Source organism: Manacus candei, unplaced genomic scaffold, assembly GCF_025592945.1.
Source record: "Manacus candei isolate 608988 ecotype Guabito, Panama unplaced genomic scaffold, ASM2559294v1 h1tg000029l, whole genome shotgun sequence".
Lineage (NCBI taxonomy): Eukaryota > Metazoa > Chordata > Aves > Passeriformes > Pipridae > Manacus > Manacus candei.
Genome location: NW_026138077.1, coordinates 3,573,635 through 3,644,896, shown reverse-complemented (window position 1 = coordinate 3,644,896; position 71,262 = coordinate 3,573,635). Strand labels below are relative to the sequence as shown.

Sequence of the window (71,262 nt, the reverse complement as noted above, 5' to 3'; positions counted from 1 at the left end):
ATTTATACTCCGAAATTTATACTGATTCTTTGATTCATGCATGGCAGAGTACCCCCATGAATCCCCAGCTGGCATATTAAAGAAATGTTCGATCCAATGGTTTCTGGTCATGGGGTTTAATTCTTTTGTTTTATCCCTTTGATTCCATGAAGTTCCAAAGATATCTCACGGTTTGTTTAATTCAATGAGGTCCCGCACATCCCAATGATGTCCCTTAAGTCCCTGGTTTCTGTAGTTTCCCAGGGAACATTTGCTTCTATGATGCAGGGCAGTGCCACGCCGGCCACTTGATTCCGTGAGTTCCCCCAGTCTCCCAGCAGTCCTTTGGTTCCATGAGACCCTGCAATGTTGCAGTGGGTTGACCTTACCTGGATGCCAGGTGCCCACCAAGCTGCTCTATTGCTGCCCTTCCCAGTCAGACAGAAGAGACAGAATAAGATGGAAAATTATTTCTACCTTGAGATCAGGCACTTTACTAAAGCAAAAGCCAAAGTTTGCGCATGCAGAAGTGAAGAGGAAAATAAAAAGATTTTCTCTCTACTTCCTGTCAGCAGCGATACCTGGCCACTTCATGGGAAGCAGGGCTTCACCACACAGAGAAGCCGCTCAGAAGGCATGGATTGTAAAAAAATGGATTTTCCCCCTTTCCTGTTCCTTTCCTGAGCTCTTGTAGCTCAGCTGACGCCATATATTCTGCAATGTCCCTTTGGTCCATTTGGCTCAACTGACCTGTCTGTATCACCTCCCATGATCTTGCCCCCGATTCAGGGGACGAAGCCGACAATGCAGATGCTGCACCAGCCCTGCTCAGCAGTTGCCAAAGCACTGGTGTGATTAACCCCTTTGTAGCTCCCAATGCAAAGCACAGCCCTGTGACGCCTGCAGTGAGAAAATGAACTCCAGCTCAGACAGACCCAACACATGTGGGATTCTGAAATGTCTCAGGGTTCCTTTGGTTCCACGATGCCCCTCTCAGACCTGGCAGTAGAAAAATAAATCAAAAAATTGAGAAGAAATCATCTTAAAGTCATGCTAAGCCTGTCTTCTACAGTCCAGAATCTATATATGTGTGACTGCAGATACTTGGGATGAGGGTAGATGCTCAGAAGAATTCATGGGTTTGATCTAGGAAACCTGTCCCAAAGTTTTCACTGCCTTTCCCTCCTTGGACATTTCCTGATGCCCGGAGGAAGCTCATGTCCAACAGCAGCTCCATCCCCCACTTCCTCCTCCTGGCTGCAGCTCTTGCACTTCTACTTCTTCCTGGGCATCTCCCTGGCTGCCCTCCTGGGCAACGGCCTCATCCTCAGCGCCGTAGCCTGCCACCACCACCTGCACACCCCCCAGGGACTTCCTCCTGCTCCACCTCTCCCTCACACACCCGGGCTGCATCTGCACCACTCTCCCCAAAGCCATGGCCAATTCCCTCTGGAACACCAAGGGCATGTCCTACTCAGGATGAGCTGCACAGGTGTTTTTTGCTTTTCTTCTTGATCACAGCGGAGCTTGCCCTTCTCACCATCATGTCCTATGACCGCTACATGTCCATCTGCAAAGCCCTTCACTACAGGACCCTCCTGGGCAGCAGAGCTTGTGCCCACGTGGCAGCAACTGCCTGGGGCACTGGGAAGTGGGTCTGGCCCTGGGGCTGCAGGAGCTGCCGCCTGAGCTGATGATCTCCTGAGCAGTCCAGACATGCAGTCACTGTCCCTGTCCTCTATTGCCTCCCTTTCTTGCTGCAGGACCAGAAACGACTGTGCTGCTCTGCTGGGTTGGGGTGGGGCAGGGAGATGGGGGCACCAGGGAGGGGCTGGTCTGGGCAGTTCCAGTGACTAGAAAACCCCAATGTTCATCTGAAGTGTAGGAGTGGGCAGGGTGGGAGCATTACAGGGCTGAGGTGGCTCCAGGCTCTGGGAGTGGTAGCAGGAGCCCAGGGAGACACTGCCCCTGCTGCAATGAACTGCCTGTGTGTGTGCCAGGGAAGGACTCGTGTCTCTGAACACCCCCGTGTGTGCATCAGTCCAGCTCAGGGTTGGACACCTCTCAGAGCCCTGACACATTTCTCTGGGTGACTCCAGGAAAACCCCCGCTGTGCCAGGGAGTTACCAGATCCTTTGCGGTCACCCTCCTGGTGTGCTGTGTAATGATGAAACTAGAAAAGGTGATCATCATACCCTGGTAATTTTCTAAGAGGAGAAATGTCACTGCTGGAAAGAAGTGTCACTGCTGGAAAGAAGTGTCACTGAAGAGGTGAGAAGAGGGAACATCATTGTTTCCTTCAGTCTGTTCCACAGCAGGTTCCCCTGGAGCCCCAGGGACACCTGCGGGGAACCCAGAGGGGCAGAGAAAGGGCTGCCTTTGGCTCTTGCTGTGCTGCTCAGCTGGGTCGGGCTCCTGGCACACAGGGAAATCCTGGCAAGCGGGCAGCACTGAGGAGAGACAGCTCTGCCCAGGAGCAGCTCCTCTGCACAGCCCAGCAGGGCCGAGGGCACTGCCTGTAGGCACGAGAGAAGAGAAGAAAGGCAAAGGGAGGTTAAAGGCAGCAGAAAGATGGGAGGTGTTCAACTGAGACACAACTTGGGGACACAACTTCACATTCCTCTGCAGAGTGAGTCTACAGGTGCAGGGCAATGTCGCTTGCGTTCCTGGAGGAATCTCCTAAAGCTACCACATCCCACAGCCTTGCACATCTGTCAGGACTCTCCCAGTTTCTCTGTTGCGCCGGAGGAGGATGTTCTCCAGGGCAGGCCTTCGATGCAGCACCGTCAGAGGGACAGCGCAGGTGGGCTCCTTCTCCCAGGGATGGCTGCGGGCTGGGAAGGTGGGGGTGCAACCAGGGATGCCTGGGGCTGTCCTGCAGAGCAGGGTCCCTGTGCTCCGGGGTTCTTTGTGCCAGGGCAGGGACTTTGCTTTTCTCAGTCAGTGTTTTCAGTTTCCTACTCCTGAGGAATCTGGGGGTTGAGAAATGGAAAAGAAACTCTCATGCTGGACAAGTCACTGAGACTCCTGAGCTGTAACTTGGAATGCACAAGTGCTTCTGTAAGCAACTTCCTAAAGTACTTTCGGCCTCTGCTCTGCTTTTGACAGAAGCAGCATCACTTCTGCTGGACCCATCTGTTTTTTCTTTATCTGCCCTTTTCCACCTGCAAAAAGAAAAGTTGCCCAGTCAGTGCGCTGCAAACAGGCAGGTTTCTCTCAGGCCACAGTGAGTGCACAGACATTCGGATGGAGTGGTGACAGGGAAGTCATGAATGGATTTCTGATGTTGAGTCTACTGTTTTGAAATCAGAAAATGTGGTGTTGAAGTCATCGTTAGCCTTTGAGAGGGAAACAGGAGAAAAATCGGATAAATTTGTTGCTAAAAATGAGCTGCTTCAAACTGAGGTTGACCACCTTCAAAGTCTTGTTAAAATCTGGATGATTATGAAACAGTCAACTCACGGATTACCCCCATCAATACTAGACAATGCCCGCAGTAGAAAGGCATAAAGCCCTCCCAGCCCCTCCAGGAACCCTCAAATCCCATCCCGGTCCCACAGGACACTCCCAACTTCCCCTTAAACCCTCCGAGGCCCCCAGACTGCCTCCCAGACCCACAAAAACCCACAAGATGCCCCCAAACCCCTCCCAGTTACCTCCAGCCCTCCTAGGACCTTTCAAACCCTCTCCTAGTTACCCCCTTCCCCTTGAGTATGCCCCCAAACTCTCTCCCAGTTCCTTCCCACATCCCCGACGATTCCCCAAAACCCCTCACAGCTGCCCCAATCTCCCCAACCTCCCTCCCAAACCCCCAAACTCCCCCAAACACCTTCCCACTTACCCCCACGACCTCCAAGCCCTTCTCAGCCTCCCCATTCCTTCCCAAAGCCCCTCCCAGTTGCCGGCCCGTCCCCCAGGCTCGGGTGAGGAGGTGCCCCAGGCTGACGGGCCCGCCCAGACAGGGGCGGTTCCAGCAGCATGTCAGGAGCCACCCCCTGCCCCGAAAGCTCCCGCCCGCCCTGGAGCCACCTCAGCTGCCCCTGCAGGGGAGAAATCCAGGCCGGAGCAGAGCAGGGGGCAGGGCCGGGCTGGGACCTCGATGGACGGGGGCACTGGGAGAGCAGGGGAGAGACCAGGATGGGCTGAGGGGGCACTGGGGGAGAGGGGAGACACTGGGATGGGCTGAGGGGGCACTGGGAGGGAGAGGGGAAAGTTTTTTGCCCCTTTCCTGGGCACTTGAACACCCTCTGCACCCCCGTTCCCGGCCGTGCCGGCTGTCCTTCCCCCCCAAGCCATGAACAGGTTTTGAGGCTCCCTCGTGGGTCGCAGCCAATAGAACGGCTCTGCTGGAATGACGTCATTGCCAAATTCTGCTGGGCCCCTGTCCTTGTGCCGGTGAGTCACCCAATAGAACGTGGAAACTTCCGCGGGGGCTGCCGGGAGCGGGGCGGTGATGGCGGGGGAGGGGAGGATCGGGATTGAACCCGATTGGTCCCGATCGATCCCGGCCGCAGGGTCTCCCCCCGCCGCGCTGTTTTTCACGTGCGGCCCCAACGAGGCCATGGTGGTGTGGGGTGAGTTCAGGGGGTCCGGGGGCTCCTGGTGACCCCTCCGATTTAGAAACTAAACCCTGACATCTTTGTCTTTGCCAAAGATGTGTGTGAAAGGGCAGTGCTGTTGCAAAGCAGTGTTGGCAGCTTCCTGTGCATCACCCATGCACCCTGGGTTTCTTTGAAAAGTACTTTTCACTCCAAATGTGACAGCACATTAGCCTGTAGGACATCCTGTCCCCAAATGGATAACTGTAAATATTAATAATAAAAAAGTGACCCCCTCCATTATTCAAGAAAAGCTTGTATCTGTGTACTAAAAGCATCCAAGGGTCACGTCCCCCAGTTTTCTATCTGACAAGGGTTTGGAGGGGCTGCTTTGTGCAGGGAACCCTTTGGGGGCCCCTTGCACATGGGTAGGGCTGCACTCTGGGGGTGTGGGGCTTTGGTTCTTTGGTTGCCAGGGGCCACTGTGAGTCACTGAGCCGGGGTGGGGACAATGGGCAGGGCTGGCTGGGACAGGCTGTGGCACCTGTGACATAAAAGGGAAGTGTCCCCGTGGGGCAGCTCTGCAGGGCCCATCAGGGGATGCTGCCCAGTGCAGCCTGTGCTGTGGGGAGCACGCACACAGGGAGAGGCTGGGCCGGACGAGGGCCGGGGCAGCAAGGCTGCCCCAGGGAGTGGGTTCTGCCCCTGCCTGCAGGGCCCAGCCCCTGGCAGGAGTGCCTTGGGCAGGGCCTGGTGCTGCTGCTGGGGCAGGGGGTGAGGCCTTGCCGCCTGCCAGCTGCCTGGGCCCCTGTCCTTGCTGCGCCACATCCCCGAGGCTCCATCCCCGCTCCCCCAGCGCCAGCTCCCTCCTTCCCAGCCCCAACCAAGCCCTTCTCTGTGTCCTCCTGCAGGCCATGGCTTTCACAACATTCCTTTTGGTGCTTGTGCAAAGCATCATCCAGTCCCTGCAGGCGGTCAGGGAGGGGCTGCACAAGACTCAGTGAGCTTGGAGGTCTTTTCCAAGCTGAAGGACTCTTGGATTCTGTGATTGTGTGCTACATTCAGCTGGGTCCGTGTTAGCAGCATTAGTTTGCTCCCAAAGTTTCCTCGCTGTCAGCTCTTGTGGCCTAAGGCTTGAACTCCTTTAACTCCTTGTGCTGAGCTACTGATGGGAAAGGAGAGGCCTCTGCGAGCAGATTCCTGGTGTTCCCTGTAGAACAGTGAGGGAGAAGGTGTAGTCAAGTGGGAAGAGGAGTACTGTTTGTGTGTGGCCTCCTATGTGGCCTTGGCGGCTTTGAGGGGCTTGAAGGAGAAAAGAGCTTTGTTAAAGTGAGAAGTGAAATAGTGTGTTGGCTGTTCTCTCTGCAGGGAGAAGCTGTCGGTGGGGGAGGGGTCACCGAGTGGGGGAGAGGCCGTAAAGTGGGGGAGGGGCCCCAGAGTGGGAGAGGGGTCCCAGAATGGGGGAGGGGTCACAGAGTGGGGGAGGAGCCACAGAGTGGGGGAGGAGCCACAGAGTGGGGGAAGGGTCTGAGAGTGGGGGAGGGGCCATAAAGTGGATGAGGGGCCATCGAGTGGGGGAGGGGTCAGAGAGTGGGGGAGGGGCCATGAAGTGGGAGAGGGGTCACAGAGTGGGGTAGGGGCTACAGAATGGGGTAGGGGCCACAGAATGGGGAAGGGGCCATAAAGTGTGGGAGGGGCCACGGGGTGGGGGAGGGGTCACAGCCTGGACTCGGGGGGTCAGGGCAGTGACCTCGGGGAGGGGGAGGGGTCAGGGCATGGGGTAGGGGTCTCACCTGATCCCGGGGCTATCGGCGGGGCCGAACCTGGTGGGGACACCCAAGTTTTTCCCAAATTTCCCCTCATTTTTCCCAGTTTTTCATCCATTTCTCCCAAATTTCCCACTCTTTCCCCAATTTTCCCCCCATTTCCCCCATTTTTCCCAAATTTCCCCATTTTTCTCAATTTTTCCCCATTTTTTTTCCAAATTCCTTCCATTGTTCCCAAATTTCCCCCATTTTTTCCCATTTTCCCCAAATTTCCCCCCATTTTTCCCAACTTTCCCCAATTTTTCATCCAATTTTACCCAAATTCCCCCATGTTTTTCTCAATTCACCCCATTTTTCCCAAATTTCTCCATTTCCCCCAAATTCCGCCATTTTTTCCCAATTTTTCCCTAAATTTCCCCTAATTTTTCCCAATTATCCCCCATTTTTCCTGATTTTTCACCCGTTTTCCCCAAATTTCTTACTTTTTTCCCAATTTTCCCTCCATTTCCCCTCAAAATCCCCCATTTCCACAAATTTCTGATTTTTTCCCAAAATTTCCCCCGTTTGTCCACATTTTCCTGGATTTTCCCCCAGTTTTCCTAAATTTCCCCCCATTTTTCCCCATTTTTATCAATTTTCCCCAAATTTCCCACTTTTTTCTCAAATTTTCCCCCATTTTTCCCAATTTTTCATTCGTGTTCACCAAATTTCCCACTTTTTTCCCCAATTTTTCCCCATTTTCCCCAAAATTCCTGGTTTTTTCCCCCCATTTTTTTCCCACTGGGGAAATTTGGGAAATTTGGAAAACTGGGGACCCAAAAATCCAAGAAAATGTGGGGAAATGGGGGAAAAATGTGGGGAAAATCTGGAGAAAAATCTGTGAAAATGTGGGAAAAATGGGGGGGAAATCAGGAAAATGGTGAAAAATGTGGGAAAATGTGGGAAAATGGGGCAATTGCGGAAAATTCTGGGGAAAATGTGAGAAAAATCTGGGGAAATGGGGAAAACTGGGGGAAAATGTGGGAAATTCTGGGGAAAATGGGGAAAAATATGGGAAAATATGGAAAAATGAGGGAAAAAAAGGGGGAAAATGGGGAAAAATGTGTGAAAATCTGGGAAAATGTGGGAAAAATGGGGGAAAATCTGGGAAAATGGGGGGAAATGGAGAAAAAATTCGGGAAAATGGGGAAAAAATTGGAAAAAACTGGGAAAATGGGGAAAAATTGGAAAAAAACTGGAAAATTCTGGGGAAAATGGGAGAAAATGTGGGAAAAATGTGGAAAAAATGGGGGGGAAAGGGGACAAAATGGGAAAAATCTGGGAAAATAGGGAAAAAATGGGGGGGAAATGGGGAATATTCTGGGAAAATCTGGAAATATGGGGAAAAAATCTGAGAAAAATGGGGAAAAATCTGGGAAAAATGGGGGAAAATGAGGAAAAATCTGGGAAAATGTGGAAAAAATGTGGGAAAAATCATGGAAAATGGGGGGAAATTGGGAAAAAATCCGGGGAAATGTGGGAAAAAAGGGGAGAAATCCGGGAAAATGGGGAAAATAATCAGGAAAAAATCTGGGAAAAAATGGGGAAAATGAGGAAAAATCTGGGGAACTAGGGAGAAAATCTGGGAAAATGTGGGAAAAATTTTGGGAAAATGTGGGAAAATGGGGAAAAATGCGAGAAAATGAGGGTGAAATGGGGAAAAATCTGGGGAAAATGGGGAAAAATCTGGGAAAATGTGAAAAAATTGGGAAAAACTGTGGGAAAATGGGGGAAATGAGGAGAAATCCGTGAAAATGGGGGGAAAATGAGGAAAATGTGGGAAAATGGGAAAAATGGAAAAAAAATCCGGAAAAATGGGGAAAATCGGGAAAAATCAAGAAAAATGGGGGAAAATGTGGGAAAATGTGGGAAAATGTGGGAAAATCTGGAAGAAAATCTGGAGAAAAATCTGAGAAAATGTGGGAAAAATGGGAAAAAATGTGGGAAAAATGTGGGAAAATGTGGGAAATTCTGGGAAAAGTGGAGGAAAAATCTGGGAAAAATCCGGGAAAATGGGGAAAAAATAGGGAAAAATCTGGGAAAATCTGGGAAAATCTGGGAAAATGGGGACAAACTGGGGGGGAAATGCTGGAAATGCTGGGAAAAATGGGGGGAAATGGAGAAAAATGGGAAAAAATCCCAGAAAATGGGGAAAATGGGGAAAGATTTAAAAAAATGGGAAAAAATCTTGGGAAAATCTGGGAAAAATGAGGAAAAATCTGGGAAAATCTGGGAAAAATGAGGAAAAATCTGGGAAAATGTGGAAAAAATGGGAGAAAATCCAGGAAATGGGGAAAAATGGGGAAAGATCAAAAAAATTTTGGAAAAATGGGGAAAATATGGAAAATTGTGGGAAAAATCCAGGAAAATGGGGGAAAAAATCTGGGCAAATCTGGGAAAAATGTGAGAATAAATCGGGGAAAATGTGGAAAAAATGGGAAAAAAAATCTGGGAAAATCTGGAGAAAAATGTGTGAAAATGTGTGAAAACGTGGGAAAAATGTGGAAAAAAATGGGGAAAAATGTGGGAAAATGGGGGGAAAATCTGGGAAAATCTGGAGAAAATGGGGAAAAATCTGGGAAAATGGGGGAAAAATGGGAAAAAATCTGGGAAAATGTAGGAAAATTGGGAAAAATGTGGAAAATGGGGGGGAAATGGGGAAAAATTCAGGAAAATGTGGAAAAATGGGGGAAAATCTGGGAAAAATGGGGAAAATGGGGGGAAATGTGGAAAAATGGGGAAAAATGTGGAAAAACTGGGTTAAACTGGGAGGAACTGGGAGAAACTGGGCCAGAGGGAAAGGGATGTTGCCATGGAAATGTGAGCCTGCCCCTCCCCCACCCGGCCCAGGGCCCACGGGGGGGGGGAACTGGGTTAAACTGGGACATACTGGGAGGCACTGGGGGGGACACTGGGAGTTACTGGGAGCTACTGGAAGCTACTGGGGGGGTCACTGGGGTTACTGGGATGGACACTGGGGTTACTGGGAGCTACTGGGGGGGTCACTGGGGTTACTGGGAGTTACTGGGAGCTACTGGGGGGCTTACTGGGAGTTACTGGGAGCTACTGGGGTGGACACTGGGGTTACTGGGAGTTACTGGGATGGACACTAGGATTCCTGGGAGTTACTGGGAGCTACTGGGATAGACACTGGGGTTACTGGGAGCTACTAGGAGCTACTGGGGGGGTCACTGGGGTTACTGGGGGGGCCACTGGAGATACCGGAGGCATTACTGGGGTTACTGGGAGCTACTGGGAGCCACTGGGAGCGGCCCATCCCCCTCCCTCCCCAAGGTCACCCCAAGGACACGGAGGGGGGGGAGGGGGGGAAGCCCTGCCCCCTCCCAGTCCCTCCCAGTCCCTCCCAGTACCTGAACTGGTCACACTGGGAGCGGCTCCAGGTCCCCCCTCCAGTTTGGGCCCCCGGGGCTATTTTTGGGACCCGGTGACATCACTGGGGGGGAGGGGCCTCGAGGGGGCGGCCCCTCCCATCTCCCTTCCCAGTACAGACCAGTAAGGGACCAGTAACGGCCCCAGTGGGGGGGGGGGGAGGGGAAGGAGGGAACACCGAGGGTGGGGATGGAGCAGGATGGTCCTTGAGCGTGGGGGAAGGGCAGGAGGTTCCCTGAGGGTGGGGGAAGGGTAGGACCGTCCCTGAGGGTGGGGGAGGGGTAGGCGGGTCCCTGAGGGTGGGGGAGGGGCAGGAATGACCCCGAGGTGGGGGGAGGGGCAGGAGGGTCCTGAGGGTTGGGGAGGGGCAGGGAGGGACCCCGAAAGTGAAGGAGGGGCCCTGAGGGTCCCTGAGGGTGGGGGAAGGGTAGGAAGTTCCCCGAAGGTGGGGGAGGGGCAGGAGAGTCTCTGAGGTTGGGGGAGGGGTCCTGAGGGCCCCTGAAGGTGGGGGAGGGGCAGGGAGGGCTCCTGAGAGTGGGGGTGGGGTAGCAGGTTCACTGGGGGGAGGGGAAGGAAGGGACCCTGAGGGTGGGGGAGGGACAGGAGGGACCCTTAGGGTTGGGGAGGTGCAGGAAGGGGAGGGAGGGGCTTTGGGGGGGCCCTTAAAGGTGGGGGGAGGGGCTGAAAGTGGGTCCATCATTGGGAGGGGACATGCCCACCCAAAACCCAGTAAGTCCCAGTTGAGCTCCCAGTTCAGGGAGGGGGAGAGGATGCAAAAGACACGCCCACTTGCAGAGGCTATGGCCACCTTGGGATGGGACACGCCCACCAGGGAGAGACCACACCCACCTAAAGAAGGGACACGCCCACCCCCAAACCACTAAGTCCCAGCTGAGTTCTGCCTTAACTGGTCCTTACTGGTCCCACCACCCCATTCCGCGTTCCAGTGACCCGTACTGGTCCATACTGGTTTATACTGGTCTATCCTGGTTTATACTGGTCTGTACTGGTCTGACCATGATGGAGATGCTGAAGTGCTCCCAACCCCCTTAACTGGTCCTTACTGGTCCCACCACCCTATTCCGTGTTCCAGTGACCCGTACTGGTTTATATTGGTCTATACTGGTCCATACTGGTTTATACTAATCTATACTGGTCTATACTGGTCTGTACTGGTCTGACGTTGACGGAGATGCTGAAGTGCCCCCAACCCCCTTAACTGGTCCTTACTGGTCCCACTGCCCCATTCCCCGTTCCAGTCACCTGTACTGGTCCATACTGGTTTATACCGGTTTATACTGGCCCATACTGGTCTATACGGGTTTATACTGACCTGACCTTGATGGAGATGCTGAAGTGCCCCCAACCCCCTTAACTGGTTCTTACTGGTCCCACCACCCCATTCCCCGTTCCAGGGACCCGTACCGGTCTGTACTGGTTTATACTGGTCTATACCAGTCTATACCAGTCCATACCGGTCTATACTGGTTTATACTGGTCTGTACTGGTCTGACCTTGACGGAGATGCTGAAGTGCCCCCAACCCCCTTAACTGGTCCTTACTGATCCCACCACCCCATTCCCTGTTTCAGTGACCCGTACTGGTTTATATCGGTTTATACTGCTCTACCCTGGTTTATATTGGTCTATACTGGTCCATACTGGTTTGTACCGGTCTGTACTGGTCTGACCTTGATGGAGATGCTGAAGTGCCCCCAACCCCCTTAACTGGTCCTTACTGGTCCCACCACCCTGCTCGCTGTTCTAGTGACCTGTACTGGTCCATACTGGTCCATACTGGTCCGTACTGGTTTTTTACTGGTCTATACTGGTCTGACCTTGATGGAGATGCTGAAGTGCCCCCAACCCCCTTAACTGGTCCTTACTGGTGCCACTGCCCCATTCCCCATTCCAATGACCCGTACCGGTCTGTACTGGTTTATACTGGTCTATACCAGTCTATACCAGTCCATACTGGTCTATACTGGTTTATACTGGTCTGTACTGGTCTGACCTTGATGGAGATGCTGAAGTGCCCCCAACCCCCATTAACTGGTCCTTACTGGTCCCACCACCCTGCTCGCTGTTCTAGTGACCTGTACTGGTCCGTACTGGTCCATACTGCTCCGTACTGGTTTTTTACTGGTCTATACTGGTCTATACTGGTCTATACTGGTCTACACTGGTCTATACTGGTCTATAATGGTCTGACCTTGATGGAGATGCTGAAGTACCCCCAAGCCCCTTAACTGGTCCTTATCGGTCCCACTGCCCCATTCCCCTTCCAGTGACCCGTATTGGTCTATACTGGTCCATACTGGTTTATACTGGTCTATACCGATCTGTACTGGTCTATGCTGCTCTGTACTGGTCTGACCTTGATGGAGATGCTGAAGTGCCCCCAACTCCCTTAACTGGTCCTTACTGGTCCCACCGCGCTGCTCCCCATTCTATTGACCCATATTGGGTCGTGGTGGCAAGAACCCCAGCAGGAGCCAGGTGGGGTCTTCCTACCATTGGATGAGTGCTCTGGGAGGTCAGGGCTGCTCACAGATCCAGATCACAGCAGCACATTTCCAAGAGCACTGTCAAATGGGAAGGGCAAAGCACAATTATTAAGAAGGAATGGAGCTTTTCTCAGTCAGTGTTTCCAGTTTCCTACTCCTGAGGAATCTGGGGGTTGAGAAATGGAAAAGAAACTCTCATGTTGGACAAGTCACTGAGACTCCTGAGCTGTAACTTGGAATGCACAAGTGCTTCTGTAAGCAACTTCCTAAAGTGCTTTCGGTCTCTGCTCTGCTTTTGACAGAAGCAGCCTCACTTCTGCTGGACCCATCTGTTTTTTCTTTATCTGCCCTTTTCCACCTGCCTGAGGTTTCTCTCAGGTCAAAGTGAGAGCACAGACATTTGGATGGAGTGCTGACAGGGAAGTCATGAATGGATTTCTGATGTTGAATCTACTGTTTTGAAATCAGAAAATGTGGTGCTGAAGTCATCGTTAGCCTTTGAGAGGGAAACAGGAGAAAAATCGGATAAACTTGTTGCTAAAAATGAGCTGCTTCAAACTGAGGTTGACCACCTTAAAAGTCTTGTTGCGCCAGAGTGCAGAGGGAAAACTGTTGCTAAAAAAACAGGCTCCTGGTTTGGTCAGGCAACTTCATAAACCAGTGTCTTACCCTGGCATTGAGACTTGGGAAACCACAGAGAACCCTGATTCTAAGTCTCAGGAGAGAAAGAAACAAGGAGAATTTGAAGTTCAACTGATGTTTCTAGAGTCTCCCAGCTTTCCTCACATTAATGAAAATAGACGGAGTGATCCCTGTGATAATGAACAAAGGGAAGATTCTTCTTTACCTCCCTCAATTTCCTTTGTGCCTGATACTGAATCCACTAAAAACCCTTGGACTCAAAAAGAGAACCCGACCCAGAAAACAACTCAATTCATTCTGATTCAAGTGGTTAAAGAGCAGAAGCATTATGGCGATAAACCTGGACAAATTAAAAGCCAACCAGTGAAATCCTATCAATATATCACATACCTTGGCATTCCACTTTGTTCTCATCAACAGTTAATACAGTTTCCAATGGATATGGGGACAAAATGTTCGCAGTAAAATGCCAAAGATGGGATTAAAACCCAGACGAAAAAGAATTAAAATCACTGGAGAAAAAGAAGAAACCAGTCTTCAACCAAGAGCTTCACCCTGTTACTGTTTTGGTGATATTACCTTTTTGCTTTTTATTCTAATAATCATATTGTATGTTAAAATTTGGATGATTATGAAACAGTCAGCTCACTGATTACCCCCATCAATACTAGACGATGCCCGCAGTATACACCCGTCCCAGCCCCTCCAGGAGCCCTCAAATCCCATCCTGGTCCCACAGGACACTCCCAACTTCCCCTCAAACACTCCGAGGCCCCCAGATTGACTCCCGGATCCAGAAAACTCTTGCTGCCTGCCCATGGAGTGCCCAGTGTGGCCCACCAACTGCACCACAAAGCCAAGGCTTCCAGACTTTCTTTCCTGGGAATTAGGGCTGTTGTTTCCTGTTTTCAGCCATGCCTCCCAACTGATAGCCCAACTCCCAAACTGCTAGCATGCCTGTTGATACAGAATTGTTAAAATAAACCTTGCCAGTATATGTTTTCAGACACCGATTATTTAGTGTCGTTTCACTTTAATCCACCCCAAGGGAATTATTAATAAAAACCTGAGTTACCCCCTCTCCCCTTTTCCTGGGGCGGGTTGTAACACCAATCAGCACTGAGTCCGCCCAGTAGGCATAGCAAAGGAAGTTTCCTTTTGGTTTAGGTTTTAGTGTTAGGGTTAGGGTTAGGAAATTTAGGATTAGGGTTAGAGTTAGCAAAAGTTAGGGTTACGGTTAGGGTTAGGTTTAGGGTTAGCAAAAGACAGGGTTACTGTTAGAGTTAGGGTTAGGGTTAGGGTTAGGGGTATGGGTAAGGGTTAGGGTTAGGAAGAATTTGTCTCAGGGCGCGATCTAACAATCGCAGCTTTAGTCCATTCTGGAGACGCAGCGGTGCCCAATAAGCCCCTCTCAGGCTATAAGCCCGATTCACTGCCCACCACTGTCAGAATCTTTTGCTTTTTCTCTTGGGTCTCTGCTTTTGCTGTTGCTGTTCTGTTGCGTGTCTGGCAGAATACCCACCACCGTCCAGTATGTACTCTGCTTCTATAGAGCACTGTCCCCTAACCCCAACATTAAAAGAGAGACTGGAAGCTATGCGCAAACCCTGTTCCCTAACCCTAACCCTAACCAAGAGACTGCAAGCTATGCGCAAACCCTTTCTCCCTAACCCTAACCTTAAAAGTGAGAATGCAAACTATGCGCAAACCCTTTTCCCTAACCCTAACCCTAAAAACGAGACTGCAAGTTATGCGCAAACCCTCTTCCCTAACCCTAACCTTAAAAAAGAGACTGCAAACTATGCGCAAACCCTGTTACCTAACCCTAACCTTAAAAAAGAGACTACAAGGTATGCGCAAACCCGATTCCCTGACCCTAATCCCAAAAAAGCGAATGCAAGCTATGTGCAAACCGTGTTCCCTAACCTTAACCTTAAAAAAGAGACTGCAAGCTATGCACAAAACCAGTTCCCTAACCCTAACTTTAAAAACGAGACTGCAAGCTACTAGGGTTAGGGTTAGGGTTAGGGTTAGGGTTAGGGTTGGTGTTAGGGTTTAGGGTTAGGGTTAGGGTTAGGGTTTAGGGTTAGGGTTAGGGTTAGGGTTAGGGTAAGGGTTAGGGGTTAGAGTTGCGGTTAGGGTTAGGGTTAGTCAGAATCTGTCTCAATACGCGATCTAACTATCGCGGGTTTACCCCATTAGGGTCTCTGCTTTTGCTCTTGCTGTTCTGTTGCATGTCTGGCAGAATACCCACCGCCGTCCAGTATGTACTCTGCTTCCATAGAGCACTGGCCCCACCCACTGGGTGGAGTCAAGAGGTGGAGTCCATGTTGATTGTTCTGCATCACTGGCTCCGCCTACTGGGAGGAGTCAGTGCTGATTGGTGTTACAACCCGCCCCAGGAAAAGGGGAGGGGTGTAACTCAGGTTTTTATTAATAATTCCCTTGGGCTGGATTAAAGTGAAACGACACTAAATAATCGGTGTCTGAAAACATATACTGGCAAGGTTTATTTTAGCAATTCTGTATCAACAGGCATGCTAGCAGTTTGGGTGCTGTCATACCACAATGTGACACAGTGTAAGGGGGGTACTTTTGAATTAGATGATCAATGGAGCATAGAGGCGTGAGAACGGAATCATATTAGGATGTGAAACCAGCTAGAGTATGGTACAATGTAACTTCATGGCACAAGCTAATTGTATTGTCCATTGTGCTTTTTAGCAAGTCAGCCTGATATCCCCTATTATCAGAGCTGAGTTCTTCCTTGGTTTTGCTACATGTTGCAAGATAGAGACATCTACCCTTGAAACACAATGGTAGAGGTCATCCATAGGGGTGAGAAAGATGATGATGGGAGGAAGATTATGTGGGCAGGGGTCGCTCGCCCCTTGCCCTACAAGTAGGGCATGCGCAGACTGCTGCCATGAGGTAATGATTAGGCGGTGTTTGGCTACCATTCAGGCATCACCTTATACTGCGTACTGGCCCTACGTAGTGTAATGTGGAACTGATAAAAATGGGGTGTCGGAGCTGCTGAGTTGAGCGATACTCATCCTACCACCGAGACTATGTTGCTCCACGGGGATGCCCGCTAAGCATGGGTACCGACCAGCTGCTGCAGATCCTGACAGCCCTGGCCTGTCTGTGTGGGTAAGCACAGTTTTTTGATAGGAAGCAACTGAGAGAACAAACTTTTTTAATATCCTTTTAGTCTTCCTTTAATTCCCCTTTTATGTTTATAGTATTTTTCCTTTAGTTTTCCCTTTTACTAAGATCCTTTTTTTTTTGGTATCCCTTTTCACTTGTTAATACTGTATTAAATGTTGTTCGTAGTATTTGTTTTAATGCCACCCGATAAGATAGTTACTTTGTATCCTTTTTTAGTTTTTAATTCCTCTTGTTAAGTTTATTACTATTATTATTATTCTCACTGTAATAAAAGATATTTTGTGTGCTTGAGTATTTTTTGGCACTTGTCTTTATTCCAGACATGTATCCGAAGGTACTGCTACACACAGAGATAACCTTTGGGGGGTAGAAAGAAAATGCATAGGGGAGAGAAAGGCAGGATAAGAGCAAGGGAGAGTAAGAGAAAGAAAAGCTGAGAGTGGACAGATGTATATAGTCACCGCCCACGGGGTCCAGCGATGCTTCCATGTCTGTCAGTTGAAGTGGTGGCCTTGATCTGCCGGGAGTGAAGGAGGGAAGTCCCCATACTCCAAGAAGTTATGAGTTATAGCCATGATTAGTGTCACGGACCATGCCTCGAGCCTCCAACATCTCGAGGGTTGCAGTCTCTCTTCTAAGGTTAGGGAACAGGCTTTGGGCATAGCTTGCAGTTACTGTGTGGACCAATTGTCAGAGACTGAAATGGTTAATGATTTATGCATTCTAGGAGACTTTTCAGGCTTTTGACTTGCATGATACCTCTGATGAGCAGTCGGACCCCTCCCTCCCTCCAGTGCTGACGGTGTGAAGCCCTGAAAAGGCAAGAGTTGAGCTTACAGGTTTTTGACTGTTGATATATCTGATGAGGAATCAGGCCCCTCCCTCCCTCTGCTATGAGATGTTAGGGTTAGGGTTAGGGTTAAGGTTAGCAAGGGTTAGGGTTTAGGTTTTAGGGTTTACGGTTTGCGTTCCTGGAATGGGGTAAACCCACGATAGTTAGATCGCGCATTGAGACAGATTCTGACTAACCCTAACCCTAACCCCAACCCTAACCCCTAACCCTTACCCTAACCCTAACCTTAACCCGAACCCTAACCCTAACCCTAACCCTAACCCTAACCCTAGTAGCTTGCAGTCTCTTTTTTAAAGTTAGGGTTAGGGAACTGGTTTTGTGCATAGCTTGCAGTCTCTTTTTTAAGGTTAAGGTTAGGGAACAGGGTTTGCACATAGCTTGCATTCACTTTTTTAGGATTTGGGTCAGGGAATCGGGTTTGCGCATAGCTTGCAGTCTCTTTTTTAAGGTTAGGTTCAGAGAAAAGGGTTTGCGTATAGCTTGCAGTCTCTTTTTTAAGGTTAGGGTTAGGTAACAGGGTTTGCACATAGTTTGCAGTCTCTTTTTTAAGCTTAGGGTTAGGGAAGAGGGTTTGCGCTTAACTTGCAGTCTCGTTTTTAGGGTTAGGGTTAGGGAAAAGGGTTTGCGCATAGCTTGCATTCTCACTTTTAAGGTTAGGGTTAGGGAAAAAGGTTTGCGCATAGCTTGCAGTCTCTTGGTTAGGGTTAGGGTTAGGGAACAGGGTTTGCGCATAGCTTCCAGTCTCTCTTTTAATGTTGGGGTTGGGGGACAGTGCTCTATAGAAGCAGAGTACATACTGGACGGCGGTGGGTATTCTGCCAGACGCAACAGAACAGCAACAGCAAAAGCAGAGACCCAAGAGAAAAAGCAAAAGATTCTGACAGTGGTGGGCAGTGAATCGGGCTTATAGCCTGAGAGGGGCTTATTGGGCACCGCTGAGTGTACAGAATGGGCTAAAACCGCGATTGTTAGATCGCGCACTGAGACAAATTCTTCCTAACCCTAACCCTAACCCTAACCCTAACTCTAACAGTAACCCTGTCTTTTGCTAACCCTAAACCTAACCCTAACCCTAACTTTTGCTACCTCTAACCCTAACCCTAAATTTCCTAACCCTTTCTAACCCTAACTATGAGAAATAAAATAATCTGGTTTTATTATAAGTAAAGTTATGTAAGTGGGAAACGGGGTGTTGGGACTTCCTTCTTACCTCCCATTTAATTTTATTTCAGGCGTCTCGCGAAGATTGTAAGGTGAAAGGCCCCGTCAGGGCTGTACACCAAGGGAATATTGCGGCCGAGGTAGGATACAATATATAGATGGAAAATTTACATCGGCCACGTGTCTTTTTGTACAGGGGGGTCCCCCTGTACATGTACAGAGGGGTACGTCACCAATCAATCAAGCTGTACAGGGGGTATGCCCTGATCCAATCAGGTGGGACCAATCAAGTGAGGAACCAATCAGGTGGGAGGGTGACACCCACCCGCCGGTTTGAAAAGTACCCTTTCTGAATATTCAAGATATTGGGTAGCTGAAGAGTATAAAAAAGACACGGGCTCTGGGAGGGGGGTGCTTTTTCCAGGCGGGCGGCTTGGGACTGCACCCAGCGCTGCAAATAAAGGATCCTTTTCTGTAAGTTTCCTTGTCCTGCGAAAGTTTTTTTGCCGTTTCTATAAATTGATAGAAGAGAATTTTCTCACAATTTGGGGGCTCGTCCGGGATCCAACGCCCGGCAGCCTTGGGCTGGGGGGCCAACATCCAGGGAGGCGCGCGCCCCGCCCAGCTTGGCGGCCCGAGGACGAGACCCCCCGGTTCAGGGCGGCTGCGGAAAAGGACCCAGGAAATACGGCTGCAGAACAAGGAAAACAGAAGAGCCGGCCGGCATATAGGGTTAGAAAGACCGCGGCAACACACGAACCACAAGAACCCGGTAAGGGAGTCATTTAAACCTAAGGGGGTGGATTGGAGTCCCTTGGAGGGGCAAGTTGGGGTCCCTTGGTTGAGGGGGACTAATTGGGTTTCGGGAGAGTGCGTGAGAGTGACTGAGACGTGCCTAAAGGCGCGAAGCGAGAGGGAGTCTTTCTAACTGCGTTTCCACGTCTCTCGCGAGAGGACTGGCCAGTGAAGAGACGAAGTGATTGGTGAGACGTGAGACTGAGAACTCCCGGGGGAGAGAACACGGTGGGGGGGATAAAAATTGAAAAAGATTAGTCTGGGGTAACTCGTAGTAGGGGTTTGATACATTTTCAACAGAACCGGAGCGAGAGAGGCGTGCTGTGCTGTGTGAGTCCCAGGTGGGAGAGTGATATTGTAGCTGCTTTTGTTTGAGGAGGTGCCTGCCTGCTCCGGAGGGACGGGGGCGGCGGTGCGCTCCGGTGGAGGGGCAGAGCGGTGTACTGTGTGCGTCCCCGAGCGTTGCGGCCTTTGTTTGGAGGGGTGCCACGTGCTCGGAGGAGACCCGAGCGTTGCGGCCTTTGTTTGGAGGGGTGCCACGTGCTCGGAGGAGACCCGAGCGTTGCGGCCTTTGTTTGGAGGGGTGCCACGTGCTCGGAGGAGACGGGGGTGCAGCATGGTCTGGCGGGGACCGGAGAGGCGTGCTGTGCTGTGTGTGTCCCAGGTGGGGACTGAGACAGTGATATTGTCCCTATCTTTGTTTAAAGGGGTCCTCCCCGGCCAACCCCTGGGCGGGGCCTTCCCGCAGGGGTCCTCCCCCAGCCAACCCCTGGGCGGGGCTTTCCCGCAGGGGTCCTCCCCCGGCCAACCCCTGGGCGGGGCCTTCCCGCAGGGGTCCTCCCCCGACCAACCCCTGGGCGGGGCCTTCCCGCAGGGGTCCTCCCCCGGCCAACCCCTGGGCGGGGCTTTCCCGCAGGGGTCCTCCCCCGGCCAACCCCTGGGCGGGGCCTTCCCGCAGGGGTCCTCCCCCGACCAACCCCTGGGCGGGGCCTTCCCGCAGGGGTCCTCCCCCGACCAACCCCTGGGCGGGGCCTTCCCGCAGGGGTCCTCCCCCGGCCAACCCCTGGGCGGGGCCTTCCCGCAGGGGTCCTCCCCCGGCCAACCCCTGGGCGGGGCCTTCCCGCAGGGGTCCTCCCCCGGCCAACCCCTGGGCGGGGCATTCCCGCAGGGGTCCTCCCCCGGCCAACCCCTAGGTGGGAATTCCTGCAGATTTTTCCGCTACCTCTGGGATAAGTATTTCCTTTCCCAAGTTTCAAGTTTGGTATTTCTTGTTTAGTTTTGGCAAAGTGTGTATAATCCTATCAATTAATTACAATGGGAGTTGCGGGAAGTAAAACAACTGTAAAGGAGAGGGGAAAGAAAAAATCAGAAAAAATACCTAATATTCCCCAAGACTCCCCCTTAGGCAGAATGTTAGAGACATGGGACGAAGCCAGGTGGACTCGGAGAAAAAATAAGGCAACTATGATACAATATTGCATATATGAATGGACAAAAGAACCAATAAAATCAGACTACCTTATCTGGCCCCAATTTGGCTCTTTTGACAACTGGATTTGTCAAGCCCTTAATACCTATGTCAATAAGAAGGAACCATGGAACCAAGAAGAGAGCGCTTATGCGGCATGTTGGTTAAAACCCATTAAACTCTTTCCAGTTACTGTAAACAGTAAAACAAACAAAAACGAGAAAAAGAAAAAAGGCCCAAATTGGGATCCAATAGAAGAGTGTTTAAATAACCCCCCTCCATACAACCCAGACAGAAACCAAGCTAATGGAGCACAAGATCTAAACAGGACTCCTCCTCCTCCTCCTTCTCCTCCCCCTCCCCCTCCTCCCCCTCCTCTCCCTCCTCCTCCTCCTAGTCCCCCTCAAACACGAAGGAGGAGAAAAGAACAGGAGTCAGAAACACCAGGAAAACTCTATCCCCTCAGAGAAGTTCCCATGTACGGAGCACAAGGAGGGGTAGGATATGTAAACGCTCCCCTTACCAGTACAGAAGTCAGGGAATTCCGAAAGGAAATGAAAAAGTTACTAGAGGACCCACTAGGGTTAGCAGAACAATTGGACCAGTTTTTAGGCCCAAATGTATTCATGTGGGACGAAATGCAATCTATAATTAAGAGTTTATTCACTGTAGAAGAAAGAGAAATGATTCGAACTGCAGGAATCCGGGTATGGAACAGAGAACACCCCCAAGGAGTAAATGGTCAAGATGGGGAACAGAAAATACCCGTAGCTCGCCCGAATTGGGATCAGAACACAGATGAAGGGAGGCAAAATATGATTGATTATCGTAGTTATATCATTAAAGGAATTAAAGAGGCGGTCCCTCGAGGGCAGAACTCAGCCAAAGCCTTTGATGATCGACAAAAAAAAGATGAATCACCGTCAGAGTGGTTAGAAAGACTAAAAAGAAATATACAACAATATTCAGGGGTACAACTAGACTCTCGAACAGGACAAGAACTATTAAAGGTCTGTTTTGTAACACATTCTTGGCCTGATATTAAGAAGAAATTAGAAAAGATAGAGGATTGGAACGAGAAAGGATTGAACGACTTATTAAAAGAAGCCCAAAAGGTGTATGTACGAAGAGATGAGGAAAGACAGAAGAATAAAATTGAAATAATGATGGCTACAATTAAAGAGATGAATAAACAAACAACAGAACAAAACGACGAAGAAGAACCCCAGAAAGGATATAGCCATGGACCCAGAAACCAAAGGAAACAGAGGACTCAATATGTCAACAAGTTCACTAAGCGGCCAGACAGGAAGGAGACAGAAGGAAGAACCCCAAATACGCAGGGTAGAAGACAAATCTGTTGCTACTACTGTGGAGAAGAAGGCCATATACAAAAAGAATGCAATAAGAAGTGGAAAGACATCCGAGTCTACCAATTACAAGAAGACTTAGAATAGGAAAGTCAGGGGTTCTTTCTCCTGGGGTCAGAAGAAAGAAAAGAACCCTTGATAAATTTAAAGATAGGACCCCAGGAGAAAAACACTACCTTTTTAGTAGATTCAGGAGCCCAAAGAACCTGCATAATTCAACCTCCACCAGGGATAAAGATTTCTAAACGCACAGTTACAGTAATGGGAGCAAAAGGAGAAACGTTCGAAGTACCCATAGCCCCAGCTGTAACCATAAAAGGAAATGGGAAAATTATTGAAGCAGATTTACTAATTACATCACAGGCTGGAGTAAATCTACTAGGGAGGGACCTAATGGGCATTCTAGGGGTAGGAATAGTACCCCAAGGGGAAGAGGTGACAGTCAAACTTTTTGTGTTGCGTGAAGACTTAGGGATAAATCCCCAAGTCTGGGCTGAAGATGGGAACCGAGGGAGACTGGAAATACCGCCCTTCAAAGTAGAATTGTATTCCAATATACCCATTCGCATTAGACAATACCCCATTCCCCTAGAAGGGAAAAAGGGTCTTCTACCAGTAATAGAGAAATTAATTCGTGACAACCTATTAGAACCCTGTATGTCACCATACAATACCCCCATCTTACCGGTGAAGAAAAGTGATGGAACTTACCGATTAGTCCAAGACTTGAGAGAAATCAACAAAATAGTTAGAGTACGTCATCCAGTTGTTCCAAACCCCTATACCATAATGAGTAGAATATCCCCCGAGTATGAGTGGTTCTCAGTAGTTGACTTGAAAGATGCATTTTGGACCTGTCCATTAGATGAAAATTCTCGAGACATCTTTGCCTTTGAATGGGAAAATCCAGAAACAGGAAGAAAACAACAACTAAGGTGGACAGTACTTCCACAGGGGTTTTCAGAAGCACCCAACTTATTTGGACAAGCCCTAGAAACTGTGATGAGCAAGTTTGATACACAAGAAGGAACCGTCATCATACAATATGTAGACGATTTACTAGTGGCCGGAAAAACACAAAAAGAAGTAGAGAAGGAAACAGTAAGACTGTTAAATTTCTTGGGGGAACAGGGATTGAGAGTATCAAAGAATAAACTTCAATTCGTGGAAAAAGAAGTAAAGTACTTAGGACACATTATAAAGAATGGAGGACGTAAGCTAACCCCAGAAAGAATAAAAGGAATTTTAGACCTCCCTCTCCCAAGAACAAAGAAAGAGATCAGACAATTTTTAGGATTAGTAGGATTTTGCAGACTATGGATTCTAGATTATAGCAGTAAAACAAAATTCCTGTACGAAAAATTGACAAATGACACAGCACCCGAAAAAGCCTACCAAGCAGAATACTCCCCAGAAGAGGTGAAGGAATTTAACAAATTGAAAGAAATTTTAACCCAAGCCCCAGTGTTATCTTTGCCCGATCTAAAGAAACCCTTTGATCTTTACGTGAATGCCTCAGAAGGGACTGCCAAGGGGGTGGTCACCCAGGACTGGGGGGGAGTCAGAAAGCCGGTGGGTTTCCTATCAAAAATATTGGACCCAGTAATCAGAGGATGGCCCGCCTGTGTCCAGGCGGTGGCTGCTACAGCCATACTGGTGGAGGAAGCAAGAAAATTAACATTTGGAGGAAAGATTAAAGTACACACTCCACATGCAGTAAGAGCAGTCTTAAGTCAGAAATCTGGAAGGTGGATGACAGATTCTCGAATTCTAAAATATGAAACCATATTAATGGAAAAAGACGACTTAAGCCTGACAACTAACTCATGTGTAGATCCATCTCAATTTTTGTATGGACAAGGGAATACCGAGAATGATATAACTGCACACAATTGCTTAGACATTATTGATTACCAAACAAAGATCAGAGAAGACTTATTAGACATCCCTATAGAGGGAGGAATACATTTGTTTACAGATGGATCATCAAAAATCATAGAAGGGAAACGAAAAAGTGGTTATGCAGTAGTCGATGGAGAAGATCTCACAGTGGTGGAGTCAGGGACTCTGCCAAAGGACTGGTCTGCTCAAGCATGTGAAGTTTATGCAGTGGTCAGTGCCCTGCGTATAATTGGCAGTGGGATGGGAACCATATATACTGATTCTAGATATGCCTGGGGGGTTGCACATATATTTGGGAAAATCTGGCATGAGAGGGGAATGGTAACCTCCCAGGGGAAAGGTTTAAGTCATCGTGAACTTCTAGAAACCTTGTTAGAAGAAATCCAAAAACCACAAGAGATTGCCATTGTACATGTGAAGGGGCACCAAAGGGGAAAAGATATGATCTGTCAGGGAAACGCTCGAGCTGATCAGGCTGCCCAAGAGGCCGCTCTCAGCCTCAGGACACCTGAAGTAAAAATTATGGCCCTGATACCAGTTCCAAAAAAAGTATCCCAGCCAGTGTTTACTGAAGTTGAACAACAAAAACTGATTGAAATGGGAGGCAAGAAAGACGAGGAGGGAAAGTGGTTTCTCTCAGATGGGAGACAGATACTATCAGAAGCAGTTACACGAGAAGTACTAAAGGAACTCCATAACAGCACACACTGGGGCACCCAAGCCTTAGTAGAAACATTTTTGAGAGCTTACGGGCACCTGGGGGTGTATACTGTTGCTAAACAAATAACAAGCCAGTGCATGATCTGTCAGAAAGTAAACAAAAGGGTACAAAGAGCTCGCTCCCTTGGAGGGCGAGAACTTGCAATTAGGCCCTTTCAGAGAATGCAAGTAGATTTCACCGAATTTCCTCCTGTACAAAGATGGAAATACTTATTGGTAATTGTAGATCACTTAACCCATTGGGTAGAAGCATTTCCAGTCTTAAAAGCCACGGCCCAAAGTGTAGTTAAAACATTATTAGAGCAAGTGGTTCCCAGATTTGGACTACCCGAAACCATAGATTCAGACCGGGGACCACATTTCACTTCAAAAATTTTAAAATTAACGTGCGAGGCTCTACAAGTCTCGTGGCAACATCATACCCCGTGGCACCCCCAGAGTTCGGGGAGAGTGGAACGAATGAACCAAACTCTGAAACGAACCATAACCAAAATCACCCTGGAAACAGGGTTGCCATGGACAAAATGTTTACCTTTAGCACTCTTCCGGATCAGGACAGCCCCCAGAAGAGACCTAAATATATCTCCCTATGAGATGTTATTTGGGCTGCCTTATCCATCATGCCATAAAACCCACCAAAGTCCAACTCTGGAACTAGGCGAAAAATACCTCAGAGAATATGTCACAACAATAGCCAAGAGGTTAGACGACCTCAGGCAACAAGGACTACTTCCCCAAACTGTTAAACTAGAGATGAAAATACACAACATTTCAGTGGGAGATTGGGTTCTGATAAAAACATGGAAAGAAGAGCCCCTCAAACCAGAATGGGAGGGGCCATACCAAGTGGTATTAACCACTGAAACAGCAATACGAACTATAGAGAAGGGGTGGACCCGTAGTACAAGAGTCAAAGGGCCTATAACACCCCCTTCCTCCACTCCCGAGTGGAAATGCCAAGGAGAGTACCCAAAACTGAAAATAACCCGGAAGTAAAATTTTGTTTTTACAGTCTCCAGGAGAGGACAACAGCCGAGGAACACCACTCCCAACAAACGAAATCGGAGACCCAGCACGAAGGAGTGACTACCGCTACTAAGAACGATTGTGCATTAGGAAATAGATAACCAACCAACAAAATTTTTTTGTGCTATTAAGTGCCAAGCTATACTCGAGCGCAAAGACAGAGCAATAGAGAGCAATAGAGGGCAAGACCAGATTAGCCTCTATACTTGCCACAGGAAGATCTTCCCATCCTGCTGTCGGCTGCAATCCGATAGGCATGGACAGTGGAGGTATATGCTATACTGGACCTCTGCTTACCTTAGCTGCGTTCCTGCTAGTGGTTGTTGCCAATGACCACTGCCAAAAATGTTACCAAAATGCATACTATGAAACAGGTGCGGTAACCATCTTTATGGCACATGAGTATGTGAACGAAGTTTGTTATGACAAGGAAAAATTAGAAACTTGTGTGATAGGCAACAGACGCTATGGGATAGCACAAAACTTAGGACCAGAAGGGACACGACTAGGACGAAGTTGTCCCGTAAAAGAAACTTGGATTTGCTGGGATATCACTAGTGAATGGGGGGCCCCTGAAATAATAATAGAAGAAATCATTGAAAATACTGAGAGAAAACAATCCAAGAACCACCCGCTGTCACAGTTAAGTAGCTTATATTCTGAACTGACAGGGGAGATAGATGGAAATTTTGAGCTCCCGGCAATGGGACAAAATCTATTTGTTGATCTAGCAGAAAAAATTGCTAAAGGGTTAAGAGTAAGTCGATGTTGGGTATGCGGAGGGCCTTTAATGGCAGAAGAATGGCCCTGGAGAGGTTTTAGTCTGGATGCCCAAGAAATACTCAAAGGAAATTACACATTTTCTCATAATAAAGTGAATAGGCCAGAAGGATGGATATTAAGCTCCACAGTAATAGGGAGAGATTGTATACGGAGAACAGGACCACACTTTGTGTACCCAGTTGGAGAAACCCCTTGCAAGCGAACCCTAAAAACCAACTCCACTCACAGTGAGTATTTCCCACAAGCCCCAACTAACTATTGGTCAGAAAAAAAGAGCCCCAACTGTGAGTGGGATGCGAACAAAAAACTATATCAATGTAATAAAACCAAAGTAAACCCTTTTTCCGGAATAACGGAAATATCAATATTTTGGGAAAATGCTGATAGCCTGTCCAAACATTTTTGGAAAGCACCAAATGGACTTTTTTGGATTTGTGGAAAAAGGGCATATACAGTCCTACCAGAAAATTGGAGTGGTTGTTGTACCATAGGAATAATTTTGCCTGGATTTTTCCTATTGCCCTTGGAGAGTGGAGATGAATTGGGAGTACCGTTATATGACTCCCTTAACCGAAAAAAAAGAGAAGTAAAAGGGAGAACACCTTACATTGGGATTAAAGAACACTCAATAGGGGGAACCCAAAAATGGGGGGAGGAAGAATGGCCTCCTGAGAGAATTATTGAGTATTATGGACCTGCCACATGGGCACAAGATGGTACATGGGGTTACCGTACACCCATTTATATGCTCAACCGAATTATACGACTCCAAGCTGTAGTAGAAATAGTTATAAATCAAACCGCAAAGGGATTAGAACTAATAGCTGAACAACAGCGCCAAAGTAGAGCAGCCATATACCAAAACAGATTGGCCCTAGACTACCTTTTGGCAGAGGAAGGAGGAGTCTGTGGGAAATTCAACACCTCAGACTGCTGCTTACAAATTGATGATAACTATGAAGCTGTCATGGAAATAGCCTCCAACATCCGAAAAATCACCCATGTCCCTGTTCAAAAATGGAACTCCATAGTTGATGGAGAATGGTGGGCTAAATTCTTTGGGGGGGTATGGTGGAAAAAAGTGGGATTCTTTTTATTATGTGCTGTCTCTGGACTGTTGTTCATACCCTGTCTAATCCCATGTTTTATGAGATTAATTTCTAGTGTTGTCCAAGGGATGCAATTAACTGCCATGCCAATGGATCCGAAAACCACTACAGCTAGAGACCCAGAAATCCAGAAAATCATGATCTTGCGACCAACCCCCAGACAGACGAAAGGCATGGAGAAAGCACGGAAAGCACTGCTGGAGTGGGAACTTGCCAAGCAAACGAAAGAAATGAATAAGGCACAAGATATACTAACTGAGTGGGAACGAACACGGAAAACCTAAAGACAATCAACAAAACAAGAGACTTATAATAAAACCATGAATAAAGACAAAAAGGGGGGATTATGAGAAATAAAATAATCTGGTTTTATTATAAGTAAAGTTATGTAAGTGGGAAACGGGGTGTTGGGACTTCCTTCTTACCTCCCATTTAATTTTATTTCAGGCGTCTCGCGAAGATTGTAAGGTGAAAGGCCCCGTCAGGGCTGTACACCAAGGGAATATTGCGGCCGAGGTAGGATACAATATATAGATGGAAAATTTACATCGGCCACGTGTCTTTTTGTACAGGGGGGTCCCCCTGTACATGTACAGAGGGGTACGTCACCAATCAATCAAGCTGTACAGGGGGTATGCCCTGATCCAATCAGGTGGGACCAATCAAGTGAGGAACCAATCAGGTGGGAGGGTGACACCCACCCGCCGGTTTGAAAAGTACCCTTTCTGAATATTCAAGATATTGGGTAGCTGAAGAGTATAAAAAAGACACGGGCTCTGGGAGGGGGGTGCTTTTTCCAGGCGGGCGGCTTGGGACTGCACCCAGCGCTGCAAATAAAGGATCCTTTTCTGTAAGTTTCCTTGTCCTGCGAAAGTTTTTTTGCCGTTTCTATAAATTGATAGAAGAGAATTTTCTCACATAACCCTAACTCAAAACCTAACCCTATCCCTAACCCTAACCCTAACCCTAACCCTAACCCTAACCCTAACCCCTAACCCTAACCCTAACCCTAAATCTAACCTTAGTAGCTTGCAGTCTCTTTTTTAAAGTGAGGGGTAGGGAAAAGGGTTTGCGCATAGCTTGCAGGTTTTTTTTAGGGTTAGGGAACCGGGTTTGCGCATAGCTTGCAGTCTCTTTTTTAGGGTTAGGGTTAGGGAAAAGGGTTTGCGCATAGCTTGCAGCCTCGTTTTTAGTGTAAGGGTTAGGGAAAAGGGTTTGCGCATAGTTTGCAGTTACTGTGTGGACCAATCAGCACTGACTCCGCCCAGTAGGCAAAGTCAGTGACGCGGACCAATCAGCACTGACTCCACCTCTTGACTCCACCCAGTGGGCGGGGCCAGTGCTCTATAGAAGCAGAGTACATACTGGACAGCGGTGGGTATTCTGCCAGACACGCAACAGAACAGCAACAGCAAAAGCAGAGACCCAAGAGAAAAAGCAAAAGATTCTGACAGCGGTGGGCAGTGAATCGGGCTTATAGCCTGAGAGGGGCTTATTGGGCACCGCTGCGTGTCCGGAATGGGCTAAAACCGCGATTGTTAGATCGCGCCCTGAGACAAATTCTTCCTAACACTAACCCTTACCCATACCCCTAACCCTAACCCTAACCCTAACCCTAACGCTAACCCGAACCCTAACAGTAACCCTGTCTTTTGCTAACCCTAAACCTAACCCTAACCCTAACCCTAACCCTAACCCTTACCCCTAACCCTAACCCTAACCCTAACCCTAACAGTAACCCTGTCTTTTGCTAACCCTAAACGTAACCCTAACCCTAACCCTAACCCTAACTTTTGCTAACTCTAACCCTAACCCTAAATTTCCTAACCCTAGCCCTTTCTAACCCTAACCCTAACTCAAAACCTAACCCTAACCCTAACCCTAACCCTAACCGTAACCCTAACCCTAACCCTAAACCCTAACCCTAACCCTAACACTAAACCCTAAACCAAAAGGAAACTTCCTTTGCTATGCCTACTGGGCGGAGTCAGTGCTGATTGGTGTTACAACCCGCCCCAGGAAAAGGGGAGAGGGGGTAACTCAGGTTTTTATTAATAATTCCCTTGGGGTGGATTAAAGTGAAACGACACTAAATAATCGGTGTCTGAAAACATATACTGGCAAGGTTTATTTTAACAATTCTGTATCAACAGGCATGCTAGCAGTTTGGGAGTTGGGCTATCAGTTGGGAGGCATGGCTGAAAACAGGAAACAACAGCCCTAATTCCCAGGAAAGAAAGCCTGGAAGCTTTGGCTTTGTGGTGCAGTTGGTGGGCCACACTGGGCACTCCATGGGCAGGCAGCAAGAGTTTTCTGGATCCGGGAGTCAATCTGGGGGCCTCGGAGTGTTTGAGGGGAAGTTGGGAGTGTCCTGTGGGACCAGGATGGGATTTGAGGGCTCCTGGAGGGGCTGGGATGGGTGTATACTGCGGGCATTGTCTAGTATTGATGGGGGTAATCAGTGAGCTGACTGTTTCATAATCATCCAAATTTTAACATACAATATGATTATTAGAATAAAAAGCAAAAAGGTAATATCACCAAAACAGTAACAGGGTGAAGCTCTTGGTTGAAGACTGGTTTCTTCTTTTTCTCCAGTGATTTTAATTCTTTTTCGTCTGGGTTTTAATCCCATCTTTGGCATTTTGCTGCCAACATTTTGTCCCCATATCCATTGGAAATTGTATTAACTGTTGAGGAGAACAAAGTGGAATGCCAAGGTATGTGATATATTGATAGGATTTCACTGGTTGGCTTTTAATTTGTCCAGGTTTATCGCCATAATGCTTCTGCTCTTTAACCACTTGAATCAGAATGAATTGAGTTGTTTTCTGGGTCGGGTTCTCTTTTTGAGTCCAAGGGTTTTTAGTGGATTCAGTATCAGGCACAAAGGAAATTGAGGGAGGTAAAGAATAATCTTCCCTTTGTTCATTATCACAGGGATCACTCAGTCTATTTTCATTAATGTGAGGAAAGCTGGGAGACTCAAGAAACATCAGTTGAACTTCAAATTCTCCTTGTTTCTTTCTCTCCTGAGACTTAGAATCAGGGTTCTCTGTGGTTTCCCAAGTCTCAATGCCAGGGTAAGACACTGGTTTATGAAGTTGCCTGACCAAACCAGGAGCCTGTTTTTTTAGCAACAGTTTTCTCTCTGCACTCTGGCGCAACAAGACTTTGAAGGTGGTTGACCTCAGTTTGAAGCAGCTCATTTTTAGCAACAAGTTTATTGGATTTTTCTCCTGTTTCCCTCTCAAAGGCTAACGATGACTTCAGCACCACATTTTCTGATTTCAAAACAGTAGATTCAACATCAGAAATCCATTCAGGACTTCCCTGTTGTAGTGGTTTGGATCTTGTTTTCCCCCAGAGGCTAAGAAAAGTGGTAGACCCCAAGGGGTGGAAACCCCTGGAAGTTTTGGAGATGTTTTCTCCATGGGCACAGAGCAGCAGCCGGCACTGACCAGAGAAACGGTGGGAGAGAGCCAGGAGATAAGGACCTGAACTGAAGGAGCAGCAGAAGCAACATGCAGCACCGGAGAAAAGACTCCTGGAAGGAGACCTGGGAAAAAGAGAGCCAGCAGCCTGAGAGACAAGAGTTCTGGGGGTAAGACTGTACCAGCCCCCCAAACTCCTTTGAGACCCCTCTGAGAAAAGAGGGAGATGGACTCCTATCAAGGAGAAGAGTTTTAGACATGCAGCACCGGAGAGAGAGAGGAGCTAAGAAGCTCAAAGCGTCCCAGACCTGGACCGGGACGGCCAGATGGAATGCGGGGGGAGTTGACCTTGGTTCTTCCCCCCCTTGCACTGCTGCCACGGTGGCAGCCTGAGAGACAGGGCACAGAGGCCCTGCAAGGAGCTGAGTCTCCTGGAGATACCAGACCGTCACAAAGACCTCCCTGTGTCTTCGTGATATGACGTGGTGATACGACCTTGTCTGGGGTTACGAAGCCCACGGAAGACCCCTCGGTTGGAGGCGATGGGGCCGAGAGAGGTTGGATACCTCCCACGTGAATGCTGGCAGAAAGCCAGTCAAAGCTGCTGCATGTGAAGAAGACAGACAGACTGCTGCCTCAGAAGATGCTGCTGTTCAGAGACTGGAAGGGATCTGTCCTTCTTTCCCTCCTGGACTTTTATTTGGAGGGGAGAAGAGATCTGATCATTGTAAATACATATGTCATGGTAGAGATAGTTGTGATCATGTGTATAATGTGATATGGTATTTATTTGTACAGTCATTGTAATATATTTCCCTTTCCCCCACTTTGAGTCTGGTGTGTTTTGTCTGGAAAAAAAAACCCATCTCACATTAGGTTGAGATGTGGGAGGGGGAATGGAGCTAGGGAATTGGATTTTGGGGCTATCTCAAACCATGACACCTGTCAGCACTCCATCCAAATGTCTGTGCTCTCACTTTGACCTGAGAGAAACCTCAGGCAGGTGGAAAAGGGCAGATAAAGAAAAAACAGATGGGTCCAGCAGAAGTGAGGCTGCTTCTGTCAAAAGCAGAGCAGAGACCGAAAGCACTTTAGGAAGTTGCTTACAGAAGCACTTGTGCATTCCAAGTTACAGCTCAGGAGTCTCAGTGACTTGTCCAACATGAGAGTTTCTTTTCCATTTCTCAACCCCCAGATTCCTCAGGAGTAGGAAACTGGAAACACTGACTGAGAAAAGCTCCATTCCTTCCTAATAATTGTGCTTTGCCCTTCCCATTTGACAGTGCTCTTGGAAATGTGCTGCTGTGATCTCGATCTGTGAGCAGCCCTGACCTCCCAGAGCACTCATCCAATGGCAGGAAGACCCCACCTGGCTCCTGCTGGGGTTCTCGCCACCACGACCCAGTATGGGTCAATGGAATGGGGAGCAGGGCGGTGGGACCAGTAAGGACCAGTTAAGGGGGTTGGGGGCACTTCAGCATCTCCATCAAGGTCAGACCAGTACAGAGCAGCATAGACCAGTATAGATCGGTATAGACCAGTATAAACCAGTATGGACCAGTATAGACCAATATGGGTCACTGGAATGGGGAATGGGGCAGTGGGACTGATAAGGACCAGTTAAGGGGCTTGGGGGCACTTCAGCATCTCCATCAAGGTCAGACCATTATAGACCAGTATAGACCAGTGTAGACCAGTATAGACCAGTATAGACCAGTATAGACCAGTAAAAAACCAGTACGGACCAGTATGGACCAGTATGGACCAGTACAGGTCACTAGAACAGCGAGTAGGGTGGTGGGACCAGTAAGGACCAGTTAATGGAGGTTGGGGGCACTTCAGCATCTCCATCAAGGTCAGACCAGTAGAGACCGGTACAAACCAGTATGGACCAGTATAGACCAGTATAAACCAGTGTAGAGCAGTATAAACCGATATAAACCAGTACGGGTCACTGAAACAGGGAATGGGGTGGTGGGATCAGTAAGGACCAGTTAAGGGGGTTGGGGGCGCTTCATCATCTCCGTCAAGGTCAGACCAGTACAGACCAGTATAAACCAGTATAGACCAGTATGGACTGGTATAGACCGGTATAGAGCAGTATAAACCAGTACAGACTGGTACGGGTCATTGGAATGGGGAATGGGGCAGTGGGACCAGTAAGGACCAGTTAAGGGGGTTGGGAGCACTTCAGCATCTCCATCAAGGTCAGACCAGTACAGACCAGTATAAACCAGGATAGACCAGTATAAACCAGTATGGACCAGTACGGGTCACTGGAATGCGGAATGGGGTGGTGGGGCCAGTAAGGACCAGTTAAGGCAGAACTCAGCTGGGACTTAGTGGTTTGGGGGTGGGCGTGTCCCTTCTTTAGGTGGGCGTGGTCTCTCCCTGGTGGGCGTGTCCCATCCCAAGGTGGCCATAGCCTCTGCAAGTGGGCGTGTCTTTTGCATCCTCTCCCCCTCCCTGAACTGGGAGCTCAACTGGGACTTACTGGGTTTTGGGTGGGCGTGTCCCCTCCCAATGATGGACCCACTTTCAGCCCCTCCCCCCACCTTTAAGGGCCCCCCCAAAGCCCCTCCCCCCCTTCCTGCACCTCCCCAACCCTAAGGGTCCCTCCTGTCCCTCCCCCACCCTCAGGGTCCCTTCCTTCCCCTCCCCCCAGTGAACCTTCTACCTCTCCCCCACTCTCAGGAGCCCTCCCTGCCCCTCCCCCACCTTCAGGGGCCCTCAGGACCCCTCCCCCAACCTCAGAGACTCTCCTGCCCCTCCCCCACCCTCGGGGAGCTTCCTACCCTTCCCCCACCCTCAGGGACCCTCAGGGCCCCTCCTTCACTTTCGGGGTCCCTCCCTGCCCCTCCCCAACCCTCAGGACCCTCCTGCCCCTCCCCCCACCTCGGGGTCATTCCTGCCCCTCCCCCACCCTCAGGGACGGTCCTGCCCTTCCCCCACCCCCAGGGAACCTCCTGCCCTTCCCCCACGCTCAAGGACCATCCTGCTCCATCCCCACCCTCGGTGTTCCCTCCTTCCCCTCCCCCCCCACTGGGGTCGTTACTGGTCCCTTACTGGTCTGTACTGGGAAGGGAGAGGGGCGGGGCCACCCCCTCGAGGCCCCTCCCCCCCCGTGATGTCACCGGGTCCCAAAAATAGCCCCGGGGGCCCAAACTGGAGGGGGGACCTGGAGCCACTCCCAGTGTGACCAGTTCAGGTACTGGGAGGGACTGGGAGGGAACTGGGAGGGACTGGGAGGGACTGGGAGGGGGCAGGGCTTCCCCCCCTCCCCCCCTCCGTGTCCTTGGAGTGACCTTGGGGAGGGAGGGGGATGGGCCGCTCCCAGTGGCTCCCAGTAGCTCCCAGTAACCCCAGTAATGCCTCCGGTATCTCCAGTGACCCCCCCAGTAACCCCAGTGACCCCCCCAGTAGCTCCTAGTAGCTCCCAGTAACCCCAGTGTCTATCCCAGTAGCTCCCAGTAACTCCCAGGAATCCTAGTGTCCATCCCAGTAACTCCCAGTAACCCCAGTGTCCACCCCAGTAGCTCCCAGTAACTCCCAGTAAGCCCCCCAGTAGCTCCCAGTAACTCCCAGTAACCCCAGTGACCCCCCCAGTAGCTCCCAGTAACCCCAGTGTCCATCCCAGTAACCCCAGTGACCCCCCCAGTAGCTCCCAGTAACTCCAGTGTCCATCCCAGTAACCCCAGTGACCCCCCCAGTAGCTTCCAGTAGCTCCCAGTAACTCCCAGTGTCCCCCCCAGTGCCTCCCAGTATGTCCCAGTTTAACCCAGTTCCCCCCCCCCCACCGTGGGCCCTGGGCCGGGTGGGGGAGGGGCGGGCTCACATTTCCATGGCAACATCCCTTTCCCTCTGGCCCAGTTTCTCCCAGTTCCTCCCAGTTTAACCCAGTTTTTCCACATTTTTCCACATTTTTCCACATTTCCCCCCATTTTCCCCATTTTTCCCAGATTTTCCCCCATTTTTCCACATTTTCCTGAATTTTTCCCCATTTCCCCCCCATTTTCCACATTTTTCCCAATTTTCCTACATTTTCCCAGATTTTTTCCCATTTTTCCCCCATTTTCCCAGATTTTTCCCCATTTTGTCCAGATTTTCCCAGATTTTCCCCCCATTTTCCCACATTTTTCCCCATTTTTTTCCACATTTTTCCCACGTTTTCACACATTTTCACACATTTTTCTCCAGATTTTCCCAGATATTTTTCCCATTTTTTCCACATTTTCCCCGATTTTTTCTCACATTTTTCCCAGATTTGCCCAGATTTTTTCCCCCATTTTCCTGGATTTTTCCCACAATTTCCCATATTTTCCCCATTTTTCCAAAATTTTTTTGATCTTTCCCCATTTTTCCCCATTTCCTGGATTTTCTCCCATTTTTTCCACATTTTCCCAGATTTTTCCTCATTTTTCCCAGATTTTCCCAGATTTTTCCCCATTTTTCCCAGATTTTCCCAAGATTTTTTCCCATTTTTTTAAATCTTTCCCCATTTTTCCCCATTTTCTGGGATTTTTTCCCATTTTTCTCCATTTCCCCCCATTTTTCCCAGCATTTCCAGCATTTCCCCCCCAGTTTGTCCCCATTTTCCCAGATTTTCCCAGATTTTCCCAGATTTTTCCCTATTTTTTCCCCATTTTCCCGGATTTTTCCCAGATTTTTCCTCCACTTTTCCCAGAATTTCCCACATTTTCCCACATTTTTCCCACATTTTTTCCCATTTTTCACACATTTTCTCAGATTTTTCTCCAGATTTTCTTCCAGATTTTCCCACATTTTCCCACATTTTCCCCCATTTTTCTTGATTTTTCCCGATTTTCCCCATTTTTCCGGATTTTTTCCCATTTTTTCCCATTTTCACACATTTTTCCTCATTTTCCCCCATTTTCACGGATTTCTCCTCATTTCCCCTATTTTCCCACAGTTTTTCCCAATTTCTTCACATTTTCCCAGATTTTTCCCCAGATTTTTCCCCATTTTCCCCAGATTTTTCCCCATTTCGCCCCCATTTTCTCGCATTTTTCCCCATTTTCCCACATTTTCCCAAAGTTTTTCCCACATTTTCCCAGATTTTCTCCCTAGTTCCCCAGATTTTTCCTCATTTTTCCCATTTTTTTCACAGATTTTTTCCCGATTATTTTCCCCATTTTCCCGGATTTCTCCCCTTTTTTTCCCACATTTCCCCGGATTTTTTCCCAATTTCCCCCCATTTTCCATGATTTTTCCCACATTTTCCAGATTTTTCCTCATTTTCCCCCATTTTTCCCAGATTTTTCCCCATTTTTCTCAGATTTTTTCCCCCATATTTCCAGATTTTCCCAGAATATTCCCCATTTTCCCCCCATTTTTTCCCTATTTTCCCAGATTTTTCCCATTTTTTCCCCTTTCCCCCCATTTTTTCCACATTTTCCCCAGATTTTCTCCCATTTTCCCCAGAATTTCCCAGGTTTTTCCCAATTTTTCCCCATTTTCCCAGTTTTTTCCCAATTTTTTCCCCATTTTCCCGGATTTTTTCTCCATTTCCCCCCATTTTCCCAGATTTTCCCCCATTTTTCCCACATTTTCCCAGATTTTCACACATTTTTCCCCATTTCCCCAGAATTTCCCACATTTTCCCCCAGTTTTCCCCATTTCCCCGGATTTTTCTCACATTTTTCCCAGAATTTTCTGCAATTGCCCCATTTTCCCACATTTTCCCACATTTTTCACCATTTTCCTGATTTCCCCCCCATTTTTCCCACATTTTCACAGATTTTTCTCCAGATTTTCCTCACATTTTTCCCCCATTTCCCCACATTTTCTTGGATTTTTGGGTCCCCAGTTTTCCAAATTTCCCAAATTTCCCCAGTGGGAAAAAATGGGGGGAAAAAAACAGGAATTTTGGGGAAAATGGGGAAAAATTGAGGAAAAAAGTGGGAAATTTGGTGAACACCAATGAAAAATTGGGAAAAATGGGGAAAAATTTGAGAAAAAAGTGGGAAATTTGGGGAAAATTGATAAAAATGGGGAAAAATGGGGGGAAATTTAGGAAAACTGGGGGGAAATCCGGGAAAATGTGGACAAACGGGGGAAATTTTGGGGAAAAAGTCAGAAATTTGGGGAAATGGGGGATTTTGAGGGGAAATGGAGGGAAAATTGGGAAAAAAAGTAAGAAATTTGGGGAAAATGGGTGAAAAATCAGGAAAAATGGGGGATAATTGGGAAAAATTAGGGGAAATTTAGGGAAAACTTGGGAAAAAATGGCGGAATTTGGGGGAAATGGGGAAATTTGGGAAAAATGGGGTGAATTGAGAAAAAAATGGGGGAATTTGGGTAAAATTGGATGAAAAATTGGGGAAAGTTGGGAAAAATGGGGGGAAATTTGGGGAAAATGGGAAAAAATGGGGGAAATTTGGGAACAATGGAAGGAATTTGGAAAAAAAATGGGGAAAAATTGAGAAAAATGGGGATATTTGGGAAAAATGGGGGAAATGGGGGGAAAATTGGGGAAAGAGTGGGAAATTTGGGAGAAATGGATGAAAAACTGGGAAAAATGAGGGGAAATTTGGGAAAAACTTGGGTGTCCCCACCAGGTTCGGCCCCGCCATGGCCCCGATAGCCCCGGGATCAGGTGAGACCCCTACCCCATGCCCCTCCCCCTCCCCCTCCCCGAGGTCACTGCCCTGACCCCCCGAGTCCAGGCTGTGACCCCTGCCCCACCCCGTGGCCCCTCCCACACTTTATGGCCCCTTCCCCATTCTGTGGCCCCTACCCCATTCTGTAGCCCCTACCCCACTCTGTGACCCCTCTCCCACTTCATGGCCCCTCCCCCACTCTCTGACCCCTCCCCCACTCGATGGTCCCTCCTCCACTTTATGGCCCCTCCCCCACTCTCAGACCCTTCCCCCACTTTATGGCCCCTCCCCCACTCTGTGACCCCTCTCCCACTCTGTGACCCCTCCCCCATTCTGTGACCCCTCCCCCACTCGGTGACCCCTCCCCCACCGACAGCTTCTCCCTGCAGAGAGAACAGCCAACACACTATTTCACTTCTCACTTTAACAAAGCTCTTTTCTCCTTCAAGCCCCTCAAAGGCGCCAAGGCCACATAGGAGGCCACACACAAACAGTACTCCTCTTCCCACTTGACTACACCTTCTCCCTCACTGTTCTACAGGGAACACCAGGAATCTGCTCGCAGAGGCCTCTCCTTTCCCATCAGTAGCTCAGCACAAGGAGTTAAAGGAGCTCAAGCCTTAGGCCACAAGAGCTGACAGCGAGGAAACTTTGGGAGCAAACTAATGCTGCTAACACGGACCCAGCTGAATCCAGCACACAATCACAGAATCCAAGAGTCCTTCAGCTTGGAAAAGACCTCCAAGCTCACTGAGTCTTGTGCAGCCCCTCCCCGACCGCCTGCAGGGACTGGATGATGCTTTGCACAAGCACCCAAAGGAATGTTGTGAAAGCCATGGCCTGCAGGAGGACACAGAGAAGGGCTTGGTTGGGGCTGGGAAGGAGGGAGCTGGCGCTGGGGCAGCGGGGATGGAGCCTCAGGGATGTGGCGCAGCAAGGACAGGGGCCCAGGCAGCTGGCAGGTGGCAAGGCCTCACCCCCTGCCCCAGCAGCAGCACCGGGCCCTGCCCAAGGCGCTCCTGCCAGGGGCTGGGCCCTGCAGGCAGGGGCAGAACCCACTCCCTGGGGCGGCCTTGCTGCCCTGGCCCTCGTCCGGCCCAGCCTCTCCCTGTGTGCGTGCTCCCCACAGCACAGGCTGCACTGGGCAGCATCCCCTGATGGGCCCTGCAGAGCTGCCCCACGGGGACACTTCCCTTTTATGTCACAGGTGCCACAGCCTGTCCCAGCCAGCCCTGCCCATTGTCCCCACCCCGGTTCAGTGACTCACAGTGGCCCCTGGCAACCAAAGAACCAAAGCCCCACACCCCCAGAGTGCAGCCCTACCCATGTGCAAGGGGCCCCCAAAGGGTTCCCTGCACAAAGCAGCCCCTCCAAACCCTTGTCAGATAGAAAACTGGGGGACGTGACCCTTGGATGCTTTAGTACAGAGATACAAGCTTTTCTTGAATAATGGAGGGGGTCACTTTTTTATTATTAATATTTACAGTTATCCATTTGGGGACAGGATGTCCTACAGGCTAATGTGCTGTCACATTTGGAGTGAAAAGTACTTTTCAAAGAAACCCAGGGTGCATGGGTGATGCACAGGAAGCTGCCAAGTCACCCAATGTGAAGCTCAACACTGCTTTGCAACAGCACTGCCCTTTCACACACATCTTTGGCAAAGACAAAGATGTCAGGGTTTAGTTTCTAAATCGGAGGGGTCACCAGGAGCCCCCGGACCCTCTGAACTCACCCCACACCACCCCGGCCTCGTTGGGGCCGCACGTGAAAAACAGCGCGGCGGGGGGAGACCCTGGGGCCGGGATCGATCGGGACCAATCGGGTTCAATCCCGATCCTCCCCTCCCCCGCCATCACCGCCCCGCTCCCGGCAGCCCCCGCGGAAGTTTCCACGTTCTCTTGGGTGACTCACCGGCACAAGGACAGGGGCCCAGCAGAATTTGGCAATGACGTCATTCCAGCAGAGCCGTTCTATTGGCTGCGACCCACGAGGGAGCCCCAAAACCTGTTCATGGCTTGGGGGGGAAGGACAGCTGGTACGACCGGGAACGGGGGTGCAGAGGGTGTTCAAGTGCCCAGGAAAGGGGCAAAAAACTTTCCCCTCTCCCTCCCAGTGCCCCCTCAGCCCATCCCGGTCTTCCCCCTGCTCTCCCAGTGCTCCCGTCCATCGAGGTCCCAGCCCGGCCCTGCCCCCTGCTCTGCTCCGGCCTGGATTTCTCCCCTGCAGGGGCAGCTGAGGTGGCTCCAGGGCGGGCGGGAGCTTTCGGGGCAGGGGGTGGCTCCTGACATGCTGCTGGAACCGCCCCTGCATGGGCGGGCCCGTCAGCCTGGGGCACCTCCTCACCCGAGCCTGGGGGACGGGCCGGCAACTGGGAGGGGCTTTGGGGAGGAATGGGGAGGCTGAGAAGGGCTTGGAGGTCGTGGGGGTAAGTGGGAAGGTGTTTGGGGGAGTTTGGGGGTTTGGGAGGGAGGTTGGGGAGATTGGGGCAGCTGTGAGGGGTTTTGGGGAATCGTCGGGGATGTGGGAAGGAACTGGGAGAGAGTTTGGTTGGGGGCATACTCGAGGGGAAGGGGGCAACTAGGAGAGGGTTTGAAAGGTCCTGGGAGGGCTGGAGGTAACTGGGAGGGGTTTGGGGGCATCTTGTGGGTTTTTGTGGGTCTGGGAGGCAGTCTGGGGGCCTCGGAGGGTTTAAGGGGAAGTTGGGAGTATCCTGTGGGACCGGGATGGGATTTGAGGGTTCCTGGAGGGGCTGGGAGGGCTTTATGCCTTTCTACTGCGGGCATTGTCTAGTATTGATGGGGGTAATCCGTGAGTTGACTGTTTCATAATCATCCAAATTTTAACAAGACTTTGAAGGTGGTCAACCTCAGTTTGAAGCAGCTCATTTTTAGCAACAAATTTATCCGATTTTTCTCCTGTTTCCCTCTCAAAGGCTAACGATGACTTCAACACCACATTTTCTGATTTCAAAACAGTAGACTCAACATCAGAAATCCATTCATGACTTCCCTGTCACCACTCCATCCGAATGTCTGTGCACTCACTGTGGCCTGAGAGAAACCTGCCTGTTTGCAGCGCACTGACTGGGCAACTTTTCTTTTTGCAGGTGGAAAAGGGCAGATAAAGAAAAAACAGATGGGTCCAGCAGAAGTGATGCTGCTTCTGTCAAAAGCAGAGCAGAGGCCGAAAGCACTTTAGGAAGTTGTTTACAGAAGCACTTGTGCATTCCAAGTTACAGCTCAGGAGTCTCAGTGACTTGTCCAACATGTCCATTTCTCAACCCCCAGATTCCTCAGGAGTAGGAAACTGAAAACACTGACTCAGAAAAGCTCCATTCCTTCCTAATAATTGTGCTTTGTCCTTCCCATTTGACAGTGCTCTTGGAAATGTGCTGCTGTGATCTGGATCTGGGAGCAGCCCTGACCTCCCACAGCCCTGACCACACACACTTCATCCAACGGCAGGAAGAACCTGCCTGGCTCCTGCTGGGGTTCTCACCACCCATCGACAGCTTCTCCCTGCAGAGGGGTGGGCAACTACCCAGGCAGGATGAGACCTGACCCCAGCAGGCAACAAAGTCCCTGCCCTGGCACAAAGAACTCCGGAGCACAGGGACCCTGCTCTGCAGGACAGCCCCGGGCATCCCTGGCTGATCCCCCACCTTCCCAGCCCGCAGCCATCCCTGGGAGAAGGAGCCCACCTGCGCTGTCCCTCTGACAGTGCTGCAGGGAAGGCCTGCCCTGGAGAACATCCTCCTCCGGCACAACAGAGAAACTGGGAGAGTCCTGACAGATGTGCAAGGCTGTGGGATGTGGTAGTTTTAGGAGATTCCTCCAGGAACACAAGCGACATTGCCCTGCACCTGTAGACTCACTCTGCAGAGGAGTGTGAAGTTGTGTCCCCAAGTTGTGTCTCAGCTGAACACCTCCCATCTTTCTGCTGCCTTTAACCTCCCTTTGCCTTTCTTCTCTTCTCTCGTGCCTACAGGCAGTGCCCTCGGCCCTGCTGGGCTGTGCAGAGGAGCTGCTCCTGGGCAGAGCTGTCTCTCTGCAGTGCTGCCCGCTTGCCAGGATTTCCCTGTGTACCAGGAGCCCGGCCCAGCTGAGCAGCACAGCAAGAGCCAAAGGCAGCCCTTTCTCTGCCCCTCTGGGTTCCCCGCAGGTGTCCCTGGGGCTCCAGGGGAACCTGCTGTGGAACAGACTGAAGGAAACAATGATGTTCCCTCTTCTCACCTCTTCAGTGACACTTCTTTCCAGCAGTGACACTTCTTTCCAGCAGTGACATTTCTCCTCTTAGAAAATTACCAGGGTATGATGATCACCTTTTCTAGTTTCATCATTACACAGGACACCAGGAGGGTGACCGCAAAGGATCTGGTAACTCCCTGGCACAACGGGGGTTTTCCTGGAGTCACCCAGAGAAATGTGTCAGGGCTCTGAGAGGTGTCCAACCCTGAGCTGGACTGATGCACACACGGGGGTGTTCAGAGACACGAGTCCTTCCCTGGCACACACACAGGCAGTTCATTGCAGCAGGGGCAGTGTCTCCCTGGGCTCCTGCTACCACTCCCAGAGCCTGGAGCCACCTCAGCCCTGTAATGCTCCCACCCTGCCCACTCCTACACTTCAGATGAACATTGGGGTTTTCTAGTCACTGGAACTGCCCAGACCAGCCCCTCCCTGGTCCCCCCATCTCCCTGCCCCGCCCCAGCCCAGCAGAGCAGCACAGTCGTTTCTGGTCCTGCAGCAAGAAAGGGAGGCAATAGAGGACATGGACAGTGACTGCATGTCTGGACTGCTCAGGAGATCATCAGCTCAGGCGGCAGCTCCTGCAGCCCCAGGGCCAGACCCGCTTCCCAGTGGCCCAGGCAGTTGCTGCCACGTGGGCACAAACTCTGCTGCCCAGGAGGGTCCTGTGGTGAAGGGCTTTGCAGATGGCCACGTAGCGGTCATAGGACATGATGGTGAGAAGGGCAAGCTCCGCTGTGATCAAGAAGAAAAGCAAAAAACACCTGTGCAGCTCATCCTGAGTAGGACATGCCCCTGGTGTTCCAGAGGGAATTGACCATGGCTTTGGGGAGAGTGGTGCAGATGCAGCCCGGGTGTGTGAGGGAGAGGTGGAGCAGGAAGAAGTTCCTGGGGGGTGTGCAGGTGGTGGTGGCAGGCTACGGCGCTGAGGATGAGGCCGTTGCCCAGGAGGGCAACCAGGGACATGCCCAGAAAGAAGCAGAAGTGCAAGAGCTGCAACCAGGAGGAGGAAGTGGGGGATGGAGCTGCTGTTGGACATGAGCTTCCTTCGGGCATCAGGAAATGTCCAAGGAGGGAAAGGCAGTGAAAACTTTGGGACAGGTTTCCTAGATCAAACCCATGAATTCTTCTGAGCATCTACCCTCATCCCAAGTATCTGCAGTCACACATATATAGATTCTGGACTGTAGAAGACAGGCTTAGCATGACTTTAAGATGATTTCTTCTCAATTTTTTGATTTATTTTTTTACTGCCAGGTCTGAGAGGGGCATCGTGGAACCAAAGGAACCCTGAGACATTTCAGAATCCCACATGTGTTGGGTCTGTCTGAGCTGGAGTTCATTTTCTCACTGCAGGCGTCACCGGGTTGTGCTTTGCATTGGGAGCTACAAAGGGGTTAATCACACCAGTGCTTTGGCAACTGCTGAGCAGGGCTGGTGCAGCATCTGCATTGTCGGCTTCGTCCCCTGAATCGGGGGCAAGATCATGGGAGGCGATACAGACAGGTCAGTTGAGCCAAATGGACCAAAGGGACATTGCAGAATATATGGCGTCAGCTGAGCTACAAGAGCTCAGGAAAGGAACAGGAAAGGGGAAAAATCCATTTTTTTACAATACATGCCTTCTGAAGGGCTTCTCTGTGTGGTGAAGCCCTGCTTCCCATGAAGTGGCCAGGTATCGCTGCTGGTAGGAAGTAGAGAGAAAATCTTTTTATTTTCCTCTTCACTTATGCATGCGCAAACTTTGGCTTTTGCTTTAGTAAAGTGCCTGATCTCAAGGTAGAAATAATTTTCCATCTTATTCTGTCTCTTCTGTCTGGCTGGGAAGGGCAGTAGTAGAGCAGCTTGGTGGGCACCTGGCATCCAGGTCAGGTCAACCCACTGCAACATTGCAGGGTCTCATGGAACCAAAGGACTACTGGGAGACTGGGGGAACTCACGGAATCAAGTGGCTGTCGTGGCACTGCCCTGCATCATAGAAGCAAATGTTCCCTGGGAAACTACAGAAACCAGGGACTTAAGGGACATCATTGGGATGTGCGGGACCTCATGGAATTAAACAAACCGTGGGATATCTTTGGAACTTCATGGAATCAAAGGGATAAAACAAAAGAATTAAACCCCATGACCAGAAACCATTGGATCGAACATTTCTTTAATATGCCAGCTGGGGATTCATGGGGGTACTCTGCCATGCATGAATCAAAGAATCAGTATAAATTTCGGAGAATAAATACAGTGATACTTGAAAGACCCTCCCCTTCACAAGCAGTCCAAAATTCTCTTATGGTTTTAGGGTCAAATAGCCTCTTGGATTTTATTCGTGGAGCAAGACTGCCATCTAGCGTCCATTTCTTCTGGGAGGGGTAGTCCTTTTCACAGAGTGGTCTTCTCCCTTAGCAGGCCTCGTAGCATCTCTGATTGATCTATCCGACCCCTAACCCCTAAACTAAATGCTTTAGGACCAACTAAGACGTGTCTTAGAACTTCCCATTTGCTTAAACAATGTATAATTGACTTTCTTCTTAACAGAACAATCTCTTATTAAACAAGTTTTCTGAGGCCTGTAAGCTAATTTCTTGAAGATGGGCATATGATACACTCTCTATTAGTTTCCATGTATCATCTACATTCTCTCTCCTACAACTAATTGTAGTCTTAAAAGAAAAGAAAAGACTGCTACCATGCCAAGAAAGCAAACCCCTTTGTTGATTAGGATTTTTATGTAAGAAAAACTTCTGATTTACGAAGCCATTAAGGATGGAGATCCTCTCTCATTTCAGTGCCATTGTGACAATATGGGGCCTCATGTAACACATGGAACACAGAACACTGCACATTCCCAAGCAATCAAGGGGCCATTGTAACACTCCAGGGTCTCATAGAAGACGAAGGCCCCGCAGAGAGACCTCAAATCAGAGGTTTGGGCAATCCTCAACCAGAGGAAATTCAACAAGGGGAAGTGCCAGATTCTGTCCCTGTGATGGGGCAACCCCGAATGTCCGGACAGACTGGGAATGATATTCTGCATAGCAGCGCTGGAAAATGGCCTCTGTGGTCCTGGTGGATGGCCAGTTGGCCAAGAGTCAGTGGTACCCTGACGGGGGCTCACTGCTCGGTCACAGGAGGGTTTTCAGACACACGAGTCCTTCGCTTGCACACAGGCACAGACAGTTCATGGCAGCAGGGGCAGTATCTCCTGGGGTTCCTGCTGCCACGCCAGGAGCCTGGATGCACCTAAGCCCTTGTGGGGTGCCACCTGCTCTGCCACTATCTGAGATACCCCACCGCCTGAGAGATGGAAACGCGGAGCTCTGTCCAAGAGAAGCACATCCCAGAGCTGCACGCATGGGTTTTGCCAGGATTTAGAACCGTAAATGCAATGTGACACCGAGACACTCTTTGTCCCACATAACTTCAAGGTCTCCCCAGGAGGTTGATGGCAATTGTTCTTGCTCATGGTCATCTCCCCACACCAACAGCAGGTGTGTGCTCAAGACTTGTCTGTGCAATGCAAACAGATACACGCTGTCTAGTTCTTCCGGTCTCTCCAAGGAAGGCAAAAGAATCTCTGTGTGCCGGGTGAGAAGCCAGTGCTGGAAGTTGTGGTTCTATTGTGAGTGCCAAGAGCGGATGGCAGGTCTGTGATGAATGCCCTGAGGAGATGACCTGGGTTTTCCAGTGCACATGGCAATAGATCACACCCTGCTTTGGTGGTCATTTATGTCCTACGGAGGTGACAGAGATGGGAAAGAGAATGAAATTTTTGAATGTGCCTCTGAGTGCCCCTCAACCTGCTGCAAATATGCAGATTCGAGTACATCCAGTTCAGGTGTGAGAGGCTGTTCCCTGGTCCTCTGAGCAAGAAGAGCTGGACGAGGGACACAGCAGAACTCGCTTACTGAGACTGCATCTCCATGAATCCTAAAGCAAGTGCGAGGGGTTATGCCACGTCCGAGTTTTCTCAGGGGAAGATGTTTCTCCCATGCACTGCCTCCCCGTGGCACTGGTGCCACAGCCCCCGACAAAACCACAAGTGGTCTCTGTCCCTAGCAAAAGTGCTCCTACTGCTAGCAGGGATGTTCCACCGGAAAGGCCAGGAGAGGTTGAGCCCGGAGGGCACTGAACCCGGAGGGTTGTTCTGCCTCTCGTGTCCCTCGACCATTCTCGCAAGCCCAGCCGGGTCCCACCGGTTCTACCGTGCAGAGCACGGACCACCGCCGCGCTGCCGCCGCTGTCGCCTGGCCTCCGCCTCCAAGCCAGCACCCGAGGAGAGCCCAAGAGGCGCCGGCACCTGTCCCAGCCCCGGGGCGGATTTGTCGGAAGAGGACAGGGGAGGAGGGAGAGGAAGGTAGAGGAGGTGGAGAGGAGACGGCCCGCCAGAGGTAGAGAGTCGGGATTGACGAGGACAGCGAGGCGCAGGGAAGCGGATCGATGGCTCCGGCGCTGTCGGGGAGCGGGGCTGGCGGCGCTGGCCGCGGTTTTGATCTGTGCGCAGGGCTGGCGGCCGGAGACCCTAGGGGCCGGTGTAGCCCCCGGGGGTGGACGTGCGTATTCCTCGAGGCTGCCCTCCTGTCTGGTAAGTTCTTCACAAAGCTCTTCTCCCGAACTATCTTCCCAGCCCTCCCTCCCTCTGGTCCATAAAGTATTCCCTGGGAACACTCATCGCTTTTTTCTTTGTCGAGCCGTTATTCTTTCCTTGCTTTATTCTCTGTCCTTCAGTGAATTCGTGCAGTCCGTCCTTCCCCTTTCCGACTTTTCTTCCTCTCTTCGCTTGGCTTAATCCCACAGCTTTCCATTCTTCAGTGACTTCACCAATCCACTTCTCTTTTCCGCTCACCTCTCTCCAGCAAATATTAATGGACATTTCAACTACTACACTCCTTTATATCCTCTTAAAATTCTTCTCCGTATTGGCTTGACTGCTGCTGTGCCCTTTGTTTTGGGAAAAAACATCCAGTGCAAAAACACTTCCGACGGCTTTTCTTCATCTCCCTGCCAGTGTCTGCAGGTAGAGCCCAGGTGCAGTAGGACCCATTGGTAGAGACCAGCGAGAGCAGTGAAATCACCAAGTGCTCACACACCAACATACGAAACGGTGAATTTATCCATTCCTACAGGCAGCTCCCGGGTCACAGCCCCGAGTTCCTCGGTGCTAAATGGTCCAGAGAGCTGCTAAATGGTCCAGAGAGCTGCGGGCGCCAACGGGGCGGCTGTGGGTGACGGGTGATGGTCTTTCCACCGTCCTCTGGCTCTCCGGGCACCGTCATGGAGACGAGTTGGGTATTAGCGCTTCTATTAAAACAGGGTTTTCAGCCATTCAAGGAGAACAGGCTTGAGTACCTGAATTTACCCCTGGCCTATCAAATCCTCATCTCACTAAACTTAATAATACGTCAGATTCTGCTTCCAGGCTGCCTCTGGCACGACCTCCAGTTTTCTCCAGGCTGCCCAAATAGTTAGAACTCTCTGTTTTCAGGACAAGCATACATATTTCAGGTGTTCCCTAGTCTTCTGAGCAGGAGAAGTGACACAACTGGGATCTCATCACGGAGAATGTATCTCCATTGGTCCAAAGCGGGTGGGAGATGCCCTGCCGTGATTTCTCATGGGTAGGTGCTTCACCCATGCACTGCTTCGGCGTAGAACTGGTGCCACAGCCCAAGTCTAAAACTAAGGTGCTATTTGTCTCCAGCAGAAATGCTCCTGCTGACAGCTCCGCTCCCCACAGACGTCGATCGTTCTCCCGGTGTATCGCAGCCCCCGTAAGCCATGGCCCACTGCAAACAGAGAGATTTGAATATGTTGCCAGCCGGGGAAAACTGGAAGTCGTGGCAGAGGCAGCCTGCAGGTTGAAAGGGATGCATTAATAAAGTTAGTGAGATGAGAGTTTGATAGACCTGGAGCAGCTTTGGAATGATCTCCTGATTTTCTTTAGAAAAGGAGAAATGTGTGACTGCAGAGAGAGCCGAGATATCTTTTGGTGGCAGCATGTGGAGGAGAGGACAGACGGAGAGGGATAGCGAAGTTGAAGTGGCGAGCAGAGAGAGAGAAGGAGACCTGAGTTTCTCTTCTATCCCTCTTTATTTCTTTAGAGAAGTAAGATCGCCTGGAGTGAACACATGAAAGACAGCAAGTACATGATCTGCAGCGATGTTTCTCTATTCAGTTGTATTCCCCCACGGGACCTGAAAAGGCAGTTGAATATTTCCTGGGAGGAAAAAGAATGCATTTATGAAAAGCTGGGATATAGAGAGGAGGTGTACCAGGCAGAAAGTGAAGACGAGGTAGCCAAAATTCATGCTGAGACAAACCTGCCTGTTTGCCGAGTGTGTCAGAAATCTCCACCCTGTGCCGAGAGAAGAGAGTTGCCAGAAACGAATCTCTTAGAGGGGGAGTAAAGGAAACAGGAGGGCCGAGAAATGAACTGTACTTTCAGTACCTCAAATGCTCTCTTTGGGTTTCTCCCTCCCCAAGCAGCAACCCGTCTGGCTCCCCCAGCCGATGGCATTCTGAGCATTGCCTGGCTCTGGGGTCTCACTCATGGGCAGAGATTGTTCCCGGTCAGCTCGCAGTGCAGTCCTCCCCTCCCCAGTTGCAATCACCTGCTCTGCTGCACACCCACTGATGTGCTTTTGGGAGTTCCGGGTTTCTACCCTTCTGCACCTTTCACATCTTCCCGTGCTGTCCTCAGCTCTCTGGGCTGCTTGCAGCTTCCTCGTGGAACACGTGTCTCCTCCGCTTCTGTGGCTTTTCCCCTGTCCTTCTTCATCTGCCTGGGAAGAATGCCTCTCTCCCAGCTCCCCGGGAAAGGGAGATGAGCCCTGCTGGGCAGCAACCCAGTGTCTCTAGGTTTGCCTTTCTCTTCTGCGAAAACGCAAAGTCTGAGAGGAACGTGGTTCCAGCAGGGCTGCTGGATATCCCAGCTCCAGTGATGGCAAGGAGAGCATATGCCCTAGGGAATGTACTGAGGGATGAGCAGGGAAAAGGATGAAGACCCTGACGCACATGCAGAGAGCACATAGGGCAACTGCCAGAGTGCTGCTTGCGAGTGGTGGGGCTCGGGAGAGCCCTGGCCCACCCAGGGCAGTAGAAGGTCTGGGGGCTCGGCAGATGGAGACCCTTACACCCAGCCCTTCCCTAAACCAAGTCCAGAGGGATCCCAGGCACCCATCACACCACAGGAAACAGAGGCTTTCACATGCTTCCCAGGTGGAAGAGCATTATCGAGTTCACCCTCCTTATGTGCTCCTGAAAATTTTCTACCATCTTAAGTATCATAGGAGAGATAACACATTTAGAGGAAGCTGAGAATTCGGCATTTTTACTGAGAGGTTAATGAAGGATGGTCCTGCAACCATCCTTCCTGAGGCCAGGGCCACATGGCTGGAGGTCTCTCCTTTCTTACTGCTTTGCATTCCTCTCTCACCACCTCTAACGCTTGGTCTGGCTTGGTTGCTCCTCGCTCCTTCGCACTGTCTGCCTTCACAGCTTCTTCAGAACACGTCCGAGATGTAGTGTTCAGATCCTCGACGAGTGACACTCCAAATCTTGTGGACCCTTACTCTCTGTCTTTTCCACACTCCAGACAGGGCAAGAACCCCTCCTCCTGTCCAAAGAGAAAGATCTTCATGAACCAGAGAATCGCGGTTCCTGCCTGGAGTGGATCAGAGTAAACAGGAGACGATGCCTCAAGAGAAGCTAGGGACACACATGGCAGCTGACTGCAGGATGCCCAGATTTGCGCTGCCCTGTGCTGTATAAATCACTTTGCACTCAGGCATTCTGTCGTAAGCCTGCGTTCTGTGTAGGAATGAAAAGTCATGTTTTCATAGGGGTGTTAACTTGCTCTGCTTAGAACCAATTAACCGAGTTTTGTTTCTAAGAGAATCCCCTGAAATCTCTGAAGACGACAGTGTCAATGAGTCCGTGTCCGCCAGGGCCCAGGAATACAGAGTCGCGTTTCCATGATGGGGTCCGGAGAACCAGAGGACGGCGGAAAGACCGTCTGCCGTCACCAAAAGCCACCCTTTGGCGCCCGCAGCTCTCTGGACATTTTAGAAGCGCGTACTAGGAGCTCGGGGCTGTGACCCGGGAGCTGCCGGTAGGAATGGATAAATTCACAGTTTCGTATGTTGGCGTCTGAGCACTTTGTGATTTCACTGCTCTCGGTGGTCTCTACCAATGGGTCCTGCTGCACCTGGGCTCTACCTGCAGACACTGGCAGGGAGATGAAGAAAAGCCGTCGGAAGTGTTTTTGCACTGGATGTTTTTTCCCAAAACAAAGGGCACAGCAGCAGTCAAGCCAATACGGAGAAGAATTTTAAGAGGATATAAAGGAGTGTAGTAGTTGAAATGTCCATTAATATTTGCTGGAGAGAGGTGAGCGGAAAAGAGAAGTGGATTGGTGAAGTCACTGAAGAATGGAAAGCTGTGGGATTAAGCCAAGCGAAGAGAGGAAGAAAAGTCGGAAAGGGGAAGGACGGACTGCACGAATTCACTGAAGGACAGAGAATAAAGCAAGGAAAGAATAACGGCTCGACAAAGAAAAAAGCGATGAGTGTTCCCAGGGAATACTTTATGGACCAGAGGGAGGGAGGGCTGGGAAGATAGTTCGGGAGAAGAGCTTTGTGAAGAACTTACCAGACAGGAGGGCAGCCTCGAGGAATACGCACGTCCACCCCCGGGGGCTACACCGGCCCCTAGGGTCTCCGGCCGCCAGCCCTGCGCACAGATCAAAACCGCGGCCAGCGCCGCCAGCCCCGCTCCCCGACAGCGCCGGAGCCACCGATCCGCTTCCCTGCGCCTCGCTGTCCTCGTCAATCCCGACTCTCTACTCTTGGCGGGCCGTCTCCTCTCCACCTCCTCTACCTTCCTCTCCCTCCTCCCCTGTCCTCTTCCGACAAATCCGCCCCGGGGCTGGGACAGGTGCCGGCGCCTCTTGGGCTCTCCTCGGGTGCTGGCTTGGAGGCGGAGGCCAGGCGACAGCGGCGGCAGCGCGGCGGCGGTCCGTGCTCTGCACGGTAGAACCGGTGGGACCCGGCTGGGCTTGCGAGAATGGTCGAGGGACACGAGAGGCAGAACAACCCTCCGGGTTCAGTGCCCTCCGGGCTCAACCTCTCCTGGCCTTTCCGGTGGAACATCCCTGCTAGCAGTAGGAGCACTTTTGCTAGGGACAGAGACCACTTGTGGTTTTGTCGGGGGCTGTGGCACCAGTGCCACGGGGAGGCAGTGCATGGGAGAAACATCTTCCCCTGAGAAAACTCGGACGTGGCATAACCCCTCGCACTTGCTTTAGGATTCATGGAGATGCAGTCTCAGTAAGCGAGTTCTGCTGTGTCCCTCGTCCAGCTCTTCTTGCTCAGAGGACCAGGGAACAGCCTCTCACACCTGAACTGGATGTACTCGAATCTGCATATTTGCAGCAGGTTGAGGGGCACTCAGAGGCACATTCAAAAATTTCATTCTCTTTCCCATCTCTGTCACCTCCGTAGGACATAAATGACCACCAAAGCAGGGTGTGATCTATTGCCATGTGCACTGGAAAACCCAGGTCATCTCCTCAGGGCATTCATCACAGACCTGCCATCCGCTCTTGGCACTCACAATAGAACCACAACTTCCAGCACTGGCTTCTCACCCGGCACACAGAGATTCTTTTGCCTTCCTTGGAGAGACCGGAAGAACTAGACAGCGTGTATCTGTTTGTATTGCACAGACAAGTCTTGAGCACACGCCTGCTGTTGGTGTGGGGAGATGACCATGAGCAAGAACAATTGCCATAGACCTCCTGGGGAGACCTTGAAGTTATGTGGGACAAAGAGTGTCTCGGTTTCACATTGCATTTACGGTTCTAAATACTGGCAAAACCCATGCGTGCAGCTCTGGGATGTGCTTCTCTTGGACAGAGCTCCGCGTTTCCATCTCTCAGGCGGTGGGGTATCTCAGATAGTGGCAGAGCAGGTGGCACCCCACAAGGGCTTAGGTGCATCCAGGCTCCTGGCGTGGCAGCAGGAACCCCAGGAGATACTGCCCCTGCTGCCATGAACTGTCTGTGTCTGTGTGCAAGCGAAGGACTCGTGTGTCTGAAAACCCTCCTGTGACCGAGCAGTGAGCCCCCGCCAGGGTACCACTGACTCTTGGCCAACTGGCCATCCACCAGGACCCCAGAGGCCATTTTCCAGCGCTGCTATGCAGAATATCATTCCCAGTCTGTCCGGACATTCGGGGTTGCCCCATCACAGGGACAGAATCTGGCACTTCCCCTTGTTGAATTTCCTCTGGTTGAGGATTGCCCAAACCTCTGATTTGAGGTCTCTCTGCGGGGCCTTCGTCTTCTATGAGACCCTGGAGTGTTACAATGGCCCCTTGATTGCTTGGGAATGTGCAGTGTTCTGTGTTCCATGTGTTACATGAGGCCCCATATTGTCACAATGGCACTGAAATGAGAGAGGATCTCCATCCTTAATGGCTTCGTAAATCACAAGTTTTTCTTAGATAAAAATCCTAATCAACAAAGGGGTTTGCTTTCTTGGCATGGTAGCAGTCTTTTCTTTTCTTTTAAGACTACAATTAGTTGTAGGAGAGAGAATGTAGATGATACATGGAAACTAATAGAGAGTGTATCATATGCCCATCTTCAAGAAATTAGCTTACAGGCCTCAGAAAACTTGTTTAATAAGAGATTGTTCTGTTAAGAAGAAAGTCAATTATACATTGTTTAAGCAAATGGGAAGTTCTAAGACACGTCTTAGTTGGTCCTAAAGCATTTAGTTTAGGGGTTAGGGGTCGGATAGATCAATCAGAGATGCTACGAGGCCTGCTAAGGGAGAAGACCACTCTGTGAAAAGGACTACCCCTCCCAGAAGAAATGGACGCTAGATGGCAGTCTTGCTCCACGAATAAAATCCAAGAGGCTATTTGACCCTAAAACCATAAGAGAATTTTGGACTGCTTGTGAAGGGGAGGGTCTTTCAAGTATCACTGTATTTATTCTCCGAAATTTATACTGATTCTTTGATTCATGCATGGCAGAGTACCCCCATGAATCCCCAGCTGGCATATTAAAGAAATGTTCGATCCAATGGTTTCTGGTCATGGGGTTTAATTCTTTTGTTTTATCCCTTTGATTCCATGAAGTTCCAAAGATATCCCACGGTTTGTTTAATTCCATGAGGTCCCGCACATCCCAATGATGTCCCTTAAGTCCCTGGTTTCTGTAGTTTCCCAGGGAACATTTGCTTCTATGATGCAGGGCAGTGCCACGACAGCCACTTGATTCCGTGAGTTCCCCCAGTCTCCCAGTAGTCCTTTGGTTCCATGAGACCCTGCAATGTTGCAGTGGGTTGACCTGACCTGGATGCCAGGTGCCCACCAAGCTGCTCTACTACTGCCCTTCCCAGCCAGACAGAAGAGACAGAATAAGATGGAAAATTATTTCTACCTTGAGATCAGGCACTTTACTAAAGCAAAAGCCAAAGTTTGCGCATGCATAAGTGAAGAGGAAAATAAAAAGATTTTCTCTCTACTTCCTACCAGCAGCGATACCTGGCCACTTCATGGGAAGCAGGGCTTCACCACACAGAGAAGCCCTTCAGAAGGCATGTATTGTAAAAAAATGGATTTTTCCCCTTTCCTGTTCCTTTCCTGAGCTCTTGTAGCTCAGCTGACGCCATATATTCTGCAATGTCCCTTTGGTCCATTTGGCTCAACTGACCTGTCTGTATCGCCTCCCATGATCTTGCCCCCGATTCAGGGGACGAAGCCGACAATGCAGATGCTGCACCAGCCCTGCTCAGCAGTTGCCAAAGCACTGGTGTGATTAACCCCTTTGTAGCTCCCAATGCAAAGCACAACCCGGTGACGCCTGCAGTGAGAAAATGAACTCCAGCTCAGACAGACCCAACACATGTGGGATTCTGAAATGTCTCAGGGTTCCTTTGGTTCCACGATGCCCCTCTCAGACCTGGCAGTAAAAAAATAAATCAAAAAATTGAGAAGAAATCATCTTAAAGTCATGCTAAGCCTGTCTTCTACAGTCCAGAATCTATATATGTGTGACTGCAGATACTTGGGATGAGGGTAGATGCTCAGAAGAATTCATGGGTTTGATCTAGGAAACCTGTCCCAAAGTTTTCACTGCCTTTCCCTCCTTGGACATTTCCTGATGCCCGGAGGAAGCTCATGTCCAACAGCAGCTCCATCCCCCACTTCCTCCTCCTGGCTGCAGCTCTTGCACTTCTGCTTCTTTCTGGGCATGTCCCTGGCTGCCCTCCTGGGCAACGGCCTCATCCTCAGCGCCGTAGCCTGCCACCACCACCTGCACACCCCCCAGGAACTTCTTCCTGCTCCACCTCTCCCTCACACACCCGGGTTGCATCTGCACCACTCTCCCCAAAGCCATGGTCAATTCCCTCTGGAACACCAGGGGCATGTCCTACTCAGGATGAGCTGCACAGGTGTTTTTTGCTTTTCTTCTTGATCACAGCGGAGCTTGCCCTTCTCACCATCATGTCCTATGACCGCTACGTGGCCATCTGCAAAGCCCTTCACCACAGGACCCTCCTGGGCAGCAGAGTTTGTGCCCACGTGGCAGCAACTGCCTGGGCCACTGGGAAGCGGGTCTGGCCCTGGGGCTGCAGGAGCTGCCGCCTGAGCTGATGATCTCCTGAGCAGTCCAGACATGCAGTCACTGTCCCTGTCCTCTATTGCCTCCCTTTCTTGCTGCAGGACCAGAAACGACTGTGCTGCTCTGCTGGGCTGGGGCGGGGCAGGGAGATGGGGGGACCAGGGAGGGGCTGGTCTGGGCAGTTCCAGTGACTAGAAAACCCCAATGTTCATCTGAAGTGTAGGAGTGGGCAGGGTGGGAGCATTACAGGGCTGAGGTGGCTCCAGGCTCTGGGAGTGGTAGCAGGAGCCCAGGGAGACACTGCCCCTGCTGCAATGAACTGCCTGTGTGTGTGCCAGGGAAGGACTCGTGTCTCTGAACACCCCCGTGTGTGCATCAGTCCAGCTCAGGGTTGGACACCTCTCAGAGCCCTGACACATTTCTCTGGGTGACTCCAGGAAAACCCCCGCTGTGCCAGGGAGTTACCAGATCCTTTGCGGTCACCCTCCTGGTGTCCTGTGTAATGATGAAACTAGAAAAGGTGATCATCATACCCTGGTAATTTTCTAAGAGGAGAAATGTCACTGCTGGAAAGAAGTGTCACTGCTGGAAAGAAGTGTCACTGAAGAGGTGAGAAGAGGGAACATCATTGTTTCCTTCAGTCTGTTCCACAGCAGGTTCCCCTGGAGCCCCAGGGACACCTGCGGGGAACCCAGAGGGGCAGAGAAAGGGCTGCCTTTGGCTCTTGCTGTGCTGCTCAGCTGGGCCGGGCTCCTGGCACACAGGGAAATCCTGGCAAGCGGGCAGCACTGCAGAGAGACAGCTCTGCCCAGGAGCAGCTCCTCTGCACAGCCCAGCAGGGCCGAGGGCACTGCCTGTAGGCACGAGAGAAGAGAAGAAAGGCAAAGGGAGGTTAAAGGCAGCAGAAAGATGGGAGGTGTTCAGCTGAGACACAACTTGAGGACACAACTTCACACTCCTCTGCAGAGTGAGTCTACAGGTGCAGGGCAATGTCGCTTGTGTTCCTGGAGGAATCTCCTAAAGCTACCACATCCCACAGCCTTGCACATCTGTCAGGACTCTCCCAGTTTCTCTGTTGTGCCGGAGGAGGATGTTCTCCAGGGCAGGTCTTCCCTGCAGCACTGTCAGAGGGACAGCGCAGGTGGGCTCCTTCTCCCAGGGATGGCTGCGGGCTGGGAAGGTGGGGGATCAGCCAGGGATGCCCGGGGCTGTCCTGCAGAGCAGGGTCCCTGTGCTCCGGAGTTCTTTGTGCCAGGGCAGGGACTTTGTTGCCTGCTGGGGTCAGGTCTCATCCTGCCTGGGTAGTTGCCCACCCCTCTGCAGGGAGAAGCTGTCGATGGGTGGTGAGAACCCCAGCAGGAGCCAGGCAGGTTCTTCCTGCCGTTGGATGAAGTGTGTGTGGTCAGGGCTGTGGGAGGTCAGGGCTGCTCCCAGATCCAGATCACAGCAGCACATTTCCAAGAGCACTGTCAAATGGGAAGGACAGCACAATTATTAGGAAGGAATGGAGCTTTTCTGAGTCAGTGTTTTCAGTTTCCTACTCCTGAGGAATCTGGGGGTTGAGAAATGGACATGTTGGACAAGTCACTGAGACTCCTGAGCTGTAACTTGGAATGCACAAGTGCTTCTGTAAGCAACTTCCTAAAGTGCTTTCGGCCTCTGCTCTGCTTTTGACAGAAGCAGCATCACTTCTGCTGGACCCATCTGTTTTTTCTTTATCTGCCCTTTTCCACCTGCAAAAAGAAAAGTTGCCCAGTCAGTGCGCTGCAAACAGGCAGGTTTCTCTCAGGCCACAGTGAGTGCACAGACATTCGGATGGAGTGGTGACAGGGAAGTCATGAATGGATTTCTGATGTTGAGTCTACTGTTTTGAAATCAGAAAATGTGGTGTTGAAGTAATCGTTAGCCTTTGAGAGGGAAACAGGAGAAAAATTGGATAAATTTGTTGCTAAAAATGAGCTGCTTCAAACTGAGGTTGACCACCTTCAAAGTCTTGTTAAAATTTGGATGATTATGAAACAGTCAACTCACGGATTACCCCCATCAATACTAGACAATGCCCGCAGTAGAAAGGCATAAAGCCCTCCCAGCCCCTCCAGGAACCCTCAAATCCCATCCCGGTCCCACAGGATACTCCCAACTTCCCCTTAAACCCTCCGAGGCCCCCAGACTGCCTCCCAGACCCACAAAAACCCACAAGATGCCCCCAAACCCCTCCCAGTTACCTCCAGCCCTCCCAGGACCTTTCAAACCCTCTCCTAGTTGCCCCCTTCCCCTCGAGTATGCCCCCAACCAAACTCTCTCCCAGTTCCTTCCCACATCCCCGACGATTCCCCAAAACCCCTCACAGCTGCCCCAATCTCCCCAACCTCCCTCCCAAACCCCCAAACTCCCCCAAACACCTTCCCACTTACCCCCACGACCTCCAAGCCCTTCTCAGCCTCCCCATTCCTCCCCAAAGCCCCTCCCAGTTGCCGGCCCGTCCCCCAGGCTCGGGTGAGGAGGTGCCCCAGGCTGACGGGCCCGCCCATGCAGGGGCGGTTCCAGCAGCATGTCAGGAGCCACCCCCTGCCCCGAAAGCTCCCGCCCGCCCTGGAGCCACCTCAGCTGCCCCTGCAGGGGAGAAATCCAGGCCGGAGCAGAGCAGGGGGCAGGGCCGGGCTGGGACCTCGATGGACGGGGGCACTGGGAGAGCAGGGGAGAGACCGGGATGGGCTGAGGGGGCACTGGGAGGGAGAGGGGAAAGTTTTTTGCCCCTTTCCTGGGCACTTGAACACCCTCTGCACCCCCGTTCCCGGTCGTACCAGCTGTCCTTCCCCCCCAAGCCATGAACAGGTTTTGGGGCTCCCTCGTGGGTCGCAGCCAATAGAACGGCTCTGCTGGAATGACGTCATTGCCAAATTCTGCTGGGCCCCTGTCCTTGTGCCGGTGAGTCACCCAATAGAACGTGGAAACTTCCGCGGGGGCTGCCGGGAGCGGGGCGGTGATGGCGGGGGAGGGGAGGATCGGGATTGAACCCGATTGGTCCCGATCGATCCCGGCCCCAGGGTCTCCCCCCGCCGCGCTGTTTTTCACGTGCGGCCCCAACGAGGCCGGGGTGGTGTGGGGTGAGTTCAGAGGGTCCGGGGGCTCCTGGTGACCCCTCCGATTTAGAAACTAAACCCTGACATCTTTGTCTTTGCCAAAGATGTGTGTGAAAGGGCAGTGCTGTTGCAAAGCAGTGTTGAGCTTCACATTGGGTGACTTGGCAGCTTCCTCTGCATCACCCATGCACCCTGGGTTTCTTTGAAAAGTACTTTTCACTCCAAATGTGACAGCACATTAGCCTGTAGGACATCCTGTCCCCAAATGGATAACTGTAAATATTAATAATAAAAAAGTGACCCCCTCCATTATTCAAGAAAAGCTTGTATCTCTGTACTAAAGCATCCAAGGGTCACGTCCCCCAGTTTTCTATCTGACAAGGGTTTGGAGGGGCTGCTTTGTGCAGGGAACCCTTTGGGGGCCCCTTGCACATGGGTAGGGCTGCACTCTGGGGGTGTGGGGCTTTGGTTCTTTGGTTGCCAGGGGCCACTCTGAGTCACTGAACCGGGGTGGGGACAATGGGCAGGGCTGGCTGGGACAGGCTGTGGCACCTGTGACATAAAAGGGAAGTGTCCCCGTGGGGCAGTTCTGCAGGGCCCATCAGGGGATGCTGCCCAGTGCAGCCTGTGCTGTGGGGAGCACGCACACAGGGAGAGGCTGGGCCGGACGAGGGCCAGGGCAGCAAGGCCGCCCCAGGGAGTGGGTTCTGCCCCTGCCTGCAGGGCCCAGCCCCTGGCAGGAGCGCCTTGGGCAGGGCCCGGTGCTGCTGCTGGGGCAGGGGGTGAGGCCTTGCCGCCTGCCAGCTGCCTGGGCCCCTGTCCTTGCTGCGCCACATCCCCGAGGCTCCATCCCCGCTCCCCCAGCGCCAGCTCCCTCCTTCCCAGCCCCAACCAAGCCCTTCTCTGTGTCCTCCTGCAGGCCATGGCTTTCACAACATTCCTTTGGGTGCTTGTGCAAAGCATCATCCAGTCCCTGCAGGTGGTCGGGGAGGGGCTGCACAAGACTCAGTGAGCTTGGAGGTCTTTTCCAAGCTGAAGGACTCTTGGATTCTGTGATTGTGTGCTGGATTCAGCTGGGTCCGTGTTAGCAGCATTAGTTTGCTCCCAAAGTTTCCTCGCTGTCAGCTCTTGTGGCCTAAGGCTTGAGCTCCTTTAACTCCTTGTGCTGAGCTACTGATGGGAAAGGAGAGGCCTCTGCGAGCAGATTCCTGGTGTTCCCTGTAGAACAGTGAGGGAGAAGGTGTAGTCAAGTGGGAAGAGGAGTACTGTTTGTGTGTGGCCTCCTATGTGGCCTTGGCGCCTTTGAGGGGCTTGAAGGAGAAAAGAGCTTTGTTAAAGTGAGAAGTGAAATAGTGTGTTGGCTGTTCTCTCTGCAGGGAGAAGCTGTCGGTGGGGGAGGGGTCACCGAGTGGGGGAGGGGTCACAGAATGGGGGAGGGGTCACAGAGTGGGAGAGGGGTCACAGAGTGGGGGAGGGGCCATAAAGTGGGGGAAGGGTCTGAGAGTGGGGGAGGGGCCATAAAGTGGAGGAGGGACCATCGAGTGGGGGAGGGGTCAGAGAGTGGGGGAGGGGCCATGAAGTGGGAGAGGGGTCACAGAGTGGGGTAGGGGCTACAGAATGGGGTAGGGGCCACAGAATGGGGAAGGGGCCATAAAGTGTGGGAGGGGCCACGGGGTGGGGCAGGGGTCACAGCCTGGACTCGGGGGGTCAGGGCAGTGACCTCGGGGAGGGGGAGGGGTCAGGGCATGGGGTAGGGGTCTCACCTGATCCCGGGGCTATCGGGGCCATGGCGGGGCCGAACCTGGTGGGGACACCCAAGTTTTTCCCAAATTTCCCCTCATTTTTCCCAGTTTTTCATCCATTTCTCCCAAATTTCCCACTCTTTCCCCAATTTTCCCCCCATTTCCCCCATTTTTCCCAAATATCCCCATTTTTCTCAATTTTTCCCCATTTTTTTTCCAAATTCCTTCCATTGTTCCCAAATTTCCCCCATTTTTTCTTTTTTTCCCCAAATTTCCCCCCATTTTTCCCAACTTTCCCCAATTTTTCATCCAATTTTACCCAAATTCCCCCATTTTTTTCTCAATTCACCCCATTTTTCCCAAATTTCCCCATTTTCCCCAAATTCTGCCATTTTTTCCCAATTTTTCCCTAAATTTCCCCTAATTTTTCCCAATTATCCCCCATTTTTCCTGATTTTTCACCCATTTTCCCCAAATTTCTTACTTTTTTTCCCAATTTTCCCTCCATTTCCCCTCAAAATCCCCCATTTCCCCAAATTTCTGACTTTTTCCCCAAAATTTCCCCCGTTTGTCCACATTTTCCCGGATTTCCCCCCAGTTTTCCTAAATTTCCCCCCATTTTTCCCCATTTTTATCAATTTTCCCCAAATTTCCCACTTTTTTCTCAAATTTTTCCCCATTTTTCCCAATTTTTCATTGGTGTTCACCAAATTTCCCACTTTTTTCCTCAATTTTTCCCCATTTTCCCCAAAATTCCTGGTTTTTTCCCCCCATTTTTTCCCACTGGGGAAATTTGGGAAATTTGGAAAACTGGGGACCCAAAAATCCAAGAAAATGTGGGGAAATGGGGGAAAAATGTGAGGAAAATCTGGAGAAAAATCTGTGAAAATGTGGGAAAAATGGGGGGGAAATCAGGAAAATGGTGAAAAATGTGGGAAAATGTGGGAAAATGGGGCAATTGCAGAAAATTCTGGGAAAAATGTGAGAAAAATCCGGGGAAATGGGGAAAACTGGGGGAAAATGTGGGAAATTCTGGGGAAATGGGGAAAAATGTGTGAAAATCTGGGAAAATGTGGGAAAAATGGGGGAAAATCTGGGAAAATGGGGGGAAATGGAGAAAAAATCCGGGAAAATGGGGAAAAAATTGGGAAAAAACTGGGAAAATGGGGAAAAATTGGGAAAAACCTGGGAAATTCTGGGGAAAATGGGAGAAAATCTGGGGAAAATGTGGAAAAAATGGGGGGAAAGGGGAAAAAATGGGAAAAATCTGGGAAAATAGGGAAAAAATGGGGGGAAAATGGGGAATATTCTGGGAAAATCTGGAAATATGGGGGAAAAAATCTGAGAAAAATGGGGAAAAATCTGGGAAAAATGGGGGAAAATGAGGAAAAATCTGGAAAATGTGGGAAAAATCATGGAAAATGGGGGGAAATTGGGAAAAATCCGGGGAAATGTGGGAAAAAAAGGGGGGAAATCCGGGAAAATGGGGAAAATAATCGGGAAAAAATCTGTGAAAAAAATGGGAAAAATGAGGAAAAATCTGGGGAACTAGGGAGAAAATCTGGGAAAATGTGGGAAAAACTTTGGGAAAATGTGGGAAAATGGGGAAAAATGCGAGAAAATGGGGGTGAAATGGGGAAAAATCTGGGGAAAATGGGGAAAAATCTGGGGAAAAATCTGGGAAAATGTGAAGAAATTGGGAAAAACTGTGGGAAAATGGGGGAAATGAGGAGAAATCCGTGAAAATGGGGGAAAATGAGGAAAAATGTGTGAAAATGGGAAAAAATGGGAAAAAAATCCGGAAAAATGGGGAAAATCGGGAAAAATCAAGAAAAATGGGGGAAAATGTGGGAAAATGTGGGAAAATGTGGGAAAATCTGGAAGAAAATCTGGAGAAAAATCTGAGAAAATGTGTGAAAAATGGGAAAAAATGTGGGAAAAATGTGGGAAAATGTGGGAAATTCTGGGAAAAGTGGAGGAAAAATCTGGGAAAAATCCAGGAAAATGGAGAAAAAATAGGGAAAAATCTGGGAAAATCTGGGAAAATCTGGGAAAATGGGGACAAACTGGGGGGGAAATGCTGGAAATGCTGGGAAAAATGGGGGGAAATGGAGAAAAATGGGAAAAAATCCCAGAAAATGGGGAAAAATGGGGAAAGATTTAAAAAAATGGGAAAAAATCTTGGGAAAATCTGGAAAAATGAGGAAAAATCTGGGAAAATCTGGGAAAAATGAGGAAAAATCTGGGAAAATGTGGAAAAAATGGGAGAAAATCCAGGAAATGGGGAAAAATGGGGAAAGATCAAAAAAATTTTGGAAAAATGGGGAAAATATGGGAAATTGTGGGAAAAATCCAGGAAAATGGGGGAAAAAATCTGGGCAAATCTGGGAAAAATGTGAGAAAAAATCGGGGAAAATGTGGAAAAAATGGGAAAAATATCTGGGAAAATCTGGAGAAAAATGTGTGAAAATGTGTGAAAACGTGGGAAAAATGTGGAAAAAAATGGGGAAAAATGTGGGAAAATGGGGGGAAAATCTGGGAAAATCTGGAGAAAATGGGGAAAAATCTGGGAAAATGGGGGAAAAATGGGAAAAAATCTGGGAAAATGTAGGAAAATTGGGAAAAATGTGGAAAATGGGGGGGAAATGGGGAAAAATTCAGGAAAATGTGGAAAAATGGGGGAAAATCTGGGAAAAATGGGGAAAATGGGGGGAAATGTGGAAAAATGGGGAAAAATGTGGAAAAACTGGGTTAAACTGGGAGGAACTGGGAGAAACTGGGCCAGAGGGAAAGGGATGTTGCCATGGAAATGTGAGCCCGCCCCTCCCCCACCCGGCCCAGGGCCCACGGGGGGGGGGGGGGAACTGGCTTAAACTGGGACATACTGGGAGGCACTGGGGGGGACACTGGGAGTTACTGGGAGCTACTGGAAGCTACTGGGGGGGTCACTGGGGTTACTGGGATGGACACTGGAGTTACTGGGAGCTACTGGGGGGGTCACTGGGGTTACTGGGATGGACACTGGGGTTTCTGGGAGCTACTGGGGGGGTCACTGGGGTTACTGGGATGGACACTGGAGTTACTGGGAGCTACTGGGGGGGTCACTGGGGTTACTGGGATGGACACTGGGAGTTACTGGGAGCTACTGGAAGCTACTGAGGGGGTCACTGGGGTTACTGGGATGGACACTGGAGTTACTGGGAGCTACTGGGGGGGTCACTGGGGTTACTGGGATGGACACTGGGGTTACTGGGAGCTACTGGGGGGGTCACTGGGGTTACTGGGAGTTACTGGGAGCTACTGGGGGGCTTACTGGGAGTTACTGGGAGCTACTGGGGTGGACACTGGGGTTACTGGGAGTTACTGGGATGGACACTAGGATTCCTGGGAGTTACTGGGAGCTACTGGGATAGACACTGGGGTTACTGGGAGCTACTAGGAGCTACTGGGGGGGTCACTGGGGTTACTGGGGGGGTCACTGGAGATACCGGAGGCATTACTGGGGTTACTGGGAGCTACTGGGAGCCACTGGGAGCGGCCCATCCCCCTCCCTCCCCAAGGTCACTCCAAGGACATGGAGGGGGGGAGGGGGGGAAGCCCTGCCCCCTCCCAGTCCCTCCCAGTTCCCTCCCAGTCCCTCCCAGTACCTGAACTGGTCACACTGGGAGTGGCTCCAGGTCCCCCCTCCAGTTTGGGCCCCCGGGGCTATTTTTGGGACCCGGTGACATCACGGGGGGGGAGGGGCCTCGAGGGGGCGGCCCCGCCCCTCTCCCTTCCCAGTACAGACCAGTAAGGGACCAGTAACGGCCCCAGTGGGGGGGGAGGGGAAGGAGGGAACACCGAGGGTGGGGATGGAGCAGGATGGTCCTTGAGCGTGGGGGAAGGGCAGGAGGTTCCCTGGGGGTGGGGGAAGGGCAGGACCGTCCCTGAGGGTGGGGGAGGGGCAGGAGGGACCCCGAGGTGGGGGGAGGGGCAGGAGGGTCCTGAGGGTTGGGGAGGGGCAGGGAGGGACCCCGAAAGTGAAGGAGGGGCCCTGAGGGTCCCTGAGGGTGGGGGAAGGGTAGGAAGTTCCCCGAGGGTGGGGGAGGGGCAGGAGAGTCTCTGAGGTTGGGGGAGGGGTCCTGAGGGCCCCTGAAGGTGGGGGAGGGGCAGGGAGGGCTCCTGAGAGTGGGGGAGGGGTAGAAGGTTCACTGGGGGGAGGGGAAGGAAGGGACCCTGAGGGTGGGGGAGGGACAGGAGGGACCCTTAGGGTTGGGGAGGTGCAGGAAGGGGGGGAGGGGCTTTGGGGGGGCCCTTAAAGGTGGGGGGAGGGGCTGAAAGTGGGTCCATCATTGGGAGGGGACACGCCCACCCAAAACCCAGTAAGTCCCAGTTGAGCTCCCAGTTCAGGGAGGGGGAGAGGATGCAAAAGACACGCCCACTTGCAGAGGCTATGGCCACCTTGGGATGGGACACGCCCACCAGGGAGAGACCACGCCCACCTAAAGAAGGGACACGCCCACCCCCAAACCACTAAGTCCCAGCTGAGTTCTGCCTTAACTGGTCCTTACTGGTCCCACCACCCCATTCCGCATTCCAGTGACCCGTACTGGTCCATACTGGTTTATACTGGTCTATCCTGGTTTATACTGGTCTGTACTGGTCTGACCTTGATGGAGATGCTGAAGTGCTCCCAACCCCCTTAACTGGTCCTTACTGGTCCCACTGCCCCATTCCCCATTCCAATGACCCGTACCGGTCTGTACTGGTTTATACTGGTCTATACCGGTCTATACCAGTCCATACTGGTCTATACTGGTTTATACTGGTCTGTACTGGTCTGACCTTGACGGAGATGATGAAGCGCCCCCAACCCCCTTAACTGGTCCTTACTGATCCCACCACCCCATTCCCTGTTTCAGTGACCCGTACTGGTTTATATCGGTTTATACTGCTCTACACTGGTTTATACTGGTCTATACTGGTCCATACTGGTTTGTACCGGTCTCTACTGGTCTGACCTTGATGGAGATGCGGAAGTGCCCCCAACCCCCATTAACTGGTCCTTACTGGTCCCACCACCCTGCTCGCTGTTCTAGTGACCTGTACTGGTCCATACTGGTCCATACTGGTCCGTACTGGTTTTTTACTGGTCTATACTGGTCTATACTGGTCTACACTGGTCTATACTGGTCTATAATGGTCTGACGTTGATGGAGATGCTGAAGTGCCCCCAAGCCCCTTAACTGGTCCTTATCGGTCCCACTGCCCCATTCCCCATTCCAGTGACCCATATTGGTCTATACTGGTCCATACTGGTTTATACTGGTCTATACCGATCTATACTGGTCTATGCTGCTCTGTACTGGTCTGACCTTGATGGAGATGCTGAAGTGCCCCCAACCCCCTTAACTGGTCCTTACTGGTCCCACCGCCCTGCTCCCCATTCCATTGACCCATAGTGGATCGTGGTGGCAAGAACCCCAGCAGGAGCCAGGTGGGGTCTTCCTGCCATTGGATGAGTGCTCTGGGAGGTCAGGGCTGCTCACAGATCCAGATCACAGCAGCACATTTCCAAGAGCACTGTCAAATGGGAAGGGCAAAGCACAATTATTAGGAAGGAATGGAGCTTTTCTCAGTCAGTGTTTCCAGTTTCCTACTCCTGAGGAATCTGGGGGTTGAGAAATGGAAAAGAAACTCTCATGTTGGACAAGTCACTGAGACTCCTGAGCTGTAACTTGGAATGCACAAGTGCTTCTGTAAGCAACTTCCTAAAGTGCTTTCGGTCTCTGCTCTGCTTTTGACAGAAGCAGCCTCACTTCTGCTGGACCCATCTGTTTTTTCTTTATCTGCCCTTTTCCACCTGCCTGAGGTTTCTCTCAGGTCAAAGTGAGAGCACAGACATTTGGATGGAGTGCTGACAGGTGTCATGGTTTGAGATAGCCCCAAAATCCAATTCCCTAGCTCCATTCCCCCTCCCACATCTCAACCTAATGTGAGATGGGGTTTTTTTTCCAGACAAAACACACCAGACTCAAAGTGGGGGAAAGGGAAATATATTACAATGACTGTACAAATAAATACCATATCACATTATACACATGATCACAACTATCTCTACCATGACATATGTATTTACAATGATCAGATCTCTTCTCCCCTCCAAATAAAAGTCCAGGAGGGAAAGAAGGACAGATCCCTTCCAGTCTCTGAACAGCAGCATCTTCTGAGGCAGCAGTCTGTCTGTCTTCTTCACATGCAGCAGCTTTGACTGGCTTTCTGCCAGCATTCACGTGGGAGGTATCCAACCTCTCTCGGCCCCATCGCCTCCAACCGAGGGGTCTTCCGTGGGCTTCGTAACCCCAGACAAGGTCGTATCACCACGTCATATCACGAAGACACAGGGAGGTCTTTGTGACGGTCTGGTATCTCCAGGAGACTCAGCTCCTTGCAGGGCCTCTGTGCCCTGTCTCTCAGGCTGCCACCGTGGCAGCAGTGCAAGGGGGGGAAGAACCAAGGTCAACTCCCCCCGCATTCCATCTGGCCGTCCCGGTCCAGGTCCGGGACGCTCTGAGCTTCTTAGCTCCTCTCTCTCTCCGGTGCTGCATGTCTAAAACTCTTCTCCTTGATAGGAGTCCATCTCCCTCTTTTCTCAGAGGGGTCTCAAAGGAGTTTGGGGGGCTGGTACAGTCTTACCCCCAGAACTCTTGTCTCCCAGGCTGCTGGCTCTCTTTTTCCCAGGTCTCCTTCCAGGAGTCTTTTCTCCGGTGCTGCATGTTGCTTCTGCTGCTCCTTCAGTTCAGGTCCTTATCTCCTGGCTCTCTCCCACCGTTTCTCTGGTCAGTGCCGGCTGCTGCTCTGTGCCCATGGAGAAAACATCTCCAAAACTTCCAGGGGTTTCCACCCCTTGGGGTCTACCACTTTTCTTAGCCTCTGGGGGAAAATAAGATCCAAACCACTACAACAGGGAAGTCCTGAATGGATTTCTGATGTTGAATCTACTGTTTTGAAATCAGAAAATGTGGTGCTGAAGTCATCGTTAGCCTTTGAGAGGGAAACAGGAGAAAAATCGGATAAATTTGTTGCTAAAAATGAGCTGCTTCAAACTGAGGTCGACCACCTTCAAAGTCTTGTTGCGCCAGAGTGCAGAGAGAAAACTGTTGCTAAAAAAACAGGCTCCTGGTTTGGTCAGGCAACTTCATAAACCAGTGTCTTACCCTGGCATTGAGACTTGGGAAACCACAGAGAACCCTGATTCTAAGTCTCAGGAGAGAAAGAAACAAGGAGAATTTGAAGTTCAACTGATGTTTCTTGAGTCTCCCAGCTTTCCTCACATTAATGAAAATAGACTGAGTGATCCCTGTGATAATGAACAAAGGGAAGATTATTCTTTACCTCCCTCAATTTCCTTTGTGCCTGATACTGAATCCACTAAAAACCCTTGGACTCAAAAAGAGAACCCGACCCAGAAAACAACTCAATTCATTCTGATTCAAGTGGTTAAAGAGCAGAAGCATTATGGCGATAAACCTGGACAAATTAAAAGCCAACCAGTGAAATCCTATCAATATATCACATACCTTGGGATTCCACTTTGTTCTCATCAACAGTTAATACAATTTCCAATGGATATGGGGACAAAATGTTGGCAGCCAAATGCCAAAGATGGGATTAAAACCCAGACGAAAAAGAATTAAAATCACTGGAGAAAAAGAAGAAACCAGTCTTCAACCAAGAGCTGTTACTGTTTTGGTGATATTACCTTTTTGCTTTTTATTCTAATAATCATATTGTATGTTAAAATTTGGATGATTATGAAACAGTCAGCTCACTGATTACCCCCATCAATACTAGACAATGCCCACAGTATACACCCGTCCCAGCCCCTCCAGGAGCCCTCAAATCCCATCCTGGTCCCACAGGACACTCCCAACTTCCCCTCAAACACTCCGAGGCCCCCAGATTGACTCCCAGATCCAGAAAACTCTTGCTGCCTGCCCATGGAGTGCCCAGTGTGGCCCACCAACTGCACCACAAAGCCAAAGCTTCCAGGCTTTCTTTCCTGGGAATTAGGGCTGTTGTTTCCTGTTTTCAGCCATGCCTCCCAACTGATAGCCCAACTCCCAAACTGCTAGCATGCCTGTTGATACAGAATTGTTAAAATAAACCTTGCCAGTATATGTTTTCAGACACCGATTATTTAGTGTCGTTTCACTTTAATCCAGCCCAAGGGAATTATTAATAAAAACCTGAGTTACCCCCTCTCCCCTTTTCCTGGGGCGGGTTGTAACACCAATCAGCACTGACTCCGCCCAGTAGGCATAGCAAAGGAAGTTTCCTTTTGGTTTAGGGTTTAGTGTTAGGGTTAGGGTTAGGGTTTAGGGTTAGGGTTAGGGTTACGGTTAGGGTTAGGGTTAGGGTTAGGGTTAGGTTTTGAGTTAGGGTTAGGGTTAGAAAGGGTTAGGGTTAGGAAATTTAGGGTTAGGGTTAGAGTTAGCAAAAGTTAGGGTTAGGGTTAGGGTTAGGGTTACGTTTAGGGTTAGCAAAAGACAGGGTTACTGTTAGGGTTAGGGTTAGGGTTAGGGTTAGGGGTAAGGGTTAGGGTTAGGGTTAGGGTTAGGGTTAGGTTTAGGGTTAGCAAAAGACAGGGTTACTGTTAGGGTTCGGGTTAGCGTTAGGGTTAGGGTTAGGGTTAGGGTTAGGGTTAGGGGTATGGGTAAGGGTTAGTGTTAGGAAGAATTTGTCTCAGTGCGCGATCTAACAATCGCGGTTTTAGCCCATTCCGGACACGCAGCGGTGCCCAATAAGCCCCTCTCAGGCTATAAGCCCGATTCACTGCCCACCGCTGTCAGAATCTTTTGCTTTTTCTCTTGGGTCTCTGCTTTTGCTGTTGCTGTTCTGTTGCGTGTCTGGCAGAATACCCACCGCCGTCCAGTATGTACTCTGCTTCTATAGAGCACTGGCCCCGCCCACTGGGTGGAGTCAAGAGGTGGAGTCAGTGCTGATTGGTCCGCGTCACTGACTTTGCCTACTGGGCGGAGTCAGTGCTGATTGGTCCACACAGTAACTGCAAACTATGCGCAAACCCTTTTCCCTAACCCTTACACTAAAAACGAGACTGCAAGCTATGCACAAACCCTTTTCCCTAACCCTAACCCTAAAAAAGAGACTGCAAGTTATGAGCAAACCCGGTTCCCTAACCCTAAAAAAAACCTGCAAGCTATGCGCAAACCCTTTTCCCTACCCCTCACTTTAAAAAAGAGACTGCAAGCTACTAAGGTTAGATTTAGGGTTAGGGTTAGGGTTAGGGGTTAGGGTTAGGGTTAGGGTTAGGGTTAGGGTTAGGGTTAGGGTTAGGGATAGGGTTAGGTTTTGAGTTAGGGTTAGGGTTAGAAAGGGTTAGGAAATTTAGGGTTAGGGTTAGAGGTAGCAAAAGTTAGGGTTAGGGTTAGGTTTAGGGTTAGCAAAAGACAGGGTTACTGTTAGAGTTAGGGTTAGGGTTAGGGTTAGGGTTAGGAAGAATTTGTCTCAGGGCGCGATCTAACAATCGCGGTTTTAGCCCATTCCGGACACTCAGCGGTGCCCAATAAGCCCCTCTCAGGCTATAAGCCCGATTCACTGCCCACCACTGTCAGAATCTTTTGCTTTTTCTCTTGGGTCTCTGCTTTTGCTGTTGCTGTTCTGTTGCGTCTGGCAGAATACCCACCGCCGTCCAGTATGTACTCTGCTTCTATAGAGCACTGTCCCCCAACCCCAACATTAAAAGAGAGACTGGAAGCTATGCGCAAACCCTGTTCCCTAACCCTAACCCTAACCAAGAGACTGCAAGCTATGCGCAAACCCTTTTCCCTAACCCTAACCCTAAAAACGAGACTGCAAGTTAAGCGCAAACCCTCTTCCCTAACCCTAAGCTTAAAAAAGAGACTGCAAACTATGTGCAAACCCTGTTACCTAACCCTAACCTTAAAAAAGAGACTGCAAGCTATACGCAAACCCTTTTCTCTGAACCTAACCTTAAAAAAGAGACTGCAAGCTATGCGCAAACCCGATTCCCTGACCCAAATCCTAAAAAAGTGAATGCAAGCTATGTGCAAACCCTGTTCCCTAACCTTAACCTTAAAAAAGAGACTGCAAGCTATGCACAAAACCAGTTCCCCAACCCTAACTTTAAAAAAGAGACTGCAAGCTACTAGGGTTAGGGTTAGGGTTAGGGTATGGTTTAGGGTTGGGGTTAGGGTTTAGGGTTAGGGTTAGGGTTAGGGTTCGGGTTAGGGTTAAGGTTAGGGTTAGGGTAAGGGTTAGGGGTTAGGGTTGGGGTTAGGGTTAGGGTTATTCAGAATCTGTCTCAATACGCGATCTAACTATCACGGGTTTACCCCATTCCAGGAACGCAGTGGTGCCCAGTAAACCCCTCTCGGACTATAAGCCCGATTCAGGGCCCACCGCTGTCAGAATCTTTTGCTTTTTCTTTTGGGTCTCTGCTTTTGCTGTTGTTGTTCTGTTGCGTGTCTGGCTGAATACCCACCACCGTCCAGTATGTACTCTGCTTCTATAGAGCACTGGCCCCGCCCACTGGGTGGAGTCAAGAGGTGGAGTCCGTGTTGATTGTTCTGCGTCACTGACTCCGCCTACTGGGCGGAGTCAGTGCTGATTGGTGTTACAACCCGCCCCAGGAAAAGGGGAGAGGGGGTAACTCAGGTTTTTATTAATAATTCCCTTGGGCTGGATTAAAATGAAGCGACACTAAATAATCGGTGTCTGAAAACATATACTGGCAAGGTTTATTTTAACAATTCTGTATCAACAGGCATGCTAGCAGTTTGGGTGCTGTCATACCACAATGTGACACAGAGATAACCTTTGGGGGGGGGAAGAAAATGCATAGGGGAGAGAAAGGCAGGATAAGAGCAAGGGAGAGTAAGAGAAAGAAAAGCTGAGAGTGGACAGATGTATATAGTCACCAATTGTCAGAGACTGAAATGGTTAATGATTTATGCATTCTAGGAGACTTTTCAGGTTTTTGACTTGCATGATACCTCTGATGAGCAGTCGGGCCCCTCCCTCCCTCCAGTGCTGACGGTGTGAAACCCTGAAAAGGCAAGAGCTGAGCTTACAGGCTTTTGACTGTTGATATATCTGATGAGGAATCAGGCCCCTCCCTCCCTCTGCTATGAGATGTTAGGGTTAGGGTTAGGGTTAAGGTTAGTAAGGGTTAGGGTTTAGGTTTTAGGGTTTACGGTTTGCGTTCCTGGAATGGGGTAAACCCACGATAGTTAGATCGCGCATTGAGACAGATTCTGACTAACCCTAACCCTAACCCCAACCCTAACCCCTAACCCTTACCCTAACCCTAACCCTAACCCTGATTCTAAGTCTGAGGAGAGACAGAAACCAGGAGACTTTGAAGTTCAACTGATGTTTCTACAGTCTCTCAACTTTCCTCACATTAATGAAAATTGGCTCATTGAGGATAATGAGGATGCAGCTTCTGCTATGGGGAATTCTAAGCATTCTGGGGTCAGTAAGACAACCTGGTAAGTAACACTTGAGTGAATGGGGGGTTGTCTTGGGGGCTTGTTTCCCTTCTCTTTTCTGTCTCTCGGTTTCTCATTTTGTTTGCTACTTTCTTTGGAATAAATGTTGTTTTGTTCAGCTTTCAACTGTGTACTGGTTTCAGTTTTGGCAATCTCCCTGCTGCCACGGTCCAGGGGGATGGGAAATGGGACCGAGCACTGCAATAACGGTTCTTGGCACAGTTGAGGGTTCGTGCAGCAATGCCACTTTATTCAGGGACAACAGGGGTTTAAATAAGGGGTTTAAAGTCTGAGGGGAGGATTCTGAACTGGGGAGGAGCATGGGACTGACAACTCAGGGAAAAGTGTGATAGGGAGACAGGGAAAAAGTGGGTGGAACTTCGGAGTTCCTCTTTACCTCTTTACTCCTGACGGGGTACTGCGATCCCCCTACACCGCTGACTCTGATGTTAGTGGTCTGGGCTGGCCAGCCGTACGGCCAGTCCTTGGAGGCAATTATGGTGACATCCGCCCCCATGTCGAGTAACCCTTCCACCTTGACTTTCTGAGGGTGCCTAGGTTGAGAAAAGTAGATGAGACATGTTAGAAGAGGGCGAGAGGTCTTCACCGAGGTTGTCCAGTGGACTTCCCTCAGTGATCCCTCCCTCCGCTCCTCATCTGGGGACACCACGCAGAGCAGCTCGTCGGTGGAGACCATCTTCGCCACAGGGAAGCGGTCCTCCAACTGCATGGGAGGGAGATGCACAGTTAGGCATATAGCTATATTTGTGTTCG

The 71,262-nt window shown here is 50.4% G+C and overlaps 1 long non-coding RNA gene across 1 annotated transcript; it reads left to right on the top strand.

Moving 5' to 3' along the window:
* Positions 1-67,313: 67,313 nt before the first annotated feature.
* LOC127472627 (uncharacterized) lies at positions 67,314-68,481 on the top strand. Its single transcript, XR_007905093.1, has 3 exons — positions 67,314-67,330; positions 68,282-68,406; positions 68,471-68,481. It is a non-coding gene; the product is annotated as an uncharacterized LOC127472627 (long non-coding RNA).
* The last annotated feature ends 2,781 nt before the right edge of the window (positions 68,482-71,262 follow it).